Source organism: Prionailurus viverrinus, unplaced genomic scaffold, assembly GCF_022837055.1.
Source record: "Prionailurus viverrinus isolate Anna unplaced genomic scaffold, UM_Priviv_1.0 scaffold_42, whole genome shotgun sequence".
Classification (NCBI taxonomy): domain Eukaryota; kingdom Metazoa; phylum Chordata; class Mammalia; order Carnivora; family Felidae; genus Prionailurus; species Prionailurus viverrinus.
The window spans coordinates 2,209,496-2,277,278 of NW_025927609.1; the positions used below are offsets into that span (position 1 = coordinate 2,209,496).

General features: G+C 60.2%; 3 protein-coding genes, 1 long non-coding RNA gene and 1 pseudogene across 6 annotated transcripts; 3 read left to right on the forward strand and 2 right to left on the reverse strand.

The window, feature by feature from the left end:
* Positions 1-1,313: 1,313 nt before the first annotated feature.
* On the reverse strand, positions 1,314-11,660 carry AIRE (autoimmune regulator). The gene is made up of 14 exons (XM_047847105.1): positions 11,415-11,660; positions 10,699-10,873; positions 10,323-10,478; positions 9,874-9,948; positions 9,062-9,178; positions 7,990-8,132; positions 7,802-7,882; positions 6,765-6,880; positions 5,660-5,759; positions 4,952-5,134; positions 4,357-4,475; positions 4,170-4,272; positions 2,444-2,512; positions 1,314-1,394 (listed from the first exon to the last, which is right to left on the reverse strand). The coding sequence occupies exons 1-14, from the start codon at positions 11,658-11,660 to the stop codon at positions 1,314-1,316; spliced, it is 1,764 nt and encodes a 587-aa protein (XP_047703061.1).
* Positions 11,661-14,224: 2,564 nt separating this feature from the next.
* Positions 14,225-42,150, forward strand: DNMT3L (DNA methyltransferase 3 like). The gene is made up of 16 exons (XM_047847106.1): positions 14,225-14,231; positions 20,829-21,101; positions 24,201-24,255; positions 24,478-24,588; positions 28,759-28,916; positions 29,349-29,447; positions 29,625-29,669; positions 30,218-30,297; positions 30,460-30,572; positions 31,206-31,377; positions 33,401-33,488; positions 34,568-34,656; positions 37,159-37,234; positions 37,560-37,699; positions 39,943-40,034; positions 41,907-42,150. The coding sequence occupies exons 1-16, from the start codon at positions 14,225-14,227 to the stop codon at positions 42,070-42,072; spliced, it is 1,764 nt and encodes a 587-aa protein (XP_047703062.1). The 3' UTR covers positions 42,073-42,150.
* Positions 15,895-15,994, forward strand: LOC125159152 (uncharacterized; annotated as a pseudogene).
* Positions 42,151-44,427: 2,277 nt separating the features above from the next.
* LOC125159124 (uncharacterized) lies at positions 44,428-46,432 on the reverse strand. Its single transcript, XR_007149701.1, has 2 exons — positions 46,242-46,432; positions 44,428-45,375 (listed from the first exon to the last, which is right to left on the reverse strand). It is a non-coding gene; the product is annotated as an uncharacterized LOC125159124 (long non-coding RNA).
* A 571-nt stretch (positions 46,433-47,003) lies between these two features.
* Positions 47,004-57,668, forward strand: ICOSLG (inducible T cell costimulator ligand). 3 transcript variants are annotated; one of them, XM_047847047.1, is made up of 7 exons: positions 47,004-47,197; positions 49,173-49,213; positions 50,333-50,692; positions 51,342-51,638; positions 53,475-53,892; positions 54,749-54,785; positions 55,686-57,668. In XM_047847047.1, the coding sequence occupies exons 1-7, from the start codon at positions 47,184-47,186 to the stop codon at positions 55,734-55,736; spliced, it is 1,218 nt and encodes a 405-aa protein (XP_047703003.1). In that variant the 5' UTR covers positions 47,004-47,183; the 3' UTR covers positions 55,737-57,668. The 3 variants fall into 3 exon arrangements, with proteins under 3 accessions (XP_047703003.1, XP_047703005.1, XP_047703004.1); XM_047847048.1 differs by having other exon boundaries at positions 47,011-47,197; positions 53,727-53,892; XM_047847049.1 differs by lacking the exons at positions 54,749-54,785; positions 55,686-57,668 and having other exon boundaries at positions 47,005-47,197; positions 53,471-53,772.
* The last annotated feature ends 10,115 nt before the right edge of the window (positions 57,669-67,783 follow it).

The window sequence follows — 67,783 nt, forward strand, 5'->3', positions numbered from 1 at the left end:
GGAATGTGACCCACCCTCTGAGCCTGACCGGACCTTCCACACTGCTGTCCCAGGTAGGCCTGCCCCTCCCCCCCCTCAAGGGGGCCCTGGAGGTCTCGGGAGTGACAGCCAGACCCCTGAGAGGCCGTGGGCCGTGGGACCCTCCTCCTGCTATTGTCCCCACCTGAGCTTTCCTGGGCTGGGGACACGTGTCCCAGCTCTGCAGCCCACACGTGGCAAGGCCTGTGGCCACTCCCTCCCTCCCCATCCGGGCGTTCTACCACGGGGTCCCTGCAGGTGGGGGCTCTAGCAGCACTGACATCTTCTGCCAACAGCACCCCAGCAGCTGTGCCCTACACAGGGTCCTGGGTCCCGGGCCCCCAGCCATGGCCCGTCTTCTGACTGTGGCAGGTGCCGTGAGGAAAGTAAGGCACGGTGCTGTCCGCGTGGCCTGCTGCCCCCCAACCGCCTGACTTCCTGTCTGTCCCTCACACCCTGCCTGCTCCCGTCTCCGCCTCGTCCTGCTTCATGCTCCACGGTGGTCACCCCGCCTGAGGTCACCTGCTTCTGGCACGTGATCTGTCCCTCCCACTGGAATACCCACCTCAGACCCCCGTGCCAGAATGATGTGCACCGTAGAGATGACCCACAACAGAGCTTTCTCAAGTAAATGTCCGACCGGACGAGGAGGTGGCACTGAAAGGGACGTATCATGATGAGGAAACAGACGTGCCAAGGCCCTGGGGTGGGGATGAGCTGGGCCCTAGGACGGGGGAGGAGGGAGGAGCCCATGGGGGTGCAGCAGAGGTGGGCGGGCCCAGACCTCACGCTTGGACCATACTGGGGGCTCCGGGGAGCACTGGAGTGCTCCCAGCAGACACAGGAGCACGCTGTCCACTTCTGGGGGCCATTCCCACCTGCGGGCGTCTCCCTTCCAGCCAGCGTGACCGACGCTTCAGGCAGCAGAAACGCAGGGGCACGGAGCTCCCAAAGCAAACACACCCCTTGAAGAGCACATCGAAACCCCACAGAAGTGGTTTTTATTTCAGTGCGCACAGCGCTCTGCGTGTCCACGAGGACGGGCTGTGTCTGCGGGCCCAGTGTGGGCAACACCTGGACCTTTCGGTTTTTCTCGGTCCTAATGTGACCAGCTTCCGGGGATGGGAAGCGTGTCCTGTCGGTCCCTCTCAGGGCGGGTCACCGTGAGCACGAGTGGGAACTCGCTGGCATCTGTTGATTCGGAGATGGGAGGGAGGGTCCGCTCTCAGCTGAGGCCGCGTCTACGGGGGCCTCCCCTCCCCCGGTGCTGCCCCGCAGACCCACGCCGTGCTGGATCAGGAGGGGAAGGTGGGCGCCTCGGCCAGCGGGCGGGCCATGCTCTGGATGGCCCACTGCAGGATGCCGTCAAAGGAGTGCTGGAAGACAGGAGCGCAGAGGACTGGGAGACCTGCCTGAGCCCCCAGGGGACAGGTGCACACACCGTGGGTTCCAGCGTCCCCTGGAGTCACGAGCATCCCGCCCCGCCTAGTCACAGGTGGGGAAACTGAGGCCTGAAGCACCACAGGGCACGTGAGGTGAGGGAGGACTCCTCTTTTGGTGCTCTGCCATAGCATCCTGCAAACACGGGGTACGGCCGCCACGGCTCTTCTGCCTCCGTCTTCTTCCCGGCTCCGAGGCAAGACCGGTTCTTCCATCGTGTGCTCCCGCAGGACGGAGGGGGCACGGGGAGACCCAACATTCCAGCATAATGGGGCGACTGCCCCCTTTCTCCAACGGCATCAGGCGACCGCCCCGCCAGAGCCACAGGGCCAACATCCAGTGCCCGGGGTCACCCTGAAAGACTCCTGCACTGAGACCCACCCGTGCCCAGCCCACCACACCGGGCAGGGCCCCACAGCCCCAGGAGGCCACGGGCGGGCCACCTGGGTGTGGGAATGGCTGGAGGAGTCTGACCTCCTGTCAAAAGAACATGGAACCCCAAAAAGGCCCATTTCCTTCACAGCGACTATAGCTGTTCATCTTAGGGTGGAGAGGCTGGGGCTGGGAGGGGCCGTGAGAGGTCCACCGGAGGCAGAGGTTCCGGGGCGCCCACCCCCCCCACCCCCAGGGGGAGTCATGGCATCAGAGTCAGGCTTCAGCGGTGCTGGTGCTGAGGTCCTGCAGCCACTGCCTCCCCCACCCCCCAGCCCCCCCACCCCCCCCCCCACCCCCGATCTGGGAACTCTGGACCAGGCTAGAAGCAGAAAGGGCTCAGGGGCTTCTTTCGGCTCCTTTGTGCGCTAGGGGCTCCCGCATGTGCTGGGGGGCCAGAGCCGTGCCCGAAGCAGCCTGGGCCTGTGGTGCTCAGTGCACCCAGCAGGGTCTCCCAGGCCCTCCTCTGGCTCCCGTGCTGGCTGCTTGGGGCTGGGGGGGGGGGGGGGGGGAGGGGAGGAGAAGGAGGAGCCCCAGCCAGGTGACGCATTACCTCGCTTAGGAGGGATTCCAGGTCGTCCCTGTGCACACCCGGCTCGTGACCAGCAGAACCGTCCCCTGCCTGCAGCCCAGGAAAGGGAGGTCAGCCCAACTCCTGCACCCCTGCCGGGCACAGCTGGAACAAAGCAGGATGCCCTGCAGAGGCAACAAGCATCTAGGGGACAGTGACTAATGCCAGGACAGAGGGCATGCTGCCCCCAGCAGGGCCCTGGGAGCTGAATTCTAACACCCAGCTCCTGCCAGGGTCGTGGGCACGAGCGAGCTTGGGGCTCTGGAAGCTGTCTGCCCAAGGCCCCCAGGCCTGCCTGCCTCCACGTGCTGCATGCAACCTTCTGGGGAAAGCCAGGTGACTCAGAACCAGCTAGAAGGGACCGTTGGGGATGGAGAAACTGAGGCCCAAAGAGGAAAGCGTCTGGTGTGGTGGCAGCCATTCATCCATCCGACTAGCATTGCCAGGGCCAACCGTTCCCCCTCCCACCCAACCCCTCCCTTAAGGGGCCAGAGTCCGGCAGCAGGCTGTCCATGAACAGCCTAGGAGGGAGAGAGGACCATGCTAAGTGGACCCACATGAGACTGCCAGGTTCTGGCTCAAAATAGCCAAATCTGAGCTCCTAAACACAGGCCCTTGGAGGCAACATCAGCCCCTGGGGCGTGAAAAGGGACCCAGCTCCAAGGTGGGGGCGGGGGGGGGGGGGGAGGGGGCTGCTGGGGAAAGCACTGGGGCCACACCCACATTTTCAGGACAGCCCCTGGGAAGGGAGCCAAGGGGCTGGGACTTCTTAGTCTCCAAAGTCGTTACATTTTACATCACAAAGACAAGGGGGTCTTTGCTAAATTGAGAAAAGAAGCCAAGAGTCAATGAAGAAGCATCTTCTGGAGGGAGGGACCCTCTCTGGGGCGGGGTGGCACCCGGCAGGGCTCGCACAGGTGTGGGCTGAGCTGTGGGAGAGCACGTAAGCCCCCTCGTGAGCAGAACAGGGGCCCCCGTGCCTGGGCTGGCATCGCACAGGCACAGTGTGTTCGCGGGAGGATGCGGCGCGGCTGGGGAGCACGACGGGGCACCGGTGGGGTAGGACTTGCCACCACCCAGGGCCCTGAGAGGTTCTTGGGGGTGGGGCGGCAGGGACACGGTCAGGCAGGGTGAGGTGCGCCACCTCGAGGCTCCTGGGAACACACGGGTTCTGAGGGAGCCCGGGGTGACTGCTGGGTAGGAGGGCAGAGGGAGGCCACTTCTCCCCGACGGCGACGGCTCCCGGCCGCAGGATGGGGCTGGACAGGGCCCCGGCGCAGGGCCACGGGGGGACTGGGGTCACACTGGGGAGTCAAGTGGGCTTGCTCATCCCCGGTGGAGCCTTCTTGCTGCGGCCGCTTCACCCCCCACCCCACTGTGGGGATCGTGCGCCCCAGGCGCTGGGAGAAGGAGGCCTCGGGGGAGCCCTGCGCTGGGAGACCAGGGGCCTAGGGGGGGCCTTGCGCTGGGAGAAGAGGGCCTAGGGGGGTCCCTGGCTCAGTCATCACCAAAGAACAGCCATCCCACAGCCGCTGGTTTCCAACACACGTGATCCGAAGGGAAGCTATTTAAACAACTAAATTGTATGAAACAGTGAACGCAGGGCCACGGGGCGTGGCGCATCCGCCAAGCTGGCACTCGAGGGTCCCTGGAGGTGTGCTCGCCACCTCGACCCCGCGGGGTCCCCGCCTCCCTGGGCAGCACTGACCTTGGCGGGCCCCGGCGCGGCTCGGGCGGGGGTCGGGGCGGGCGCGCCCTCCTCGGGGGCCGCGGCAGTGTCTCCGGAGCAGGATCGGCAGCGCGGGACGGCCCTGCGCACAGCGGAGGATGGTGTCGTGGGCTGCCGGTCCCCCGCGGTGTCCCTCCCGGTCCTGCGCCCAAGCCGCCGCACTCACCCGGGCCGCGCTGCGCCCGCGGGGAAGTGGCAGCGCCAGTGGAAGGCGGCGGCGCAGTGCGCGCACCGCAGCGCGTCCGCGCCGTCCCCGCACACGCCGCACCGCGCACCTGCCGGGCCCTGTGGGGGGACAGAGTGGTCACGGTGGGGGGGAGGGGCGCCCAGCGCCCACGCCCTCTGCCCCGCCCCCGGGAGCCCAGCGACACCCAGCACCTTTGCTCTGCAGTCCCGAGACACCTTGCTCCGCCTTAGTGGACCCGGACCCCCTTTAGGGCTGGTCAAGGGGACCCCAGAACCGCCTCCCTTATTGTCCTGCCCCTGTGAGGGTGGGCTGGGGTAGGGATTCCAGGAACCGGGGCGGAATGTATCACCCCTGCTGGAATCCCTCCGGGAGCCTCCCCTCCCTGGTTCTGCGTGCACAGCCCCTGCCCCCCCACCCCTGTCTGGCTCCTCCTCCCTCAGCCCTGACCCCAGCCCCCCACCTGACTACTGCCCCCCTTCCCCGCATGTCACTCCTCCTATTTAGGCTCCGTCTGGTTGTCCTGCGGGCCCTGAGCTCCCAGAAAACAGCCACCCCCACCTCAGCACCCCCTCACCTGCTGCCCCTCGGGGCCCACACACAGTAGGGGGCGCAGGGCTGAGGGGTTCAGCACTGGCAAGGGGGCTGCAGAAGGCGGGGCCAGCAGGTGCTTGTAGGGGCCGGCAGCGTCCATCCCGGCTGAGGGCTCCCTGGACAGCCCCTTGGCCTCTTCCCCCGTCAGCTTCAGCCCCAGGAGGACCTGGAAGCAGAGGGCCGGTGCTTGGAGAGGCCACGGTAGCCTGTGCCTCACCACCCAGGGAGTCAGCGATCACTGGGACCCGGGAAAGCCCCGGGGGCTGGCGTGGGAACCCCACATGGGGTTGGAAAGGTTTGGGTGAAGCTCCTGGCTCTGTGTCCTCAGCAAGCTACTTGACCCTTTTGCCATCTACAGACGGGGTGCCCGTGGCCCTCACGGGCTGTCAGGGAGGACTCCGGATCTACCTGGACGTGTGTTGCATCATTCCTGTCTCTGCTGCAACAAAACGCTTAAAACATTTTTAGAGAATGTTATTAGTAGCCAAAGTGCATCCCCTGAGCCGGGCGACAGAGCCAAGGCCCCACATGGAGCCATTTCCCAGTGTTAGAAGCCAAGCTGATGAGGCCAGGCCGGGGGTGGGGAGTCCCGGTTCCAAGCCTGGGGCCCCACCCATAGGAGTGGCCGGGAAGCCGGGGGGGGGGGGGGGGGGGGGGGCTGCGGGGGGCCTGGGCCTGGGCCCGGGCGTACCTGGGTCTCCGCGGGCGGCTCCTGGGGCTGGGGCTCCTTAGCCTGGGGAGGGTCCCGCTGGCCTCCTCCCCGGAGACAACTGTAGCACCTCCAGGTCCCACTGCTCACGTGGCCCACGTGGTCACCAGCCAAAGACATGCAAGGGGGACAGAGGGGACCACAGACTCCCAGATACACAGGGAGGGGAGGCCTGAGGTCTCCTCCATGTTGCCACTTTCCTTTCGCAGATGGGGAAACTGAGGCCCAGGCTGGACAGTGGGCAGAGCCAGGATGGGAGGACTGCCCCGGCCAGTGAGCAGGAGGGCCCGGGAGGCTGGGAGGCTGAGCCCCAGGGGTGGGAGGGGGGGTGGCCCTCGCCAGTATGGTCAATGTTCCCTCTGCTGAGCCCCAAGAATCCGGACATCTGTTGACCTGCAGAGCCCCGTGCGTGGCTCTCGCTGGCCTTGCCCTCCCGACGGGGCCTCTCTGAACTGGGGACCCACCCCCATTTCCGCAAGGGGGACAGTGCCCAGCAGAAGGGGACATGGTCAAAAGCAGGAAAAAAGAGAAGATGACCGCCCCACCCCTGGAGGCGAATGATGACCTCGGCTGAACGCCCTCATTTAGTGACAAGCATCAGAGACAAGTGGCCTGGTGAAGGCCACTCAGGGAGCAGGGGCAGGGCCAGGGCTCAAAGGTGGGTCACTTCTCCCACGCAGGCTCTTCCCCGCCAGCTGTGGTCACCCGTGGGAGCTGGCAGTAGAGGGCAGGACACGGTGGGCGGGGGGAAGGGAGCGCCAGGAGGTAGACGCGGGAGGACTCTGGCCCTGCCCAGGACGGGCACCCACTCTGCCCGACTTCAAGTAGGACCTTGTTTGGAGGAGGGGGGCCGGCTGCTTGTGGGACTTTGGGCTGGGGGTGTGTGGAGAGATGGGACAAGGTGGCCGCTCTTCACTGGGGGGCCTCATTCTGCTTCTCTGCCCTCTGGGGCCCTGCCGGCCAGGCTGGGAGGACCCAGCCTGGGTGACCCGAACAGAGACACTTCCGGGCAGCCCCACACCCAGGTCAGTCGGGCAGAAGTGGCCGTGAAGCCAGCTGGGGGCGGAGAGTGGCCTGCCGGGCTCACCTGGGAATCTCCCGGAGCGGCGGGGACAGGCAGGCCAGGTGGAAGGCCCGGGGGCAGCCGTCACAGCAGATGAGCTCCCCGCCGTCCCGGCACACGGCACACTCATCCTCGTTCTTCTGACACGGGCAAGACACGCGTATCCTCTGGGAGACCCGGGGCGGCGCGGCGCCCTCCCCGAGAGCCTCCCGCAACAGCTCTGCTGCGGCATCCCCAGGGGCCCCCTGCCTGCCCCCAGCCCTCCCCCACGACACTCTCCCTCTCGGAGACCCTAGTCCCCTGCGCGCACCCCCGGGCCAGGCCATCCCTCTTGGGAGGACGGAGCCTCCAGAAAGCCCCGTTTCCCGTGGGTGCCTGTGTCCCCAGCAGCGTCCACACTGCCCGCCCCGCACGCCCTTCTTCACAGCACGGCGGAGCGATGGCCGGCGGCGTTGCCATCAGCCCCAAGCACCCGCCGTCCCCACGCCTGGAGCCTGGACGCTGCCTGTGCCCCTGCCCGAATGGCACCACAGGGCCCTCCGGGATGCCTCCTCCAGGCCAGGCCGCCCTGCACAGCGATGAGCTCGCTCACTGTAATCACCCCCTGATCCTGCCAGCCGGGAGCTTGGAGGGGGGCAGGGGCACACGGGTCCTGCTCCCTCCTGGGCGCCCGGGGCCCAACAGCGCCTGGCGGGGGGCCGGAGGAGGTCAGATCTGTGGTGGCTTCTGTGCTGTGCTGGATGCTCAGGTCCCTGGCTCCCAGGAGGGGCCACCTCCCCACCCGCTGGCCTGCTGGGAGACTGTGAGACCGGGGACAAGGGCACCCAGCTCAGACCCGTGGTTTTAAACACCTGGTAGAACTCACTTTCTCTGAGTTATTTGAACACAAGTTGTGTGTTATCAGGAAAACTGTTACTAAACAAGGAAGCTCGACCCTGTGAACAGAAGCTTAAGGCTCCGTCCTCATCACCCAAGGGAGAGCCCTGGACAGGGGCAAAGGGGCAGAGGGACCCCCTGTGGACGGTGGAGACGAGGGAGTTCCACTGTGGCCTGGGCATTACCTGGTGGGGCTGGGGCTCGCTGGGGAGGGCGGGAGGGGCCTGCACCCTGCCCTGTGCGCCTGCTCTCGGGTCGCCTCCACCCTGCTAGGGAGAAGGGGGCGGGTCACCGGAGTGCGGAGCGCCCTCTGGGCAGGCCCAGCCCCAGCTGAGCTCTGTGTTGGGGGGTGGCTATCAAGGGCAGGGCTTACAGGGGCGGAAGCCTGGGTCCCCTTGGCTCGGACCAGGGTCTTTGGGCCACCGCTACGGGCCTTGTTCTTCCCCGCACCGGGGTCTTCGAACTTGCTGGGAGTATAAAACTCCCCCCCAACCTGGATGCACTTCTTGGAGCCACCTGGGAGGAGAGGGTGGCTGACCTGGGAGGCCCAGGAGGGTGGGGGGCAGAGTGGGGGGACAGAGAGGTGGGGAGGGTAGAGTGGGGGGGCACTCTGAAGCTGGCTGCTCCCCGCCCCCCACCGCCCCAGCCCCAGGCAGCTCTGGGACCAGGGTCCTGGGCACAGCAGGGGTCCTCTGCAGGGGACGAAGGGGGTGCTGCACCCGGCCAAGCGTGTCCACCTGGAATCTCAGAGTGTGGCCTTATTTGGAAGCAGGGTCTTTGGTGATGGGATTAGTTAAGATGGGCTCCCGAGGGACACTGAGTCCAGTGACGGGTGCCCTCAGGAAGAGTGGAGAGGACGCAGACAGATACAGGGAGGACACCCTGAGACTTGGGGGCAGCGGCCGCGGCGGTGGGGCCCATAGCTTGCGGGGAGAGGCAGGAAGGACTCTGCCCCGGGGCCTCCGGAGGGAGCATGGCTGCCCACGTCTCCACTTTGGAACCTCCTGTTGTTTTAAGGGCCCGGTGCGTGGCCACTGGTTATAACTGCCATGCTGAACTACTTCGGGGTCCCCGGGACCCTCCCTGGGGGGTGAGACCAGGGCCCGCATTGGCTCCCGGGGGCCAGCTGGCCCTGGCCATCCGCAGCATCCCCGGCCAGCGTCCAGCAGGAGGGAGGGGAAGGGGGTGGTATGGGGGTGGGGCAGGTGCTGGAGAACTTCCCGGAAGGGGATGAGCCCAAGACCCTGAGGGGCCCCTCCGGGTGGGCAGAGTGACCCGGGAGGTGGCCCTGGACCGCCGACCTCCCAGAAGCCCAGGAGTCCCCACCCTGAGGGACGCCCTCGGTGCCCGTCCCCCCTGCAAAGGTGGCCACCTGCGCGCCAGCTGCACGTGCACCCGGGGCCTGCGTCCCCCTGGCAGCACCCTGGCCTGGCAGTGCCGTCTACCTGACTCAAACACCTGCTGGATGAGGATGCCCTCCACTGCCCCATGGGCTCCGGGGACGTCCCCAGACGACACGGTCACGGCTCTCTGGACCGAAGTGGACGACATGGTCTGAATTCCTGGGGAAGGGAGCACAGGGCGGGGGGCGGGGGGGGTGTCATCGATTGGAAAGATGGCCCCTGAGCACCCCCTCCCTGCAGGCCATGGGGAGTGAGAGGCGCCTGGGCTGCGGAAGCCTTTCCTTCCGTCCAGGGCAGGCCTTGGAGGGGGCCCAGCCCCTCCACGGACAGACAGCCAGCCAGCCCATGTGTAAGTGCAGAAACAGGCCATGGGTGTGTGGGGGGGTGAGGCTGTGTGGTGTGTGTGTGCGTGTGGAGTGTGGCATCCGAGCTGACCTAACACAGCAGGAAGGGCCGGACAGGGACCCCCAGGACATGGCCCCGGGCGGTGCTGGGAGGGAGGTCGGGTTCCCAGGGTCTGTCTTCAGGTCAGGTGACTCAGGTCTCCGGGACCCCCCACCCTGGGGCAAGGAGGGGACAGAAAGGGGCCAGGCTTCATCCGGCTGAGGGACCAAGAAGAATTCTGCGGAGGAAGCACGGTCTGGGCCGGCCCTGAGGACGGGGACACCGAGACGGGCACACGTGGGGTAACCCGAGGTGCCCCTCTTTCCCCAGTGAAGCTGTGCAGCCAAGGCTGTGGGGTGACATGCCAAGCCTGCAGGGTCCCGGCTCCCAGGACAGGCCGGCAGAGGGCAGCACCCCACGGGGCCCTTGACTCGGTGACCCCAGCCCAGGAGGTCGGGAACCTGGCTCACCGTTCCCCAGCAGGGGGCGCTGCGGCTCTGCGTTGCTGTCCGGCTTCCTGGGGTGCTTGGCCTTTGCCAGGGAGCCTGCAGGGGGAGTGTGCAGGGGGAGCCACACCAGCCTGGCCCTCCGCTCCCCACGGAGGTGGGGGGCGGGGGGGGGTGAATGCTGGCAGCCAAGGGCGCATGCATGCGGGCGGGGCCTCCCAACTCCCGTGGTCCCCTTGCTTTACCGGCTCTGGTGTCCCCGTCAGTAAAAGGAAGTGACCCCCACCTGCCTACTTCTCGGGGTCCTGGGACGAGGGCCGGCTGGGCTCACCCACGAAGCACCCACAGGGATTCTCCGCAGCCCCGGCGGCTGGCCGGGGCGGTGGGGAGAGGGGGGCTCCACCGCAAGGCAGGAGGGGGACGGCCAGTGGTGTCGGGCCGTCTGTGACCGACCAGTACCTCCAACCAGATACCTGGGTTGGAGGTGCCCCTAGGAGACAGTGCCCCGGGTGGGGCGGCCCTGGGCTCCTCCAGGGCCTTCCTCTTGGAGGGGGGTCTGGGCAGCAGCACTGGGGCCTTGGGGCCCGTCGGGGGCTTTCTCCCCTTCCTCGGCTGGCTGAGGTCCACGTCTGCGGGGCGAGCAGGGACCGGGCCTCAAGACCAGAGCCGACGCCCTGGCAAGGTGCGCGAGAGCTCGGCCTTTTGACGCTCAGGAGCCAGGACGGTCCTCGGTGGTGTCGGGGGGCTCCCTGGCCACCCCCCTCCCTTTTACAGTCCGGCTGGGATGACTCCAGCCGCCCCCGGCTCCCGCAGAACCCCAGTTCCTCCCACAGCACCCCCCCACCCGACCTTTGGGGAAACAGTCTAGGATGGGCTGCAGCCGGGCGTATCTCTCCAGATTGTAGTCCTTAAAGAGAACCCTCCAGAAGTCCAGGATGGCAGCTGCGTCTTGGGTCAGGAGCCACGAAAGGAGCGCGTGGAAGGCCTGCGGGCAGCCTTCCTTCTCCTTCAGGCGCAGGGTCTCCTGAAGCGAGAGTGGGGGCTGGGAGGCCCCACCTCCTGCCCCCCTCCACAGCGCCCGCCTCCTGACCCCCACCACTCCACACTCCCCCCTCCTCCTGACTCCCTCCTCTTCCCGCCCCCCCTCCTCCACGGCACCCCCACCTCCCGACACCCTTTCTGTCTTTCTGGAGGGCAGAACACCATCCCGGAGGGTGCTGCAGGTGACCTGGGCACCGTGTCCATGCCCTCAGCTGGCAGCGGGCATGAGGCTGCCTGGGGGTGCTGGGGGTGAAGAAGGCCCGCCTGGAACTCATCCTAGGGGAGCCCCTAGCTTAGAGGGCAGCTTGAGGAGGGCTGGGCAGGGGCGCTGAGGAGGCACAGGAATTCGCCCTGGAGACCCTGTGCCTTCTCCTCTTCACCAAAACAGCCTGCCCACACCCCCCTTCCTTCCCCCCCACGGGCGGGGTGGGGTCCGTCTGGAGCTCATCTTGCCAGACACTGGCTGGATGGAGGGCAAGGCTTGGGGAAGGCGAGGGGGACATTGGGGGTCTGTCTGGGCCCACCTGGAACTTGTCCTCGGGGACCACGTCGTGGTCAGCCAGCGCGTGCAGCAGCGGGAAGGCGCTGTCCACAGCCATGGCGATCTCAGTGCGGTACAGCCTCAGGAGGTGACGAAGCACCGTGTCCCCACCTGCCTGGGCCTCACCCGCCGTCGCGGGGTCTGGGGGCGCGGGGCTGGGGGCCCCCTCTCCCCGCCTGGGCTCCCGCGGCCTTGGGGTACCACTGGACTTGTGGGGTGTCTGGGCCATATCTGCCTTCTGGCCCCCACGCTGCCCCTGACCTGCTGGGCTCCCGGGCGGGCACGCCTGGTCAGGCGCACCTGGGGGGGCACCTCTGTGAGCCAGAGCCCCGTCTCTATTATACTAGGCTCCCCAAGGACAGAGCAAAGGCCGTGTTTCCCTTGAGCCAATCAGGGTGGGAGGGAGGGGCAGGGATGGAAACTTCCCTGTGACCCAGTAAAGAGAAGGTCCCATCCGTTCCATTCACACCTGCCAGCAGGCTGCTGGCCTCTCTTTCTTCTGTAAAGGAAGCTTCCGGACCAGGGCCCGACCCCTCCGTGAGAGGGCTGGGAGGGCTGTCAACTCCCCAGCTGTGGTTCTGTTCGAATGGGAGACAGCCAGGACAGACAGGTGCCCTTGGCCTCACCTGGGGCCCCGTGTCTTGGGCACCAGCAGGCACTGTCCAGGTGCTCCGGGGACCGTGGGGCGGATGGGGGCAGCGTCCCAGGTGGGGAGGGGGCATTACCATCCCCACTGCGCCAGCTCAGAGCCCTGGGGCCGGGCTATAGGGGGGTCAGACGGAAGAGTCCCTGTCTGATGGAGGACCGGGCATATGACGAGTGTCAGTGGGCACAGCAGTGGGCGTCGCCTGGAGGCTGTGTGATGCTGGGCGAGTCATTTTCCTTCTCTGAGCCTCAGCCCCTCATCTCTAACTTGAGCACATCCCCCATTGGGGGACCCAGCTGCCCCCTACCCTCCCCTTCCTCCAGGTGTGTTAGAAAAAAGGCAGCTGACCCCGTGGACTGAGGCCAGTGAGTGCCTTGTCCCGCTCACAGCCCCGGGGGAAGGGAGGGACGCCCCAGGAGCCTGCTAGGGCTGGCGACAGAGGCTGGGGGGTGGTGTCCCAGAGGGGGTTGCAGCAGAGGGGGGCCGCATCCCAGGCTATGGCGGGCAAGGGCCGGGGACTGGGGTCTGCAAGATGGTCACCCATGGCGGCCCAGTGTGGCGGGGGGCGGAGGGGCCAGGCCATCCCTGGGTCCAGCCACAGAACCACAAGAGGACTTCCGGAAGAAGGATCTGGTCAGGCTGGGGCGGGGCTGGAGGTGAGCGCAGGTGCTGGGAAGCCTGGGGTCAGCACAGCGTCGCGTGCAGAGGAGCCAGGATTTCTATACTGACGTGGGAGCTCGGGCTGGGGAGCTGACACGGGAGTCCTGTCTCGGTGTGTCCCCCTCTCCAGGCCGGGGTCCCTGGGAGTTCAGTCCTAGACAAGCTGAAGCTGTCCCAGGGCGGTGTCCTGGGGCGTGTGGGAGCAAGATTGGGCTCGGTGGGGCGGGAGTGGTGGGGCTGTGGGGCTGGTCACCTCAGAAAGCTGGGCCCTGTGAGGGCAGTGAGGCTCAGAACAGGCCGGGGCTGCCATGGAATGTTCTGGGGCTCTCGCCGGGGAGCAGGGCCCTTGGGCTGCCCTCCTCTGGGGCTCCGAGCCCCCGGGCTGCGGTGCTGTGGGTGGTGGCAGTGGAGGTGTGGGACTTGGGGCGGGCCCGCCTGTCCCGCACTGTGCGACCCGCAGACACCCAGAGGGGACGCCCCCTCGGGCCCACACCGGGGCTGCCCTCTCGGAGGGCACGGGCTCGCCTCAGCCCGGGCCTGGCAGCTGCCTCCTGGCCTTTTCCTGTGCCCTCTGGCATGCGTACATCCACGGAAGCACCTGAAGGAAAGCAGAAGTTGAAGTCGCTCCTGAACGCCCCATCCTCTGGGGCAGCCCTAGTGTCCTCACTCGTGGGGGTCGGGTCTCAGGGAGCAAAGCTCCTTCGTGGCACCTGCTGGGCCCGCCAGCTGCAGAGTTCCCACATAAAGGCCCCGGGGCTCTGGGGCCCGGGGGCTCAGCGTCCACCTCCTTTGGGCCAGGCTGCCCCCCAGTGCCACTCCACGCACGGCAGAGTTTTCCCCGGTGGCCGACTGACCAAGGGACACTTTAGCCACCAGACAACGGTCCCCGGGGGATTAGAAACGGCCAACAATATCAAGGTCTTCACCTCGCTTTTCTGGAGCCACGAAAGCCTTGTGGGTGCACCTGTGTCAGCAGCCAGGCCTGGCTCTGCAAAGAGGCTCCTTGGAGAATTTTGGACTTTCCGCCAGGCGGGGGGTTTCCCTGGCGACCCCTCGCTGCAGGCGACCTGGAGCCACCGGGGCTGGTGGGGGCGGCCTGTGAGACCCACAGAGGGGCCGGGCAGGGGGCCCCGCCCTGCCTTCGGCTGGTCACTCCTCTCGTGGGGCTGAGCCTCACTCCGTGCCTCGGCGAGCCACCGGGCACGGCGACATGCCTGCCCCTTGACGGGCCATCTAAGCCTCTGTCCTCGCCTCTGAGGCGTCTCTTCCTCCGGCACGGTCGTTTTATGTTTCAGACACGGCTAGCCCACCCTGCACCACGCCCTGTTGTGGGCACATTGCAATCACACTGTTCTACACATGAGGGGGGTGAGGATCGGAGAGGCTAAGGAACTTGACCAAAGTCACACAGCAAGTCAATAGCCATGGATGGATAGTGTCTGGGCCCATGCTCTCAGCACACAGGACACTCCTCACGTGCCCAGGCCATGTTGGGTATGTCAGCCGCAGAGAGGGGGGGACGCTTCCCGCGTGAAGTGCCCACAGATTGGGGATGAGCGAGGTCCCTACGGCAGGGTAGGGTGGGGCCTAGAGGGACCTGCTCCTTGGCCGCTGGGCCTCGGCTCCCTCAAAGAAGCCCGGACACAGTGATCTTCTCTCCTGCCGCAGAGGGACGCTTCAGTCCAAGGGGTTCCCCGGAAAGGGCTAGGCTCCCAGCGGTAAGGAGGCACGAGGTCCCTCAGGAGCCTTAGAACACCAGCCCAGGCCTCGGCTGGGGGACCAGGGCAGGAGGGGCCCTGGGACCTGTCCCCTGGGGACTTCCCAGCTGGTGGGGTATCAGGGCAGGTTCAGTCTCCTGGTGACACTCTGTCTCTCGGCCACCAGCTAGCTGTGGGACCCTTTCTGGGTCTCAGTTTGCCCATGAAAGATGCTCCACATCATTACTCATTAGGGGGTGCAAATTAAAGCCAAATGAGGTACCACCGCACCCCCAGTAAGAGAGCCATTATCAAAAGACAGAAAAGAAAGTGTTGGCAAAACCCTGGAGAAATCGGAGTGCTCCTGTACTGATGGCAGAATGCAAAATGGTGCCTCCACTGAGAAGAGGGTTGGGTGATTCAAGAAGTTTCTTAATAAGTTAATTTTTTTTTAAGATTTGATTTTATATTATTTTTAATTAATTAATTTGTTTTATTTTTAGAGAAAGAGAGAGAGAGAGAGGCAGAGAGAGAGGGAGACACAGAATCTGAAGCAGGTCCAGGCTCTGAGCTGTCAGCACAGAGCCCGACGCGGGGCTCGAACCCACAAAATGAGAGATCATGACCTGAGCCAAAGTCGGATGCTTAACCAACTGAGCCACCCAGGCGCCCCTTAAGATTTTATTTTTAAGTAATCACATCCAGTGTGAGGCTGGAACCCACAACCCCGAGATCAAGAGTTGCATGCTCCATTGACTGAGCCAGCTGGGGGCCCCAAAATGCGAAGTTCTTAAATAAGAATTACCATATGACCCAACTGGTCCCCTCCCAGATATACCCCCAAGAACGGAAAGGAGTTGTTCAAACAAAAATGGGTACACAAATGCTCACAGCAGCATTACTCACCACAGCTAAAGGGTGGAAATAACCCAGATATTCGTCTACAGAAGAATGGATCAATCAAATGTGGTCTGTCCACAACAGAATTATTCAGCCATGAAAAAAGATGAAGTGTTGACATGCATTACAATGTGGATACACCTCAAAAACATTATGCTAAGTGAAATAAGCCAGACATAAAAGGCCACTTATTGTATGATTTCATTTATATGAAATACCCAGAGGAGGCAAATCCACAGAGGGGATTGGGGCTGGGGGGAAGGGGTAAGGAGATTGCTGATGGGGATGGAGTTACCATTTGGAGTGACGGAAAGTTCTGCAAATAGACAGTGACGGTTACACAACATTACAAGATACTAATCGCCGTTGCATTATCAACTTCCATAAAAATTATAAATTTTATGCGTATCTTACTACAAATAAAAATGCTAAAAATCAATCGGACATATTTGTGTGGGTCTATTTCTGGGTTCTCTACTCTGTTGCATTGATCTGTGTGTCTATCCCTCCACCAGTACCACACAGTCTTGACTAATGTAACTATATAATAAACCCAGTAGATCACTTCTCAGCCTTTTGGCTAAGATCAAGTGTAGTATAATAAATCCAGTAGACCATCTCCTCCCATTTTATCCTTTGTTTTCAAAATTGTTTCCTTTTCTCTAGTTCGTTTGATTTACCATATACATTTTAGAATAATTCTATTTATAAAAGATCTTTCCAGGATTTTGATAGGAATTGCATTAAATCTATATATCAATTTGAAAAAACAGGAAAAAAGGGGGGTGCCGGGGTGGCTCAGTAGGTTAAGTGTCTGACTTCAGCTCAGTTCATGATCTCACAGTTTGTGGGTTCGAGCCCCGTGTCAGGCTCTGTGCTGACAGCTCGGAGCCTGGAGCCTCCCTCCCATTCTGTCTCCCTCTCTGCAGCCCTCCACACTCTGTCTCTCTCTCAAAAATAAATAAACATTAAGAAATTAAAAAAAAACTCTATATATCAATTTGAGGGCAATTGACATCTGGGTATTGCAATCCATGAACATGGTATGTCTCTCCATTTATACAGAGCTTCATTGATTTCTTTCATCAGTGTTTTGTAGTTTTCAGCAAACAAGTCTTAAACATGTTTTGTTAGACTTACACCTAAGCACTTACTTTTGAGCAAGTATAAATAGTTTTGTGATTCTACTTCTGGTGTCCACCTGTTTGCTTATTATTAGCATACAAATGCTTTTTTGCATATTCATCTTGTATCCTACAACCTTGCCGAACTCCCTCTATTGTTCTAGAAGTTTTAGGGTTTTGTTTTGTTTTGTTATAGAATCTTTGGGATTTTCTACAAACAAAATCCTGTCATCTGGAAATAGAACACTTTGACCTCTTCCTTCCCAATCTATATGCCTGTTAAATTCCTTGCTTTGCCTTACTACACTGCCTAGAACTTCCAGCACTATGCTGAATAAAAAATGGTGAGAGGGGCGCCTGGGTTGCTCAGTCAGTTAGGCATCTGACTCTTGATTTCAGCTCGGCTCATCGTTCATGAGTTCGACCCCGGCACTGGGTTCTCTGCAGTCAGCACAGAACCCACTTTGGATCCTCTGTCCCCTTCTCTCTCTGCCCTTCCCTCCCTTGCTCATGCTTTTTCTCTCTAAAATAAGTAAACATTAAAACAAAACAAACTAAAAAGTGGTGAGAATGGACATCCTTGCCTTGTTCCTGATCTCAGGGAGAACATCTCCAGTCTAGCACATTAAGTATAATGTTAGCTGCAGGTTTTTTGGTAAGTTTTCTTTATCAATTTTAGAAAGCCCCTTTCTATTCCTATATTTATGAGAGTTTTTATCATGAATGTGTGTCGAAATTGTCAGATGCTTTTTCTGCATTGTGATCAATATGATCATGTGATTTTTTCTTCTTTTTTTTAGCACTTTTAAAAAATATTAATTTATTTTAGAGAGAGAGAAAGAAACAGAGCATAAGCAGAGGAGGGCAGAGAGAGAGAGAAAGAAAGAGAGAGAGAGAGAGAGAGAGAGAGAGAGAGAATCCAAAGCAGGCTCCAGACTCTGAGCTGTCAGCACAGAGCCCAACGAGAGGCTCAAACTCACAAGTTGTGAGTTCATGACCTGAGCCAAAGTTGGATGTTCAACTGACTGAGCCACCCAGGCACCCCTTCTCCCTTTTTTTCTTTGTCAGTCTTGCTAGATGTGTATTGATTTTTCAAAAAAATTTCTCAGAGAATCAGCTCTATTTCATGGATTTTCTCTATTATTTTCTGTTTTCACTTTTATTGATTTTTGCTCTTATTTTGACTATTTCTTTTTTTCTGCTTGCTTTGGTTTTATTTTTCTCTTTTTCTTATTATTTTTAGAGAGAGAGAGAGAGAGAACACAAGTGTGGGAGAGGGACAGAGGGAGAGAGAGAATCTTAAGCAGGCTCCACACTCAGCACAGAGCCCAATGTGGGGCTCGATCCCACAACCCTGGGATTGCGACTTGAATTGAAATCAAGAGTCAGGCATTCAACCAACTGAGCCACCCAGGCACCCTGCTCTTTTTCTTCTAAGTCCTTGATGTGGGTGCATAGACTTTTGGTTTGAGAGGTTTCCTCTTTCCAAGGTCTGCATGAGTGCCACAACATTCTCTTAGCTCTGTTTACCTGCATCTCACAATACTGGGTATGTTGCTGTGTTCGTTTTCATTCAGTTCAATGTGTTTCTCTTTAGCTCAGGGATTATTTAGAAGCATGGTGTTTAGTTTTCACGTGATTGGAGACTTTTCTGTCAGCCCTCTGCTATTAATTTCTAGTTTGACTCCAGTGTGATCAGAAAACACATTTTATACGATTTCACTTAAGTTTGTTGGGGTTTGCTTTATGACCCAGGATACAGTCTGTCTTGGTACACAACTGTGGACACTTGAAAAGAAAGTGTGTGTGCTGCTGTTGGGTGGAGTGTTCTGTAAATGTTGATTAGATGTTGGCTATTAGCTGATGGTGACGTAGGGTTTCTCTATGCCTTTGCTGAGAGAGGGATGCTGATGTCTCCAGTTACCTTGTGGATTTCTCTCTTCCTTTCAGTTCTATTCGGGTTGCCATATATGTTTTTCAGCTCCATTGTTTGTTGCATACATGTCTAGGCTTTCATGAATTCCTGCTGGATTAACTGTTTCATCACTATAAATGGTGAAAGGGTCCATTTTCATTGTTCTGGTCATTTTCTTTGCTTTGAAATGTACTTTAATATAAGGTAGCCATGCTGTTTTCTTCTGATCAATGTTTGCATGATACATCTTTTCCCATCCATCTGTGACTTCCCATCTACCTACATTGTTATAGTTGAGGTGAAGTTCTTGCACACAGCATATAGTTGGTCATTTAAAAAACTCTACTCTGCCAAACCAGGCTTTTCACTGGTATACTTAGAAAATCGACATTTCATGTAATTATTGATGCGTTGGGACTTAAATCCTCCACTTTACGTTTGTTTTCTGTGCCTTCTCTCTGCTTTTTATTTCACTGTTTTCTTTTTCCTGCCTTCCTGTAGGTTATCTGAACTCTTTTTGGAGTCCCATTGTGATTTGTCTATTGTATCTTCTTGTATAGATTGTTTGTGGTTGCTTCAGGTATGATATTCTCTATACATAAATTATCACAGTCTACCAGTGTCGACATTTTACCAGTTTGAGTAAAGTGTAGAAACCTCACCTCACTCTGTCCTTTTAGCATCCCCATTTATAATGTAATTGTCTTAAATATTTCTTCTGAGTACATTTAGAACCAGTGTGATAATCTTTGCTTCCACTGTCAGACATAAATCTGTAAAACTCAAAAGAAGAAGGAAAATGCATTTACCCACATTTTTACTCTCTTCATTGTTCCTCTTTCCTTATTGATGTTCCAGAATTCCTTCTTTAATCATTTCCTTACTGGTTGGGTGGGTTTTGGTTTTTTTGGTTTTGTTTTCTTTTTTCCTGTTTGGGTATTCTTTTAGGGTCAGTCTGCTGGTGACAAATCCTTTTCGTTTTCCTTTATCGGAGAACGTCTTGGCTCCTCCTTCATTTCTGAAGGAACTTGTCGCCGGATACAGAACTCTGGGTTAGCAGTTCTCCTTTCTCAATGCCTGAAAAATGGTTCTGAAATTTGGTGTCATTTGAACTGTTTTTCCTATTATAGGTATGACGTCAGATCTCACTGCTTTCAAGACTTCCTCATCTTCAGTTTTCACAAGTTTTACTGTGATGTGTCTCGGTGTGGATTTCTTTGGGTTTGTCCTATTTGGGATTTGTTCAGCTTCCTGAATCTCTAGGGCTTTTTGACTTTTGCCAAAATTTGAGACCTTTCCAGACATCGTTTCTTCAAGCCCTTTTCAGGCCCGTGCTCTTTCTCTCCTCCTTCTGGGGTGGCGATGATGAATCCTGTGTTGGAATCACCCAAGTCCCTTGGGCTCCACTGACTCTCCTCAGTATATTGTGTCTGTGTTGTTCAGACTGGGTACCTCTGTTCTGTCTTCCAGTTCACCGATTCTTTCCTCCAATCCCTCCATGGAGTTATACATTTTTAAAAAATTGTTAGTTATTTAGTTGTTATATATGTAGCTATTATATTTTCATTTCATTTTCACTGGTCTCTTCTTTGTATCTTCTGTTTCTTGTCGAGACTTTTTCTCGACTGAAACTTGCTATTTTTCCATTTGTTTCTCGCGTGTTTGTAATTGTTCACTGAAGCATTAAAATTTTTTTAATGTTTATTTATTTTTGAGAGAGACAGAATGCAAGTGGGAGGGGCAGTGAGAGAAGGAAACACAGAATCCGGAGCAGGATCCAGGGTCCGAGCTGTCAGCACAGAGCCTGACGTGGGGCTCGAACTCACGAACCTCGAGATCATGACCTGAGCCGAAGTCAGACACTTAACCGGCCGAGCCACCCAGGTGCCCCAACGTTGCTATTTTAAAAGCATGTATTAAATACACACTCGTCCATCCTGTGCGTGGCTGCCCAGGTGGTGTTTGCTTTGACAGAAGGTTCTAAGCTTTCTTCGCTTCCATTTTCGAGCAAGAGGCATCGGTGGGGGGACACCAGCGTGCTCCCTGCTACAGACCCCAGGTGAGCCAGGTGTGCGTGCAGCGTGAAGTGAAGAAGCATTTCTTTAGCACCTGCTCTGTGCCAGGCAGTGTTCCAGGAGAGCAAAACTGACCAAACTCCCTGCCCAGGAAGCTCCTACTCTGGCAGGAGACTATAAACAAGTGACCCACACTGCATCCGGGGGTGGTGGCTGCAGAGGAGGAAAACAGAGCAGGACAGAAGAGACAAAGGGGTCCGGGGCAGGCAGGGCCAGTGTCTACAGAAGTGAAGCAGCCTGAGCAGACAACTCTGAACAAAGATCCTGAGTAGGGTTGCCTGGGTGGGTGGGTGGGGGGGGTCCGAGTGGGGAGTTCTCTCTGTGGCTCCCCACTCACAGCCCCCCACCACCTCCACCCCTCCCTGGCATTCCACTCCCAGGACCAAGGTCAAGCTTGGGCGTCCAGCGAACACGCCGGGAGCAGGAGCCCACCGCTTTGAGGCCCGCCGTCTTCGTGGGCGTTGCCTCCCCTCAGCCCCTGGAGGAACCCAGCGTGGGTGTGGGTTTCCAAGGGTTTGACGAGCAGAGCCCCCCTGTCCCCTCGGCACCTTCCCTGTGCCCGGCCAGTGGCGGCGCAGGACCTTCCCGTGTGGCCCCGGCCCTCGGCGGCCTCTCCTCTGCCAGGCCTTCTACCCAGAGCCGAGGGGTGGGCGGTGGGGCATCAGAAGGACCCCGGCTCTGAGCCTCGCCCCGGACGTGGACCCGGCCAGCCGCCGGTGTGTACCCGGAGCCCTCACTCCTGGGGGGTGGAAAGCACACCACAAACGGCTGGCACCACAGAAAAGCCCAGAAGGAGACACGCCGGGCGCTGAACAAAGGGGGAAGCACGTTGGGGCAGCTGGGGTCTCGGCAGGGGCTTCCCACGGACAGCCCCACGCGGCGGGGCCGTGACAGACGATGGGACGGCAGGACCGCTGATGTGGACTCAGATGGGAAGTGATGCCTGAGCCCTGACGGCAGATGGGGCCAGTGGAGCCAGCACAGGGGCCCCGGAGAAACGTGTCGTCCTGACCCAGTGGGGGTCATGGTCTCTCATGTGAAGATTCCCCTTTGCCAAGACGCGCCTTCCCTGCTGGCCGCCCCGGGCAGCCCTCATGGCCCTTCCTCTGAGCCCTGGCTCAGCCTAACCTCCCCTCGCCCCCCACCCCCGTCCTCGGGCCCCTGCCCGCCTGGCCACTGGCTCCCGCCCTCCCGGCCTCTGCCAGGGCCCGTCCCGGAGCAGGGCCACGCCGTGCTCACCAAGAGGACAAGGGGATGAGCTTCCCACCCAGCCAGGTATGGGGGATGGGGAGCCAGCCCAGGAAGTGCTCGTGGACCAGTGCTGGGGAGAGTGGAACCCTTCTGGAAGGAGGGGGGCAGGGTGCTCCACAGCATGAACGGGAAAACACAGTCAGCGTTTCGGGTCAAAGGGCCTCCAGAAGGCGCCCCCGAACCAGCGTCCCAGCCTCCCCCTACCCCCGCCCCCCAGGGCAGACCCTGGCCACTCACTGGCCCTGCCGGGTGTCTGGTGGCAGGGACCCTGAGCCACGGCGGTTGTGGACACACTGAGACCAGTGTCCCCTGGGGACATCACTCCCAAAGCACATGGCGGGAGCTGGCCCGTCCCTACCTGCCTCTGTCCTGCCGAGTCTGCGGAGAACAAAGGACAGATGTGACCCGCTTCACGGTTGCTGGGGAGGCCCCTGCTGATTATGAGGAGGAAGGGCTGGAAACCACCAAAGTGTCCCTCGACAGAAGCAGGTTAGCGGCCAGACAGAGCTCTCCACAGACGCTGGACAAGCCGGCAGGGGAGACAGGGCGTGAGCACCTGCCCGTGAGCATTAACTGACTGCTGTGCGTGGTGACCCAGCGTGTGCAGGGCGACTGATGATTGTGGAGAACACAGAAGAAGGAAGGATGCTTCTGCATCTGGAAGGATCCCTAGCCCATGTGAGCCCTGGGTCACTGGTGGGGTGGGGTTCACTGTGCAATCAGTATACTTCAGTATGGCTGGAGCTTTGTAATATGCATCTATATTCATTTTTCTGTAAAAAATAGAGGATAAAAGGTAATGGAAAATATTCACAAGACCAATCAAAACATCAAATAATTAGATATAAAGATAAGAAACGTGCAGCACCCACTTTATTTAAAAAGCAGCAAGAGGGGCCCCTGGGTGGCTCAGCTGGTTGAGCGTCTGACCCTTGATTTCAGCTCAGGTCATGGTCCCAGGGTCGTGGGATTGAGCCCCAAGCTGGGCTCCGTGCTGAGTGTGGAGCCTGCTTAAGATCCTCTGTCCCTCTGCCCCTTCCTTGTGCACGCGCGCACACACACTCTCTGTCTCTCAAATAAAAAATTAAATAAAATAAAAAGAAGAAAGAAACAGAAAGGTAGACCATTTTCCTGGATTTAATTTCTTTAAATATTTTTTTTTAACGTTTCATTTTTTTCTTGAGAGAGAGAGACAGAGCATGAGTGGGGAGGGGCAGAAAGAGAGGGAGACACAGAATCCGAAGCAGGCTCCAGGCTCCAGCTCCAGCTGAGCTGTCAGCACAGAGCCCGATGCGGGGCTCGAACTCACGGAGTGCGAGATCATGACTGGAGCCGAAGTCGGACGCTCAACCGCCTGAGCCACCCAGGCGTCCCCTTCATTTTCTTGACGGTGGATCCACAGCCCAGCGAACCCAGGACCAGCACGTGGCACCGGGGTTCCGAGGTCCCCTTCGGGATTCCTGAACACTGGACGGTGCAGATACGTCGCCTGTGCACAGGTAACAGGCGCCTCGCACTTAATGCCCGTAAATGTGCCGTAAGGACGCTGCCTCTGCATAACGCAGGTTAGCAGAGTGAGTGGATGTGTCATCGTGGCGCGTGTCCCCCCCAGTCGCCCGGCAGCCCCATTCCCAAGGCCCCCACCCCCCGCAGCAGCCCCAGATGGGGTGCTGTTGAGAAGGGGCGCAGTTCTGGGGCTGGCTGTCTTTAGGAACCTCATCCGGAGGCGGGGGCTGGGGGGCGGCCAGTGGAATCCCCACTTCAGCCAGGAGAGGGGGATGTCTGGTCACTTTTGCGGGTGGCGTGTGCTTAAGCTTACACACAGCTTGGAAGGGCATCTTGCGTCTTTCACTCCCGGTCACAGAGTGGCCTTGTCTAGGGTCGTCGGTGTGCAGCAGGAGCACACGGGGCCCGGCCAGCTCTAAGTTGTCCGGGCCGCCTTCTCTCCCCTACGCACATCCGTCACTGAAGCTCTGAACCCACAGTTGTTCGTCCCTGTGGCCGCCGTGCCCAGCCTGGGGCCAGCGGCCAGCAGCTTCTCCCTGCTTGCGGAAATACGGTCACACGGAGCCTTGGGAACAAGGTCTGGTGGCCAGATTGGCCCAGGACATGCTCGTGCCTGTCCTCTGCTTGGGGATTCGTGACTCCCTGCAATGTATAAAGTCTCTGAGAAGTCCTGCGGGAGACGTGCCAAGCCCTCCATCTGCCCAAACGTGCTTAGCAGAGGATGTTCCCCTCACAGTGCATTTAAAAGCACTACACGTGAAATTGTGTTCACGGAGCTCCGGGAAATCAGCTCCAGAGCGTCGGGTGGTGACTGGGCTCAGCCTCTCCCCCGCCCCCCAACCCTGCTTGCCATCTAGGGAGGTATGAAGTCTGCGAGCTCCCGTACCCAGGGGCCGTTTCTGTGTCGCCTCCTTCTGAACGATCTGCAGGCAGCCAGGAGTTCCCCACTGACATCTGGAGAAAAAGTTGGACACTCACACCCTGTTGCTTCCCAGAAGCTGCTTCAGGGGACTCCTGCCGCCACCCGCCCCCGGCCAACAGGCGAATCAGGTGAGTCTCATGCCAGGCCCCCCTCTCTCGGCTTCATTCGCCCGAGGTTCCCCTCCGGTTGCCTGGCGTGGGGCCCCGAGCCCCTCCTGCTACTCCCAAGGCCACCGCAGAAACACAGGACAGCGTGAAGGCTGGTGTGGGGTGGGGCGTCTCTCACCGTTGCCAGGATCCAAGTGTCAAACCTGGTCGGCCCCCTGGAACCGGGGTGGGATCCACCCCCAGACCCAGCTGGGCCGGGGGCCACCTGGAGTCTGCTGGAGGCCCCCAGGCCCCAAAGCATCTGAACCCACTGAGGATCAAGCGGCGGGTGACCCTGTCAGGCCGGAAGAGGGCGTCAGCGGCCATCTGAGAGTCACCATCCGGCCAAGCGGGGCCTAATCATATATCCCCTGTGGCTCGGAGGGTGGAGGGGCTCCCAACAAGAGTGTCAGTGGGCACCAAAGCTGTGGGTGCCCTGGCCATGGAAAGGCAGGGGTAGCAGGCAGCCTGGTCTGGGTTGGGAGGGGCTGGGGCTCACCCGGGAAGCTTCAGAACCACCCCTCATGGGGCACAGAGGATGCTGGGTGCACGGCCGGGGCTGGAGAGGTTCGGGCTCAGCGAGTAATTCCCGTGGAGCTGGAGAAGGCCTGTGTTAGGTCCTGCCCTTTGCTCCCACGTGGAACCTTCCATATGTGGGATCCTAGGCCTCCTGGGGTTTCCCTGGGTGAGAACAGGTGTCCGGAGGTCCACCCACGCCTGGCACCCGTGGCCAGCAGAGTGAGCCTGCGCACCTCAGGGTCTGATCTTGGTGGTGGCCTTAGGGACTGAGCCGGTCACCAAGAGGCCAGCACCTCTGAGGCCTGTTCCCATTCCAGCAGGGTGTCCTCTCTCTGTTCCCCGCTCCAGACAGCCACCACGGGGCACACGGGGACCCCAAAACTGACAGGAAGGCACCTGCTGTGGGGGCATCCCGGGCCACATCCTCCCACCTTGTCCTCCCACCCTGGGCAGAACCTTCCGTGAGCCTCACCGCTGCTCCTGCCCGCCAGGGTGCTCCTCCTGCTGGCTGGGCCCAACAGTGAGCACACCGTCCCTCCATGGAGCCCCCAGCCCCTTCTGGGAGCAGGAACAGTGCGGACGGGTCAGGGGTTCAGGCGCGATCCTGGGCCAGGCGGTAACTGCTCCTGGCCCTGTGATGATTTTCACTCTGGCATCTCTGTTAAAAAACGAAACTACGCTAAATAAAGGGAGGAAAAAGCAACAAAGGCAATTTCCATTTAAACAACTTAGAATTATGTAAGTTATAATGTCTGTATTGCCCAAAGCAACCTACAGGCTCAAAGTAATCTCTAGCAAAACTCCGATGGCCTCTTTCACAGAAATAGAGAAAATGATCTAAAATGTGTATGGAACCACAGAGGACCCCAAACAGCCAAAGCAATCTTGAAGGACAAAGCTGGAAGCATCACCCGTCTTGATTTTAAACTATATCACAGAGCCGCGGTCGTTAAAACAGCTTGATATCGGCCTAAAAACAAACACAGATCAGTAGACAGACACAGAAAAGAGAACGCAGAAATAAAGCCACGCACACATGGCCAATTAGCTTATGACAAAGGAGCCAAGAATCCACACTGGGGAAGGGACGGTCTTCAATCAGCAGTGCTGGGAGAACCCGGCTGCCACATGCAGAAGAATGAAACGGGCCCCCTATCTTATACCCACAAAAATCAAGTCAAAATGGATTAAAGACTTGAATGTGGGGCGCCTGGGTGGCTCAGTTGGTTAAGCATCCGGCTTGCTCAGGTCATGATCTCACGGTTCGTGGGTTCAAGCCCCGTGTCGGGCTCTGTGCTGACAGCTCGGAGCCTGGAGCCCGCTTCGGATTCTGTGTTTCCCTCTCTCTCTGCCCTCCCCTGCTCATGCTCTGTCTTGCTCTCTCAAAAATAAACATTTAAAAAAGTTAAAAAATATCTTTTTTTTTTTTCAACGTTTATTTATTTTTGGGACAGAGACAGAGCATGAACAGGGGAGGGGCAGAGAGAGAGGGAGACACAGAATCGGAAACAGGCTCCAGGCTCTGAGCCATCAGCCCAGAGCCCGACGCGGGGCTCGAACTCCCGGACCGCGAGATTGTGACCTGGCTGAAGTCGGATGCTTAACCGACTGCGCCACCCAGGCGCCCCAAAAAATATCTTTTAAAAGACTCAACTTTAAGACCTGAAACCATAAAACTCCAAATTTGTGAATTCCGTGTCGATAAGGTGATAATATTCCAAATATATAAGGAACGCATATAATTCAATAGCAATAAAACAATCTTATTTTAAAAACGGGCAGCAGATCTGAACAGTACATTTTTTTTTCACCGAAAACCTACAGATGTCCCACAGGTACATAAAAAGATGCTCAACATCACTCATCAGGGAAAAAGATGCTCAACATCACTCATCAGGGAAACGCAAACCAAAACCACAACGAGATCACCCTACATCTTCAGAATGGCTAGAATCAAAAAGACAAGAGACGTAGGTGTCGGTGAGGATGTGGAGAAAAGGGAACCCTTGTGCACTTCTGATGGGAACGCAAACTGGTGCAGCCGCTGTGGAGAACAGTGTGGAGTTCCTCAAAAAGTCAAAGATAGAACCCTACGAGCCAGCAGTCCCACTTCTGGACATGTAGCCAAAGAAAACGAAAATTCGAAAAGATATCTGCACCGTCCCCACCCCCGTGCTCACCGCAGCTTTAGTTGTAACAGCCAAGACATGGAAACACCCTAAGTGCCCAGCGATGGATGAATGGATAGAGAAAACATTGTGTAGATGCACCGTGGAATATTACTCACCGTAAAAAAGAAGGAAATCTTGCCATTTGCAATCTTGCCATGGACCTTGAGGACGTTATGCTCACTGAAATAAGACAGAGAAAGACAGATACCATACGATCTCTCTTCTCTATGTGGAATCTGAAACACACACACACACACACACACACACACACACACACACACACCCTGAGCACGTAGATACAGAGAACAGGTTAAAGGTTGTCAAAAGGCACAAACTTACAAAGTAAGCAAGTCATGGGAACGTAACATGCAGCATGACAGCTATAGTTAATGACATTATATTGTAAAAAAAAAAAAAGTAATAATTTTAGAACAGTTTTATACTTACAGAAAATTCGCAGAGCTAGTGATACACGGTTCCCATAAACCCCGGAGCTTCCGCATTATTAACTCCTTGTGTTCGTGTTCGTGCGACAGCTTGGTTACAATTAATGAGCCAATACTGATATAGTGTTAACTAAACGAATACACCACAGTTTAGTCCCATTTTCTTAGTTTTCCCCCAATTCCCTTCTCTGTCCTGAGATCCCATGTGACATTTCCCCATCAGGTCCCCTGAGGCTCCTCTCGGCCATGATGGTGTTTTGGACTTTCTTTGCTTTTGATGACTATGACAGTTTTCAGAACTTCTAGGCAGGTATTTTTTTTAATACATAATTTTCTTTTTTTTTAAGTTTATTTATTTTGAGAGACACAGAGAGAGAGAGAAAGAGAGAGAATCCCAAGCAGGCTCTACACCATCAGCAGAGCCCCATGTGGGGCTCAGACTGACAAACTGTGAGATCATGACCTGAGCTGAAATCAAGAACGGGACGCTTAACTGACAGAGCCCCCCAGGCACCCCTGTGGGCAGGTATTTTGTAGGGTGTCCCTCAACTGGAATCTTCTGGTGATTTTCTCATGGGTAGAGGTAGGGGTCATGGGCTGTTGGCAGAAAGGCCACGGAGGTCACATCGTGTCCAGGGGACATGCAGTCAAGGCAGGCCGTCACTGTTGAAGTCAACCCTGGGCACCCGGCAGAGCCCTGCAGAATTACACCCCACCCCCCGATTCTGCAACTTTTCACGGGGAAGTCGTCACCAGGCCCACACCCAAACTGGGAGAAAGGGAGTTATGCCCCCTCCCCAGGTGTTTCCCCAACTTCTGCCCAGCACCATAACCGTCCTGAGGGGCAGCCGCTGCCAGGTGGCCCCCTGCCTCTGGGCACAGCCCCTGCGCAATCCCCAGAAGGGCCCAAATGAGCCCCTCCAACCACGACCACCCATCGGGTGTCCCCGGGCCTGTCCCACCTGCAGTAAATGCCCTCTGCCTCCTTTTTCCTCACCCCTACTCTGGACACCACTCCCCCCACCGGCTACCTAGCCTCCACAGATCTTCCTCCCCCTGAGCTTTGCCTGTCCTGCCTCCTCCTGCTGGAGCCCTGCCTCCACCCCAGCCCGGGAGCACCAAGCCCTCTAAACCCCGCCCCTGAGTCCCTCCCCCCACCCTCCCTCACTGGGCCCCCAACCCCCATCCATCAGGAACAACCCCCCGCCCCCCCCCATGTGCCCGCATCCTTCACCGCCTGACAATGAGGGCTTTCTCGCCCCTCCCCCGCGCCTCTCCGCCCCCGTACGTCACGTGGCAACCTTGCTCGCCCCCGCTCCCCCCCCCCCCCCGACAGTGCTCCTCTGCAGGTCCTGTACCTGTGGCCCCCAGTCCTTCCACCCCACCTGTCTCCTGCTGCTTTCTGGGGAAACCCCTTTCCCGGCGTTCATGGCCCTCTCCCGGCAAGGGACCCTGAGCGTGGAGACCCTGGACGGCTCAGACCCTGACCCGCCAGAGGGGAGCTCCTGTAAGCCCTCTCTGCTCCTCCCAGCCTCATGCGGGGTGGCCTCCGGGGAGACCACCAGCTGTGGTCTGGGGGACACCGTGGGAGGAGAGAGCATGGGGGTGTCCAAGGGACCCACGGGGGGGCCTCCATCGCCCCACCCCTCCCAAGGCCCCCTGTCCTCCCCTTTGTGGGGAGAAGCCCACCTAGCCCACCGCTGTGGCAGGGGCCTGGGCAGGGAGGGACGCCGCGGGGAACACACTGAGCCCCCGTCCAGATCGGCGCTCACCATAGGTCCTCCTGGCTCCGTGTCCTGGGTCCCCTGGGTCCAGAGGGAAAGGTGTCACCAAAGGAGGTGGGCGGGGCCTGAGCTGGGGCCAGGGGCTCCCAGGCAGCAGCCGACAGGCCATTTTCCCCCTCTGTTTGTACGCGTCCCGTTTGCCCACGTGGCCCCAGTCCTGGAGCCAGAGGCAGAGCACCACGCGGACATCATCCTGCTGGGCTCCAGTGAGCCTTCAGAGCTGTCATCCCCCGCTTCCCCAGGGCCCAGCAGAGGTGAGGTGTCTTCCCTTAGGAGGTCAGCCCCAGGCCTGGCAGTGTCTGAGGCCCCAGGCTTCTGGAATAGTCACACCTCATTCACGAGCCCCCTCCACTCCTGTGACATCACTTCTGGGCCAGGTTTACGTTAGAAAAAGCAGGAGAGGGAAGGGTCCCCTTTTGTTCCCTTTTCAGAGCTCATTGCGTATGAAGTCAAGGTCAACGAGAGGAACATAGAAGGTGAGCCCTTGCCCAGCTGAGGGGGAGCAGCTCTGGAAAGACTCAGGTGCGGGGACCCCACCCTGGTGTCTCCCAGATATTTAGAGTTGTGCAGCCAGTTTTAGGGCCTTTTCAACACCCTTGAGAGAGACACTGTTCCCATTAACAGCCCCTCCCCACCCCTGCTGCTGCCTCCCCTTTGCAACCACTTTCTTTCCCTATGGATTTGCCTGTTGTGGATTCCTTGGGTTTCCACACGCAGTTCAGGATCAGTTCGTCAATTTTTGCCAAAAAAAAAAAAAAAAAAAACAAACCCAAAACATTGGGGATTTTGAGAGGGGTCTGGGGGCCCTCTGGGGAGGCCTGGCCTTCCAACTGCGGTGTCTTCTGACCTTTACCCAAGGTACCCAAGGTACCTGCCCACTTCTTTAGATCTTTCATTTCTGTCCACAGCGTTCTGTGGTTTTCATTGTACGGGGCCTGCTCTCCCTTTGTTACATTTATTCCTAACCCTGTTGCTCTGTTTGCTGGTGTCGTGACACGCGTTGCACTGTGGGTGCCCACCTTAGACATCTGCATCTGCTGTGGAAGTTTCCAGGTGCACACGCGGCACCCTTTGTTTGAGGGAGGGATGTGCGCTCCGTGCAAGGTAAGCGGGGTGGTGGGGTGGCTGGGAGGCAGGGAGCCTGGGGAGGTGGGGAGGCTGGGAGGCTGGGCAGCAGGGAGGTGGGGAGGGGGCAGGCCGGGAGGCTGGGAGGCGGGGAGCCCGGGGAACTGAGGAGGCACCGGCCAGGCTCTGCCCCTTGCCAAGGACAAGTTCCTGGGCCGCCTGTTCCTGTATGATGATGACGGGTACCAGTCCTACTGCTCCGTCTGCTGCTCCGGGGACACGCTGCTCATCTGTGAGAACCCCGACTGTACCCGGTGAGCCTGGGGGCAGCCCCGGGGCAGGTGCCACCACCCACCGCCCAGGCATCTCCGTCCTCGGGCTCCTCGTCCCAGAGTGTGGAGGACGTCCCCCCAAGACGAGTTCCCCCCGCGCTTCCCGTTTCCATCCCAAATATTTTGTTCGGTGTAGAGCCTTCACACGTGGGAGGCGGGGCATCGAGAGATTTGTGTTCCTGAGTTTTGTCTTTATTATCGTCACCGCCAGGATGGGCGGCACCCTCAGCGGGGACGGGGACGCGAGGGCTGGTGGTCACAGGCAGGGGCCGGGCGGGGGCAGTTCCCCGTGGAGCTCCAGCGTCCGTGGTACTTAATCTCCCTCCTCCCAAATCTGCCCCCCCCCACCCCCCCAGCTGGCGTCCTTGACCCCGACTTCCTGCAGGCTCTGGAGGTGGGGAAGACGGGCGGCCCCCCACCTCACCGACGGCAGATGGCTCCTTCCTGCCTGCCCCTCGAGGTCCCTGAGACGGGCCGGACCCCCTTTCGGGGTGACGGCTCCCCCTCGCCCCCGCCCGGTGCCCGTCCGCCTGAGGGCGGCTCCCGTCCCTCGTCCCCCTGCCTGGCGGCCAGCGGGTGTCCCTTCGGTCGCTGTGATGCTCTGTTTGGCTCCAGGTGCTACTGCTTCGAGTGCATGGACACCCTGGTGGGCCCCGGGACCTCGGGGAGAGTCCAGGCCGTGAGCAACTGGGTGTGCTTCCTGTGCCTGCCCTTTCCCCGCAGCGGCCTCCTGCGGCGTCGCAAGAAGTGGCGGGGCTGGCTGAAGGCCTTCTGCGACGGCGAGTCGGTGAGGGGCGGCGGGGGCGGGGGCGGGCGACCGTCAGTGTCCTCAGGATGCCCACCTGCGCTGACACCTGCGATGACAGAGCCCCGGCTTCCAAGTCTTCCTCTCCGGTGCCGGCTCCGCGGGGTCTAGTTTGTGGAAACGACTCTGGCCTGGCAGTTTTGCTGCTTCCGAGCGGGGGAAGGGGGACCTGGCAGGAGGCGGACCCAGCACAGATGTGCCTCCAGGTCCGGCACGTGGGGACAAACACCCAGTCGGAGGACAGGATGGGCGTGGAGTTGAGGCACAGACGTGGGGCACGGGCTCGGGGCACGGAACGGAGCACAGCCGCGGGACCTCCTGTGGGAGGCCAGGAGCCGTGAGCCAGGCGGGACCTATGGGCTCATCAGAGCAGGTTGCAGTATGTCCCCCAAGACCTAACACCCGGTACCTGTGAACGTGGCTGATGCTGGAACCAGGGCCTTTGCAGATGAGGTCTTCCTGGATGGGGTGAGGCAGGAGGACAGGTGTCAGAGGGAAAGCGGAGGGGGATGGAGACATCCCGGGGGAGGCTGGCCACACGACACTGGGAGAGGGGCTGGAGTCCAGCCCAGGACTGCGGCCAGCACAGGGGATGCTCGGGGGAGGCAGGAGGACCCTCCCTGCGAGCCCCCAGAGGGAGCCAGACCCGCCACACCTGGACCTGGGACTTCTGGTGTCCACATAGAAATGCGGTAGTGGTTTTGTGCCACGGTTTATAGTCACTATTACGGCAGCCCCGGGAAACTAAGGCTCGAGAGGGACCACCCTGGGAAAGTGGGTGCCGCGTGGGGCCCACACATAGGTCTGCAGAACTAGGGATCCCCCGGGGCCTCTCAGCCTCCTGCCCCCGCCTCTGCCTCTCCCTCCCCCTCAGCCTCACTCTCTCCCTCAGCCTCTGGCTGCTGTTTGGTGGGAGCAGGTGGGGGGAGAGGGCTGTCCGGGCCTTGGGTGTGCCCGTGCCGGCTCTCACTGGAGGGGCGGGGGGTGCTGGAAGGGGGTGTGTGCTGACCCTGGGGCACCTCCCCACCTCCATGGGCGCCCCTCTCTCCTGGAGCCAGGACTCCCCCCCACCCCCCACCCTTCCCGGGTTCTCGGCCACCAGAGTTCTGGGGACTTGCTGGCCTCCAGGCACAGGCCCTGAGGCTGGACGGCGTGGGCCCCGTGGCTGAAGTGTGTTTATGGTGCTTTTCCGAAAAGGAGACGCAGCCTGGTAGTGCTTTTTTTCTGCTCCATGGGTGGGGTGCGTCCCAGGAGGGGCCATGCTCCCCAGTTGCAGGAAGTTTCCTTTCATGTTCGCAAGTGTCCTTAATGCTCCAGTGCTGGGGGGAGAGAGGGGAGGAAGGAGCCCCCCGCCGACAGTCACAGCAGAGGGGACCAGGACGCCCCCCCAGTGTCCATCAGAGCCACACCTGTGCTGGACCAGCTGCCCTCCTCACGCCCACCTGCAAACTCACCGGCCCCCCAGCCCGTGGGCTCCAGCCGCAGGCAGGCCCTTCCCCACGTGGCTCGGGGTCTCCCACTCCGGCCCGACCAGTGCACGTTCCTGGGCGCGGGGGGTCCGGGGTGTTTGTTTTACAAGTGGGCGTCCTGGGAGGGGTGGGGGGTGGTTACCCATGGGCTCTCGGGTCCTTTGTCCTCAGCGGGCAGCCGTGAGGGCCACCAGGCACCTCGGGGCCCACACTGAGGAAGGACAGTCGGGGGATCCCCCTGCTGTCCATATGCAGGATCCCCCAAGAAATCCAGAGGAAGTGCTTCCTCTTGGGATAGAATTTTCTTCCTCTGCGATCAGGAAAAGCCCCTTGCACCTGCCTTTCCTGTGCTGGAAATGGCCCGGCGGGGGTCAGGGCCAGAGACCCCGGCCTGGGGGAGCCAGCCTGCCTTGAAGGCGCGTTCAGGGGTGTCTCCCCTGGTGGGGAACTGCCTCTGCTGGGGCAGAAAGAATTTTCCCTGGGCCTCACGGGCTCTGCAACCGGGCCACGGTGAGAACTGCGTTTTCTTTCGATAGGAGAACACGCTGGAGACCTACAAAACGGTGCCCGTGTGGAAGAGGGAGCCGGTCCGGGTGCTGTCCCTGTTTGGGGACATCAGGAACGGTGAGTGCAGTGGGGTCACGCCGGACCGCGACGGTCTGCCCCCAGGGAGGTCCGCGGGGGACCCGGTGTGTTCAGGCAGCTGGCAGGAAGGGAAGGACACGAGAGCAGCGGGAGCTCACTCCTTCAGAAGTGCCGACAGGAAGCAAGTACGGATGCGAGATGCCGCCAAGCGGAGCTGCGGGGCCCAGGCTCCGTGCAGAGGGCAGCAGTCCAGGCCAGGCCCTGCCCGTGGCCACCCCACACACCTGACCACCCGCAGGGCTCCCTGCCCCTCCCTCTACCCAAATGTCCCAGCCTGCCCAGGCCGGCCACGTGATGCGTCCCAGCCTTGTCCTGCCCACCCCCACCCCCGGGCCCTTCGCGGACCCCCACTTGCTGGTGCCTTGGAGATCCTGTGGATGCTTCTGGGCCCAGCAGACCTAAGAATCCATGAAAACACTCCTTAGTCTCTGGCCAGATAGAATCAGGACGTGCCCCACTTCCTGCACTGTGCCACCGCGAGCCTCGCGAACCGTGGTCACGGCGGCCCCGCGTGCACCTGCGCTGCCGACGGGGTGTCCGCGAGACATGGGGGGCAAAGCCTGCCGGCTGAAGGGGCGCAGGAGTCACGACCCCAGGCCACCCCGGCCTGCGTCTCCCCACCCGGACCATGCGTCCCTTACTCCCGTTCGTAAGGTCCTTTCTGAACTCGCCTTCCCGCCCCCAGGCCGAGGACTCTCCGAGGCTGTGACGGGGAGCCTGCAGGTCACGCCCGCCGGGTCACACGGCCAGGCTGGGTGACCTCAGCGTGGACACCACGGCCTGGCGGATTTCCTAACCCAGAGCACGACACAGCAGCCCACGAAGGCCTGGTTTTGCGACCAATTGCTTGACTTTCTTAAGTCCATCCAACTCAGCGGAGTTGGCTGCTTAGCGGGTAGCGAACGGAAACTTCATCCTTCCTGCCGGTGCCCTGTCCCTGAAAAGACAGAGTTTGCTCATTAAGACAGAGACGTGTTGTCTAATCAACCCTCGGCCTTCGGGTCTGTGCGGGGCCAACGTCAACGCCACCCTTCTGAGCCCTATTTCTCCCCGCGCAGAACTAACGAGTTTGGGCTTCTTGGAACCTGGTTCTGACCCAGGAAGACTGAAACACTTAGACGATGCCACCGACGTAGTGAGGAGAGACGTAAGTACCGTGGGGTGCCTCCAGATGCCAAGATGAGCGCACACGTGCAAGACCCCCGCGGGTGCCGCGGGGGTTGGGGTCCCCGAGCCAGGGGGTGCGTGGGGGGCCCGCAGGAACCGACGCCCCGCAGGCAGTGGGGGAGGCGAGAGGGCTGTTTTCGTGGCCCCCACGCCGCCCACGGCCCAGAGCGATGGGCCAGAACCCCGGTTCTTGTGGTTGTCATCCAGGGGCCCGATCCCAACACAGACGGGATGAAATGCCACCCGCCCCTTCAGATAAAATCGTGAACTGAACAGCCAGTCACTGTTTGGGGGCATTCTCCAAACACAGCCCGGAATGTTCTGGTTCCCTTGAAGGCTGTTTCCTGCTGTCCCGGACAGTGACCTTGGAGGAAGTGCCTAAAAAGTGACTCACTGGCATCCAGCTGGGCCAGGAGCCCTTGGCGACGGATGGCAACGGTCTGGGAAGCCTCCTCCTGGTGGTCCCGGGACAGGAGGACCCGGTCCTTCGGTCTCTGGGCCCAGGAGAGAGGATTAGAGCCCATCGTCCTGAGAGCCACCAACTGTGGCCAAGGGTCTGGGGCCAGGAGTGCTGGCCGTGGAAGGGGCCACAGGAGGGGGCCCGACGTGGGGGTTCTGTTCTGCCAGGGGCCGGCCAGGGCCTCACCTCTCTGCTCCCCGTGGGGCCTGGGAGCCTGTGGTCCAGGGGGCTAGCGCCCCCCTCTGGCCATGCCTGGAGAAGCCCCACAGCCTCGTCCCACTGGAGGCTCCCCTGCCCGGAGGCCCCGAGGACAGGTCTCCTCGTGGGACAGGGCACACCTGAACTTCATGACCTTAAACTTCATCACCATGGGCCTCATCCAAGATCCCACACGCTGCCCTCACCCCGACCCCTTGAGACGACCGACCATTTCCAGAATCTGTCCTGCAGGCACGCCCATCCTGCCTCCTCCCCCTCCCCCGGGACCAGAGTCCACCCTCACGGGACAAGGCAGGGTGTGGAACGTGACGGTGACACGGGCCTCCCCGGTAGCGGGGCTGCAGGGGACACCAGGGCACCGCCCTGCACGCCAGCTGTGGCTCCCAGACACCCCGTCTTCCTTAGAGAGGCCCACTGCCAACAGCAACGGGCACCCGCTGTCATCCACAGCAAAACGGGGCCCCTGTTTTCTCAGTGATAACCTGGCCTCTATTAGCAATAGGAACATGTCACACCCCCTATGACAGCAATGTGGGACCTCTATTTCTGATCGTGACACTGGAAACCTGTTTATTGTAGCCACGTGTGACACCCGTGAGTGACACCCGTTACCACAGTAATCACGACTCAGGTGCGTGCAGCATCTCTGAGCGCCCCCACCCCACGCCTCCTGACCTCACCTCTTTCCACGAGGCCTGTGACACGGGCTGTGCCCTTGCAGCCCCTCCTAGAGATGGGGGGTGGCTGGCTCCCACCTGCCTCTGGCCGTGGGTTTCTGTTCCAGCCCGGAGTGGGGGGCAGACAGCTTGGGGGGGGGGACCGCGTGTTCCCTCCAAGACTCCGGTGTCTTCTCTGTGAGCTGCTTCACGGCAGCACGTACGGGGGGCCAGTGGGTGGGGGACTGCAGGAGTGCTGGTCTGGGACCGCCCGCCTGTGCTCGCCTCCTTGCTCCCCTCCCCGACCGCCCTGCCTGGACAGCACCTTCTCGCCTTTGCTCCGGTCACTAGGCCGTGACGGAGGCCGGTGCCCAGACGCCCCCAGTAGCTCTCGGGGACACGGGAAGGTGCCGGAGGAGGCACAGGCTCGGGGGCTCACCGAGGGATGCAGGCTTTGGTTACACGGTCTGGGGGACGGCCCGGGGAAGGGGGTCTGACCTGGGGCAGGACCCATCAGAAAACCAGCGATCCAGCACCTGGGTCTCTGTTAATGTTCCTTTAGTAGAAAGACGGGGGCTACGATTGTCATTAACGGGAGTCCCTCGGGTCCTGCAGGAGAGGGGCACGTGGGTCACTGTGGTTCCGGAGCATCCTCGTTGGCTGAGGCACGGTTGGAGGGGCGGCTTCCTTCCCCCCGCCCGCAGTGACCGGCTGACTGTGGCCGGTCAGGGAAGGCTGTGGCCCCGCTGTCCGCTCCCGGCTGTCACGTCAGGCGCACGTCATATGCTTTCCGGCAAAGCGCTGGGAATGCGTGTGAATCCCGGGGTCCACGTGCCAGCCTTCCCGGGGGCGGGTCTATGAGGCCAGTGCCTGGCACGAAGGGCTCGCCTCACGTTCCAAGTGCCCTGCGAAGGCTGGCCTCCCCTCGGGTGACGGAGGCCGGGCTCCGTGCGTCCCTGAGGCCAGTGGCGGCTGTGACCTGCGGGGTGTCACTGCTCCCGCCAGGGCGCTGTGGGGGCTCGGCCTCATTGCGAGCCACTCACCTGGGCGCACAGGTGCCTGCTGCGGTGGGAGCCGCTTGGTGCCCGGGAGCCACCTGCCAGAACAGGCCGTCCCCACCTGCCTTCTGTGTGCCCGTGTCCTGCAGGTGGAAGGATGGGGCCCGTTCGACCTCGTGTACGGCTCCACGCCCCCCGTCGGCCACGCCTGTGACCATCCTCCGGGTAAGAGACCGCGGTCTGCGGGCGTTCCCTGGCCGTCTGGTCCCCAGACCCGTTTGCATGCCCCGCCCTCGGTGCTCTGCGTCCCTGTAGCAGGTGCTCCCAGTGGGGTCATTTGCGGGAGGACGCGCACGTGCGCTCCCCACGCCGTGTTCACTGCCCCGTCCCCTCATAATGGGGGGGACCCGGGCCCTTGAGGCTCAGCTGCTCTGGCGGGGACAGGCCTGCCCCGGGGAGAGGCGGGCGCCGGGTCCGGGCAGTCACCCCGCGCCCCTCTGCCGCGACCCCACGGGCGGAGCCCACACGCACCCGGACGCCCCTCCCCCAGTGTGGTACCTGCTCCAGTTCCACCGCGTCCTGCAGTACGCGAGGCCCCGGCCGGCCCGCCAGCAGCCCTTCTTCTGGATGTTCGTGGACAATCTGGTGCTGACCCAAGAGGACCGGACCGTAGCCACTCGCTTCCTGGAGGTACGTGCCGCGCTGCGGTCCGGGGGCCGGTCCGGGACAGGCCGGCTTCCTCGGAGCCCGGCCCCTGAGCCTCCTTTTCACCCGGTTCGCGGGGGTCACGGCGCCCCTGGGGCACAGACCCTTCAAGGTGGCCTTGGTCGGCGTGCCCTGCACGCTGCTCCCGCACTTCAGGACAGGCCAGCGTGGGGCCCTTCCTTTGAGCACACGCACGTCTCGCACTCCGCACACACATCACACGCACTGTCCCCCTGGGGCACCGACAGCCTTGTGTCTTCTCTCCACCGACCGGAACCCTGACCACGAGAGCAGCCGCCCGGGGCTGACTGGCTCAGGGCCCCGGCCGCAGGGCCCCCCCATGGGACAGCCCCCGGTGGGGCCTGACGCCCCCCTCTCGGGAAGTCTCCCTCATGCTGAGATGCTCACAGAGTCACGGCAGAAAGTCTCCTCGCTGCCCGCCCCGCCCTGTCCCCCTCGCCAGTCCTGTCGCCCGGGGACGGTGCTTGCCCCTGCTCGCAGGTGTGCGGATGCCCGCCCCGCCGCGGGCTTGAGTCACTTAGCGACCACCCTGGACGGGCCTGTTCTGGGCGGTTTTACTTTGGACGTAAAAAACGTATTGGATCTGTTCCTTAGTGGGAATGGGGCCGCTGTAGTCTCGAGGTCTAACAGACAAGACCGCGCTGCGGGGCGTGCATGGGGACACCCGTGGGACGGTTCCAGAAGTGACACCGCTGGGCCAAGTTGTGGCGTATTCGCTGCTGCGCCCACCTGCCCAGTCGGGCTGTCCCAGCCCCTAGACCCCTGCAGGGACGCAGGGCCCACAGGGTCAGGCTGTCCCGTGCAGTCTCGCTGTGTTTCTGCCCGTGCGTCACTGCACCTTACGTTCTCCTAGAGTACAATCTGTGAATTATAGTTGTTTTTATTTAAAAAAAAATTTTTTTTAACGTTTATTTATTTTTGAGGGGGGGGAGAGAGAGGGGGAGACAGAATCCGAAGCAGGCTCCAGGCTCCGAGCTGTCGGCGCAGAGCCCGACGTGGGGCTCGAACCCACGGACCATGAGATCGTGACCCGAGCCGAAGTCGGACGCTCAACCGACTGAGCCCCCCAAGCGCCCCCTGTGACTTACAGTTTTAAAAGTCATTTTCACAGGGCTGAGCAAAACGTTCCCATGATTCTTCTACTTTCCTCTGCGTCTGTGGTTATTCTCCTCATTAGGAAGTCTGGAATCTTTAAAATAGCAACATGCCCCCCTAGAAGCTGCCAGGACCAGGTTTGAATCCCGAGTCATTTATCAAAAAAAAACCAAAAAAAAATCTAAGAGAAGTGATAGCGGGTCCAGCCACAAGGTGCAGGTTCCAAACCCGGACACCAGTTATCCGCACGCGTAGAGCCCATCAAAAATCCTGCCTTTGGATGGCTTTGCACACACGTTTGGGAGGTCACAACTGGTCCCAAATCAGGAGGGCCAGGAAGGGAGCGTCCCACATTTCCTGTGACTGCTCCCGTCTCGCTGTGGAACATCGCTCCTGCTGAAGGCAGGGAAGATCTAGACGTTCGGTCTCCTTCGGCTCTGGCGAGTGCTGGGCCATCTGCTGTCTCTCTCCCGGCGAAGTGTCTGGGTCCAGGAGGAGGCTGGGGTGTCCACGGGCGGGGGGGGGGGCCCAGGAACGGTGCACGTGGGACTCTGTAGGCTCCCTGGGTCCATGTGAGTGGGGTCAGCCTACCGTGCGTTGGGCGTCAGGGGCCAGGCGGCTTCTTGTCTCGGTGTCTCCTCTAGCCTCTCCCCCTCCCACTGGCGGAAGGTCCGTCTCCCTCCCGCCCCCTCCCCTTCCAGGGCCCTCTAGGGTCCAGGCAGCCCGCTTGGTTCCTGAAACACCGGCACTTTATTAGAAAACCCTTCGTTGCCAGCAAAGCCTCTTATCTTCCCGAGGCAGAAAGGCTGTTGGCTCAAAGATAAAGGACCCCTTTATCCTTCAGGGAAGTTCACCTCCGAGCTGGAGCCCGGGGGGAAGCCCTGCCCACGTGACCTCTGGGACTGGAAGGTCTGCTGGTAAAGGTTTCCCAGCGATGTCTCAGCCTCTTTCCCGCAGAAGGTGATTTCTAGGAAATCAGATGCGAGACGTCAGCAACGGTGACTGACAGCCACAGTCTGTCTAGAAAGGTGGCTGAGGCCTGTGGGCACCGTGAGGGGCAGAGGTCATTGCCCGGGTCACGCCGAGCCACAGCCCAAGTCTCCCTCCCCCAGGCCGACCCCGTGACCATCCAGGACATCTGTGGCAGAACCATCCAGAACGTGAACGCGGTGCACGTGTGGAGCAACATCCCGGCCGTGAGAAGGTGCTCCCAGCGCGTCCCAGGGCCCTGGGGCGCTTGCAGTGGGGGTGGGGACGCCGGCCCGGCATCAGCGAAGTCTGGGAACATGGAGTTTTCTAGACGGAGCCATGCCCGGGCAGCCTCCGTGCCCAGGTCAGGGGCTGTGTCCGGTGTGCCTCTTTTCCACCAGACTCTGGGCTTGATTCAGGTCAGGAACGCCCGCTCCCACTTTGGGGACCTTTCCCCAGCCTCTTGCATCAAGGCTGCCTGAGGCTGTCCCCTCAGGACTTTGCAGGGCCTCCCTGGGTCCTGAGAAGAAAGTCAACTCCCGGATACCCGTCACCTGGCCCTGGAAACCACCCAGCCTTCTGGAGCTCTGCCCTGCCCTGCCCTGCACACATGCACACCCACTCCCACCCACCTGCTCATACTCATTCACACACACAGGCTCACACACACTGTCACACTCACACAGGCTCACTCACAGTACATTTCTGGCCTGTACGAACCACTCAAACACACCAGGCCTTGGGCCCTTCTCTGTTGCCAGAACATTCCTGGGACCATTCATTCTCGTGAGCATCCAGCCCCCCCCCCCCACGCCCCCTGCCCCCTCCCCTGGATAGCTTTCTGCTCCTCAGACACCTGCCCTCGCTCGTCCGTCCTCACCCACACAATGTGCCCCAGAGCCCCTGAGGACATGGCCGCCTCCCTCCCCCACAGCCCACACCATGCGGTACCTGCCCTGTGGTGAGCCAGTGTTGACGGCATCTGAGCTAAGCCACGCCTTCTGCTTCTGACAGAGCTTCTGGAAACTCCTATGCCCCCCCCACCATGTCCAGCATTCCCCAGCTTGAAGTGTGGCGTGTGCTCGTGGCAGGACGTGCCAAGGCTTGGCGTGTGCCAGGCCCACACCCAGGCCCCGTGTTCAGTGGAGCGGAGCGAAGCAGCTTTCCCCGTGTCTTCAGAAGCGTTGAGCGTCAGGCCTCCTCCTCTCCCTGCCCTCCTCCCTCTTCCCCCCCCCCCCCCCCCCCGGAGTTCTGCCGGTGCAGGCGCCTGGTTCCCAGAATAAAGCTGGAAGCAGCGTCTTCAGGTGGGCCTTTGCCTCCAGGCTCATGTCTCAGTAGCGAGGACAGAGCCTCACGCTCGCTGAAAGTGGAAGCATTGAGCTGAGACGGTTGGCAGCTGCCTGTGGATGGCCACGGCCACGGCCACGGTCATCCCTCAGACAGTAGGCCTGCCCCCGGGGAGGCATTTGGGGAGGGTGCTGGGATGGGCGCCGTGTGTTTCTGCCGCCTCACCTGTGGCCTTCATCCCCGATGTAAACCCAGTGATGTCCCCTGACCCTAGTGTGGGTGCTGGGCACCAAGTCCGTGAAGACTTGAGTCCCACGGGCGACATCAAATCGCAGGCCAGGGTGCACGTGATCTCCCCATGCACCTGCCCCACACACAGGGCCCCCAGCACTGGCGGCCACGGCACCCTCAGGGGACATGCGCGGTACCGTCCTGGGTCTCGGGAATAGGAAGTCCTTGGGAGTGATACACGGCGCGGTCTGGCCAACCTTGGCCGCGCAGTCCCGCCCCTTCTTGTGTGCGGGTTCTCCCCACGGTGGCTCTTCACACTGAAAGTGGACTGCCGAGCTGGGCCCGGGGCTCCGGCTGCTCCCCAGAGGAGCCATCTGGTCCCCTGCTGTCCAAGGACAGCTTGTCATTCTACACTGGCTGGAAAGCTTACGGAAGATGGGTGGGGGCTTCCAAGGATGTCTGTCTCCGAGGCCCCTGGATAATCCGGTGGGAGCCCGTGCGCCCACTCACGGCGCCATCACCCCCCCCCCCGCCCCGGGAGCCTGTGTGGGGCCCGGGTTGGTAATGAGCCTCCTTCTCTCCTTTGCAGCAAGCATTCCGCCCTGGTTTCCCAAGAGGCACTGTCCTCGCTGGCTCAGGACAGGCGGAGAATGAAGCCCCCCGCCCAGGGGCCAGCCAAGCTGGTGAAGAATTGTTTTCTCCCCCTGAGAGAATATTTTAAGTGTTTTTCAACAGGGCTCACTTCCTCTTTATAAGTGATTCATTTTACCATGAAAAAAAAAAAGTCTTCCTAGAAACGGGCAACTTTCCTTGCATTGTTTCTTTTTTTTCTCTCTTCAAACTATTATTTTATCTGGCTGACTTTGGATTTCCCAAGGTGGCCTCAGACAGAGGCACCTCCTGCTCGGTGCGGTGATGCAGGGCCCGGCCCGGCCCCGCCCTTTCTCACAGGGGCGACATTCTCAGCCTCTAACCTTGGACAAGACCCTGACGTTATGAAGCATATTTGTTGCTGAAAACGTTTGTGTGTGCCGGTTGAGACGTTACAAATATATTCATTGTGGTTGTTACTGGTCATATTCTGGTGTTTTTATGTGCAAGGATAGCCTTTCTTTTATCCCGTAGGACGTGGGAGTGTGTGTGAGGAAGATAGGCAGGACAGGTTGTCATGGTGGGTGTGGCCCGTGTCCCCTGTGCACATGTGGCCCCTGTGGGTTCGTGACTGCCGCCGGCTGAGAGTGAATACCGCTCCCCCCCGATGATAGCCGCACCAAACATCCCAAACCCTTGCAAAGCGTAGACTAGGACGGTTGGTAAACAAAGGGAGAAAGAGCTGAATGGACAGCACAGAGGCCAAGGTCCGATCCCCGTTCGAGGCCTGCAGCCCACGGGTGCTCCTTAAACCAGAGGCAATTGCCCGTAGGAAGTGGGATTCCCACTCGCCACGGGCCCCAGTGAGGACAGACGTGTTACAGAGCACCGACTCAAGCTGGCTTCAAGTCACGTGTAATGAATCCTAAAGGGACCTTTCCAGATTAGCCAGAAACTCCCCCAAAGTGAGGTAGACTTAATTAAACAGACCCAACTTATCCTGGGCGTCGCAACTGGGGTGAGGGGAGCCTCGGGGCCCACGCTTTGCGGGAGAAAAGTGGGGTTAAAATTGGGCCTTCTCAAGATAAAAAAAAAAAAAAATACCTTGAAGGAGAATAGAAGTTGTAATGGTTTCGACTTGGCTGGGCCACGGGGCCCGGATACTTGTTCAAACGTTATTCCGGACGCTTCTGTGAAGGTGTTTTTTGGATGAAATTGACATTTAAATTGGTGGGCTCGGAGTAAAGGAGACTGCCCTCCATAATGCGGATGGGTGCTACCGGCTGAAGGTCTGTGTCTCCCCAAGATTTACATGTTGAAATCCTAACCCCCGAGATGGTGGTGTTGGGACATGGGGCCTTCGGCAGGGGACTCCAAAATGGGACCAGCGCCCTCATCCACGAGGCCCCGGAGGGCCCCCTCGCCCCTTCTGCCACTCGACGCTGCACTGAAAGTGTGTGATGAGGAAGAGGGCTCTCACGCGACCCTGCAGGCCTCCTGCCCTCAGACTTCCCGTCTCCAGAACCGTGAGCAACACGTTCCGGCCCTTTAGAAGCCATTCGGTGTATGATAGTGTGTTATGGCAGCCCGATCAGACCGACACGCGGGCCTCTACCGGTCCACCGAAGGCCGACTAGAGCCAGCTGACCTCCTCCGAGCAGGGAGTTCTTCAGCAGGCCGCCCGCGGGCTCCACTCCTCCCCGGGTCTCTGGCCAGCCAGCACACCCCCAAATTGTGAGCTTACCAAGCCTCCATGATCCCATGAGCCCCTTCCTTGAACTAAGTTTCCCTCTGTATATATAGGCACATCCCGTGGGTTCCGTTTCTCTAGAGAGCCCTGATTAATTCAGAGGCCTTCACGGAATCCCCAGGAACCTTCTCTCTTGGGTGGACGGGAGGACAACGCTGGGCTTTGATGTCACAGGTCTTGGGTCCAGGGGCTAATTTAGCATGATCTGTAATGGAACGGAGGCCACAGGAGCCCCAGAAAAGGTGGGGAGTGGAGACCACATCATACAAGCACAGGTAAGACCTTCCCGGTAGGTCAAGTTCTGGGGCCAGTCTGACAAAAATGTGAGCTCATCACAACTGTCTGGACAGGGTGAGGTGACGGGGGTGGGGGGGATAGGAGGGTGGGGAGGGGCTGACTCCAGGCTGCTTCCACCCCAGGGAACCAGTGCTGTGGGGCCAATGTGTTAGTGTCCACTTTCTTTTTCTTTCCTTTTTAATTTTTTAATGTGTATTTATTTTTGAGAGAGAGACAGAGAGACAGAGTGCGAGTGGGGGAGTTGCAGAGAGAGAGGGAGACACAGAATCGGAAGCAGGCTCCAGGCTCCGAGCTGTCAGCACAGAGCCCGACGCGGGGCTCGAACCCCCAACCCGGAGGTCATGACCTGAGCTGAAGTGGGACGCTCAACCCAGCGAGCCCCCCAGGCGCCCCTGGTGTGTGCTTTCTATCAGACTGCTCCCAAGTAGGGGCCCAGAGCCGCTCAAACAGCAGAACACTGTCGATCCTCAAATACCTCAAAATTCACCAAGTATTTAATCCCACCCACAGATCCCAAAAGATGTCCCTGTCCTACTCCCTGCAGCCTGTGAATGTCACCTTATATGGCAAAAAAAATGTAGCTGACATTGTGAAATCGAGATGGGGAGGCTGTCGGGAATTACTGGGGGGGGGGGAGCTAAATGTGATCACAAAGGTTCTTATGGGGGGAGGCACAGGGAGACTTGACCTCATACAGAGGAGAAGGTCATGACCCTGGAGACAGAGAAGCAGCTGCAAGCCGCGGGAGCCTGGGGCCACCAAGAGCAGAAGACATGGGAAGTAGCCTCATGTCAAGTCCCCAAAGGAGCTCTGATTCCAGACCTCCAGCCTCCAGAACTTCGAGAGAATACATTTCTGTTGTTTTAAGACGCCAAGTTTCGGTGATTCGTTACGGCTCGCCCAGGAAACTGGCACACGCACCAGAAGGGTGGGCTCTCTGGGACCAGGGACGCCCACGTGTCAACAGCAAGGCGCTGTGCCAGACCCCAAGGGAGCTGCTCAGGACAGCTGACAGGAAGCCCGGGTCTCCAGCAGCAAAGTGCAGCCTGCTCCTTCCTCGTCTGTGCCAAGGACTTCCAATTCCCAGCACGAATACAACCGCTGCTTGGTGCCCAGGGAGGCCTGGATGTTCTCTCTCTCCGCTCTCTGACCGCCTGAGAAACAGGGTCACTATCAAGGGGAAGAAAGGGAAACCTTTCCTCCACTGCAGGAAGCCTTCAGAGGAATGTTCTGTTTTTTTCCACTTGTCTGAAAATCCTCGTGCCAGTATTGGTGTGAATGTTTTATGTGTATCCGCTCACAATAGCCACGTATTAAGTCAGCTGCTTTTCTGAGGAAGGTGTTGTAACTGTCTCCACTCCGCAGATGAGAAAAGGCAGGCACAGAGGAGTTAACTAACTTGTCTCAGGTCACACAGCTCCTGAATCCAACATGCACTCATCAGGCTGAGGTCCCTGAGACTGGTCTTGGGTGCGCCACTTCCCCCAGACCCGGGTCCTGCCCGGATGCCCCTTGCGACCCAGCTGCTGCTCTCCCTGCCACTCCTCTACCTGCTCAACAAACAGCGCTTCCTTGGTCCGAGTCCCCATTCTTGGCTGGCCTGGCAGCAGCACTTGACCTTCTGGGGTCTGCGGCGAGGGGTGGGGGCCCTGCTCAGGAAGCAGAACCTGGTGCCTCCCCACCAGTCACAGCACCCCTCAGCTCTGCAGATTAGCCCCTGCCAGCCCCCTCCCTCCCGCCTCCCCGCTGCCGTGGGGCAATGCCCGGGCTGCATCGAGGGCCTGCGTTTCCGGGGCCCACCCGACTGGGCACCTTCCTTCCCCTCGCCTGCGACTCCGGCGGCGATCGCACTGGGGGGGGGGGGGGGGCGGCAACCAGACCCGCGGAGTGGGCTCCCCGGGGAGCTTCCGGAGGTGGAGCGCCACCCAGGCGCTGGCCAATCAGTGCAGCGTAGCCCGTCCCCCGCCCAATCAGAGGGAACCCCGGCGCTTGTGGGCGGGGCTGGACCCGCGAGGGCCGGGAGGTGGAGTGGCTCCCACCCGGCGCTCTCGCTCCTCACCCGCGGGCTCTCCGCTGCCAGTCGCTGCCAACCCAAGGGGCAGCAAGGCCACCCGCGTCGTGTCCCCTTCCGGACCCGCTGGGTCTGAGCCGGTGCCCTTCCCCCAAGCGTGTCCGGCTGCGCGCAGAATATGGCCCTGGCGTTCTGGTTCCGGGAATAGGAAGCGTCCTGAGACCTCTCTAGGATTTGATTCACCCCCACACCCTGCTCTCCCAGCCGTATCTTACCTTTCCTGCGGGCCCCCATCTCCCGCCCCCTTCACGACGCCGCCACACGCCGAGTTCGGACGGCCCGGGCCCTCTCCGGACACGTGAATGGAGCCCTGGCCTGGCCCCCTGGCCCTGGCTCCCCGGCTAAAACGGAGGGCGGCCCCGCTTGGCCTGGGCACGCCCTCCACCCAATTTCCCAGAGGCCCGGAAGGGGTGAAGCCCCAGAGCTTCGGGACTGCCGGCCCCGCCCCTGCCTGGCCGCGGGTCTCACCTGCAGGTTCCGCCCCTCCCCGGCCGCCCTCCCCGGCGGTCTACCCCAGTCTCCCGGGCCCCGCTTCCTCCCTTGTTTCCCCGGGAATGTTCACTTTCCCGGGGCGGCCTGTCTGTTTTTAACAGTCGGTCCTTGGCGCTCACAAAGGACCTGGCCCGCGGTGGGTGTGCGCTACATCTTTGGTGAACGGAGGACGGGCTGCTGGAGGTGGCTGCGCTCAGGGGACCCCTCCTCGTTGGCCCTCACCTCCAAAGGCCGGCCTCTGCCTCCCCATCGGGGCGCGGACGTTCTGCGCGACACCGGGGGGCAGCACTTAGCCTCCCACGGCCCCGCCAGCCCCGCCAGCCTCCCGCAGAGCCCTCGGCCGCCCTCCTCCCCGGGACCACGCACCACCCTCCCAACTCGGCGCCCAGCGGCTGGGGAGGGCTTAACTTTGTGGAGCCTGTGACTGAGCTTCCGTTTTTCCGAGCCCCGCCTGCGGCCAAGGGCGTGGGAGGGACTGGGCAGGGGGTGGGAACAGGGGCGAGGCCCCGGGCGGGCGCCGGGTAAAGTCAGCTCTTGCGATTCACTTAGCGCGCAGAGCGGCGGAGGCGCGCAGTGAGACCTGGGCTCACGCGCTCCGACCGCTCCCGCGGCCCGAGGTCTTTCTCGCTCCGACGGCTCCGGCGGCCCGAGGTCCCGCCCCCACCATGCGGCTGACAAGGTGAGCGTGCGGAGGCGGGGAGGACGGGTCCTGCGGGTGCACCGGAAGAAGAGAAGCTGGAGCAGGGAGCAGGATCCCCGGGGGGCCGGGTAGGACCCCCCCGCCCACCTGGCGGCGCCGGCCGGATCCGCGGGCAGGGCCGGCCGCTGGGAGCGCCGCTGCGCCGGGAGCCCTACCTGCAGGAGGGTGGCCTCCGCCCAGCGGCGGGGCGCGCTGTGGGGGGCCGACGGCGGCGCGTGGGTGTGCCTGGGGGCGGGTGCCCGCCGCGAGAGGGCGAGAGCGAAAGCTAAAGGAGAGCAGCCGCGCGCCGCACTAAGGGGACGAGGGCACGGACTGCCCAGCGGTGGGGCGCGACCTCGCAGTGCCGTGGCCGCTCCCTCCAAGGCCAGCCGGTGCCCACTGTTGGGTGACATGTCCTCCCGTCGGCAGAACCAACCCGGAGGAGGTGCGAGGCTGGCACCCCGGCTCAGCTCACCGCTCGCGGTGCGGGCTGGAGAGCTGGGTGACTCTGCCTTGCTCTCCGCTTTTGGCCAGAGCGCCCCCTTCAGGTCAGGTCGGGGGCGTGCCAGCCTTGATAAGCTGGCTGCCACCGGGTGTCCCCGGTTATAAATGCAGGTAGTTACAACCATTTTCTCAAGCGAAGAAAATACGTCCTCATGGTCACCCACACCCCAGAGTCTGGGGTGTAGGCTGGGGACCAGGTGGGCCAGCAGGGGGCCCAGGGCGCACCCAGGGAGCAGGCCGACCCAGCTCCCTCCCCAAGGCCAGTGCTTGTGACTCAGGTTGCCCCCCGATAACCAGAGGAGGCCCAGCAGGTGTATGCTCCCTGAATCCTCAGTGCAGAAGGGGGTCGGAGCCACCAGGGTGTTCGCAGCTCTTGTGTTTTGGAAGGTTGCTCTGGCTCCAGGGAAGGGGGCTGCAGGTGGAGGTTATGGGAGCTGTCCCCGCGAGCAGCAATGGTGGCCCCAACAGAGACAGGAGAGACGACAGGCCTGTCTGCAGGCTGTGGCCTCTGGCGTGAGGGAGCCCCTGGTGGCCTGGGCCCAGCTCGGCCGGACAGCCATGCAGACCTGAGTTTACTCGGCAAGGGACATGCGTCTGTGCACATTCAGATGACGGCTGTGGCGGGCGAGGCAGGGGTTTCTCTGGGGCCAGAGCTCAGCGGACACAAGCCTGGGAGGCCTTCAGGAGGGGGTGGCTGGGCTGAGCTGCACACGGTGTGGAGTCCCTGGGGTCGAAGGTCTGGGTCGAAGAGCCTCGGAAGTCCCCAGAGGGGTTTGCTGGCCCCGGGCAGCTGAGCCACCCGCCTGCTCTGGAAGAGCCACCAGATGTAGTTTCAGAACAACCGTGTCCTTTCAGAACGCCGCCCTGCGCTCAGTCGACCCTGCCGCGGGGCGTGTTACAGCCTCTCTGTCTCCCCAAACCTAAGTGTAACTCTGACTAGAAACACCCTGAAAGCGTATTCTCCTTTTTTCTTTCTTTTTTGTTTAAGATTTATTTACTTTTGAGAGAGAGAGAGAGAGAGAGAGAGCACAAGTGTGGGGGGGGGGCAAAGAGAGAGAGGGGGGCAGAGGATCCGAAGCAGGCTCCAGGCTCTGCGCTGACAGCAGTGAGCCCGACGCGGGGCTCGAACTCACACACCGCAAGATAGTGATCTGAGCCGAAGTCGGACACTTAACTGACTGAGCCACCCAGGTGTCCCTGAGAGTGTATTTTTCTGATTTCATATAGTCTTTTGGAATCCATCCCCGGCAAAAGCCAGGCGGGCACAGGGTTGAAGGCAGTGGCTTGGGGGGTGGCTCCCTCCACCCTGTGAGCTGGCTGGTGGCTCAGGACTTGCTGTGCGTGGGGGGAGGGCGCGTCCGACGGGCTGGGCTGTGGGTGTGTTCACATTCCTCTGTGGGCATGAGCACCGCTGCCCACGAGGTTTGGGAGGAGCGGGAACTCACCTGCCTTTCCGGTCGTTTCCTTTCAGCGCTGGAATGTTCCTGCTCCTGTTCAGCGCCCTGCAAGCCAGTAAGTTCAGAGAGGCTCCTGCCGGGGCTGCGGATGCGGGTGCCACCTCACTGCGGCCCTTCTGGCCTTTGCAGGGGGCCCTACGGGAAAGCGGGGCTCGGCGCCTAGGGGAACGTGCAGATTCAAGGCCACGAAGGGGCCGCTTGTGCAGCCCCTGCAGTTCTTGTCTTAGTTCGTGTTTAGCGACAGTCGCTTCCATCCCTCCGCGTTCCAGATGAGCTGGGGCTTCCCATTTCTCTTGACCCCTTTGCCCCAGTCAGCCCCGGGGAGCCTCCAGAGCCACCACCTTCCAGAAGAGCAAGGAACAGGGATCTGGCACCACAGCCGAGGCTGAGACCTTGCGGAGCCTTCCAGCCCCGAGGGTGGCAGGACAGGGGACACGGGCATTGCCATGGCCGCACCGGTGGTGCGGCGGCTCTAGACTCGGCACGTGGGCCTTTCTGATGCCCTGCGAGCAGCGTTTTAATACAATGCTGTTGCTGAGAAACTGTTTTCTTGTAAATGTCCTAATTAAAAAAAAAAAAAAAAGCTTTTTACGTTGAGTTAATTATAAACACCCAAGAGGGGGCCCAAACCGTGCAGAGCTGTCCTGGGTGCCCGCCCCTCCCCCGACTCCTCCCGATGCCGGCCTCTCCCACCAGGGCGGAAATCCACGCTGGAGAATATAGTGCTTTCCCAAACTGTTTGAATTTTAAACATGCTAGCACATTCCTACGTCTATTTGATTAATGCATTAACATTTCTTTTTTTTTTTTTTTTAAATTTTTTTTCAACATTTATTTATTTTTGGGACAGAGAGAGACAGAGCACGAACGGGGGAGGGGCAGAGAGAGAGGGAGACACAGAATCGGAAACAGGCTCCAGGCTCTGAGCCATCAGCCCAGAGCCTGACGCGGGGCTCGAACCCACAGACCGCGAGATCGTGACCTGGCTGAAGTCGGACGCTTAACGGACTGCGCCACCCAGGCGCCCCTGCATTAACATTTCTACTGAAATGAGTCAGAATAGGTGTCCGATTGACCCTTGCTACCAAAAAGCCTCCCTCCCCCTAGTTAGAGAACTTCGCGGGCTGGGACTCAACCATAGCAAGTAAATGTCGTGCTTTCTGAACCACAACAGATGTTCAAGAGAAAGAAGTCAGGGCGCTGGTGGGCAGCGACGTGGAGCTCAGCTGCATTTTCCCCGAAAGACACAGTTTTGATTTAAATGACCTTTATGTGTACTGGCAAACCAGTGTCGTCGGCACACCGAAGACCGTGGTCACCTACTACCTCTCCGGGAACAGCTCCGCGGGCCACGAGGACAACCGCTACAGGGACAGGGCCCGGCTGTCGCTGGAGAGCATGAAGCGGGGTGATTTCTCTCTCCATCTGCACAACATCACCCCCCAGGATGAACAGAGGTTCAACTGCCTGGTGTTTAGGAAATCCCTGGAGTTAGAGAAGATTCTGGATGTCGTGGTGACGTTACACGTGGCAGGTAAGACCGTGGAAGCTGACGGGACAGACCCCACCCCAGCCTTGCGTCCCAGAGGAAGTATTAACGAGGCCCATTCTCGGGCTCATTCACCTGTTTCTTCCGTAAAGAACGTCCTAGTCTCTGCCGGCGGGTTTCTGTCCAACCGAGCGGGAAGCTGAACTGGTTGAAAACTCATTCAGCTCCTGGGAAGTTTTCCGTAGCCTGAGGTCACCTGGTGTCACAGAAGAACTCCTAACCTTGCTGTCTGGGCCTTAAATTCTGCATCTCAAGTCCAACTAGGTGTTCTTAATGAAATTAGGAGAGAATGCTGCAAAGCACCAAGGGAGATCCGAGTTTAGGAAGAAAATTAAAGTCAACCAAGGACCCCGGACCCTGTCCCCTCCGGAAGGCCTGCGAGCCTCCCGTGTCACCGGAGATCCACACGCGCCCCGCCTGCTCACATGGGGGAGGGGGTGCGGGCCCAGCAGCCCTGCTGGGGGGCGGCGGTGTGTGCGGGCTGCCCGGCCCGCAGCCCCGGTCCTGCCTCTCCCCCGCGGTGAGGGCACGCTGGGCCACCTCCCCTCTACCCTGGCCCTGGGCACCAACCACGTGCCCCTCTGTTTCTGACCTTCAGAACCTGCCTCCCTCACCACCCATCTCCCCCCTGCAGCCAACTACAGCATGCCCGTGGTCAGGGCCCCAAGCGGCCCCTCCGAGAATGAGGAGCTGACGTTCACGTGCACGTCCATGAACGGCTACCCGAGGCCTAACGTGTACTGGATCAACAGGACGGACAACAGCCTGCTGAACGAGACCTTGCAGAACAACACGGTCTCCTTGAATGCACAGGGCTTGTACGACGTGGTCAGTGTCCTGACGATCCGGCGGACCCCCAGCGTGAACGTCGGCTGCTGCATAGAGAATGTGCTCTTGCACCAAAACCTGACGACGATCAGCACTCAGGCAGGTAAGGTCCCCCGGGGTCTGTCCCCTGACACCGACCCAAGACTGTGGGCCTGCGGTGACTCAGGAGGTCCTCTGAGCCAGAAGACCGAGCCCCGGCAAGGTGCCTGGGCAGTGGCTTCCGGAAGCTGGAAGGAAGGGGGAGGAGGTGACAGGCAGCACTCGACGACGAAATTCACCACGGCTGCCGAGGGCAGGAATGGGGCCGGGCGCTCAGTGCTTAAGTGGTTTCACTTAATCTTCGCTCTCAAGCTCAGGTTTGGTGACTCACTTCACAGACGAGGGGCTGAGGCCTGGAAGGTTGTGTAGGACCGGGCAGCGGCGGCATCAGGGTTGAAGGCATGGCTGAGCCTCTGCCGCTTAGAGGGCCAGAGCGCCCCTGCTGGGGTTCCAGCCGCCGGCAGCTGGCCTGGCTGCGGGCTCGGGGCTTCCCCATGGGAGGGGTGCAGGCAGGCGACTCCACAGAGGCCACGGGCTCTCTCATTCTGCATCCCTGTCACTAGTGTTGAGATGACAGGTCCCCCTGGGTGGAGGCGGGAGAGCTCCACGATGGACTCTGTGGGCCTGCCCGTGCCCTATGGGGCCCCGCACAGGTTGGAGAGAAAGCATAGCTCCTGGTTCGGGCCTTATGAGAGTCCCAGGGGGCAGCGGCAGCAGTCACGCCGAGCACAAGCCCCTGAGTGTGGGCCCGTGAGCCCGCGTGGGTCGCATGCTGTGAGACTGGCCCTGACCCCCAGGAATCCTTGCGGGCCCGACATCTTCCTCCCTGAAGTCAAGGCACGGCCTCGTGACCCAGTGGTCCTGGCCTCTCTGCCCAAATGGACCAAGACAAGGGCTGTACCAAAAAGCCTGCCTCTGATGGCCGCCTCCCAGCAGTGGTCTCCCCGGCAAGGCGGCCCCGGCAGCAGGTGAAAGGGGAACCAGAAGGTTCTCTTAGGGCTGCGGTCTCGGCTCCTGTGCTGTGGGATGGCTGGGAAGCCCGTAAAAGTCCCCAAGCCCCGACCCATTGGATTTGCTCCCCTGGGCTAGCCGGGCACCAGGACATGTTTAAAGGCTTCCAGATGATTCCAAGGTGCATTCAAGACCTAGCCACTGAGTGGTTTCTCCCATTTTGGAGACGTACGGGGCGTTTATCACAAGCTTCCCTTCCTCGTGTGCCCGGGAGAGCCACTTTCCAAGGGGCTAAGCAGTCACGTTAAGAGAGGACGGATGAACCCTTCATGCAATGTGGGGGGGTGGGGGGGGGTAGGGACGCAAAATGGTGCAGCCACTTTGGAAAACAGCCTGGCGGTGACTCTGAAGGTCGTCGTGGCGTTTCCATGTGACCCAGCAATTCCGCTCCTGGGTTGTACACCCGGCAGAATTGCAGATGGACTCACATGTGCGTGAATGTTCAGAGCAGCATTACTCACAATGAGCAGCGAACGGATGAACACTTCCGTCCAGGCACTGATACTCACTGCCGCGCGGCTGGAGCTGGGGAACGCCGTGGTCAGTGAGGAGCCAGAAAGCACACACGCCGTGTGACCGCGTTGATATGAAATGTCCAGAATAGGTCAATCCTTAGAGATGGAAAGTCCATGAGTGGGGGCGGGGGCAGGGGAAGGGCATTGGCTGCCGATGGAGACGGCGTCTCCGGGAGCGACGCAGAAGCTCTGCACCCAGACGGTGGCGATGGCCGTGCCCCACTGGAAACGTACAAAATGCTGCTGCTGTGTTCACTGCGTTATGTGACTTTTGCCTTTCTTTTTTTAAATCTGTCTATAAAACTAAATAATAAAAATAAAAATAAAAATAAAATGATACATTAAATCACAGTAAACATTTTTTTGAAAGCCAGGAGGACTCTGTGCTTCTCACCCTGCCCTGCCCAGGTGGCGGCGGCTGGAAAGGGCTGGGGTTCCAGGTCGCGAAAAGGTGGAGTTCCGCCCCTCCCCCCCGGAAGAGCCGCAGATTTTAAACGTCACAAAGCAAAGCCAGGGAAGTTCTGAGGCCTCGGTGCCTCCCTCGGTTTTCTCCTGCTCAGGATGGAAGGGGTCCCTCCCCTTTCCTCCCCACCCTTTCAGTCTTGTGTTATTTTCCTCTCCCGTAGAAACGGTCACCGGAACGGAATATGGCATCACCGAGAGCCAAGCCGATGCCCCGAAGAAACAAGGGGCGGTCCTCAGCGCCCTCATCGTGCTGGGCGTGGTCGTGGCCGTGGCCGTGGCTACAGGCTGGGTGTGCCGAAGCAGGTGCCCCCCGCGGGATCCACGCAGGTACCCGTTAAAAGTTCTGCAAGACGTCGCTTTCCTGCGAAGTGCGGCTTTAATAGCGTTCACGCTCACGAGTTCTAGCGGCTCCCCCACCTCTGGGACGTGGGTCCTGGGCGTGGCCCCTGATGTCGTGGGCTCCATATTTCTGACACAGCCGAGCCGAGGGCGCCGTGTGAGGCTTTCTCCCAGTGTGGGGTGGGAGTGCCAGCTTCTGAATTTAGACGTCAGGATGGAGCCCATTTCTATGGAGGCCAAGCCGCCTTTGGTCCTGACGAGGCTGTTGAACTCTGGCCAAACTCAAAGGGGTTTAGAAAGATTGAGAAAGGCTGGGTGTTGACCCTACAAAACAAAGCAGCAGAACTCACAGAAGAGGCAGGAAAGCCCAGAACATGAACACGGTCACAACCATGTCAACCAGGGTCAGTAGGGAAGGCCCTGAGCGGGGGGCACAGGGAAGAGACATCTCCCCAGCTCGGCCTGGTGGGCATCCCCCAAGATACTGACAGAGTTGGGGATCTTCCGGGTCTTCCGGGAGGGTCGGGGCACGGGGAGCACTGGTTCCCTGATGTAAGTCTGCATGTGCTGCTGGAGTTTCTGGTTTGTTGCCAATGCCTTCATCCCAGAAACACTTCCCACGGCCCATGGCCCACTGCCGATCTGGCCAGGCCCTGGAGAGGCGCCTTGAGTCCGGAGCACAGACCTCTTACAAAGCATCTTCCCGGAAAACCAGGTGGCCCGAGGGACCCTCCCCTGTGAGTCTGTTCCTGCTGTGCGTGGCACCAGGGGCCACTGGGGACTCTAGAGCAACGCCTCTCTACCCCTGCTACCTGCCCTGAGTGTTTCCGGTTTGTTCCAACAGGAGCTGGGCTGCAAGGCCAGAGCAGACGTTCTCTTCGGTGAGTTTGCCAAGAGGGAAGGGGGCCCGTGGACAACAGGTGCAGGTTCATGTGAGCGGATGGCTGGGCGGTGGCTTTGTCAGTGTTGGCCTCTGGCACGAGCTATCCTCGATGACGGGGAGCTGGATGTGGACATTTTCAGAAACACGATGAGCCCCTAGAGAAGGCAGGTCACGCTTTCCCCTTTGGCATGCAGTCCTATCCTTGTATACACTTGCTGACTGCCATTGGGTCACAGAATTCTCCAGACATCCACGAAAGCAGTGAGCCTCTGATGATGACCCCCAGGCACGTCTGCCAAACTTCATCCCTTCTCCCTGGGCCCCCTCCTCCCTACCCTTCCCACCCCACCCCCACGGGGGTCTCAAGGGAGTCCGGACGCTAAGCCCTTTGTCACAGAACAGTTACTCCGGGTCTCCTGGTAGAAGCAGGCAGCCGCTGTCCCAGGAGCAAAGGTCGAGTGATTCCCACCCAGTTTGGGAAAAGCGTCCACACACAGAGCCTCCAGTTTCCCAAGTGGCAGGTGCCTCAGGCTGCAAAGGGCAGTGGGGCTCGTAGGCGGGCTGGCCCGCACTGGACACTTTTGGCAGACGGCCACCCCTCTCTGAGCCCCGTCTGCACCCCTGTGAGCCACACTTGTCCTGGGGAGGCTGGGCCGGGCTGAGCCTGGTCACACCGGTGCTCCTGAGGCCACGCAAGCCAGTTTCAGACAACTGCAGAACACAACTTGCCAAAACACCAGGGCCCGCCTGTCAGGCAAAGGACACTGTTTGTGGGTTTTCCGAGTTTCCGGTCCTTCGTTTCCACCATCCTATGTCCTGAGAAAGCAGCCGCCCGCCCCCGAGAGGAGGGAAGCAGTCACAGTGCTCCGTGACGCTCTCCCTTCTGTTTCTTTCCAAGACCGTGTCTGATGAGAACTCACCACCCGGAGCGTGGACAGGGTTTCTGTGAGATCCCACCAGGAGGGATGGCGGATGGCAGCTTGGGAATTGACTCTGGCGGACCTGGTGGCCAAGAGGGGACCATCTGCCCCCATCGGTGCCATTAACAAGGGGGCTTCACGGACACGGAGGCTCTCTGGCCTGGAAGGGACACGTAGGACCGTGCCTGATCCCAGGGAGAATGTTCCAGGTGCCGCCCGGATCCTGGAACGAGGACCTCTCACAAGGGCCAACAGCTCCAAACGCACATGCCCCCAAGTGAGCGGGCTCCCCGCCTTTGCTGCCAAATGCAGGAGGAAGGTGCCTCGTGATGGCTCCTCCCCCCGCCCCGGCCCCCCGGAGCCCACGGAACCCTTCTCAATCCCAAAAACGCGTGGGGGTTTTGGGGGATGGGGGCTTTCTGAGACCAGAGGAAGGGCGGCTCCTTTAGGAAGGAGTGAGGCGAGCTGGGTCTCCTCCAGGACCTCCCCTGCCGGCTGGAGGTCACTCAGGGCTGTTGTGAGAGGCGCACGCGCGGGGCCCCCTCCCCTCCTGCACCCTGAGCTGCGTGTGCGTGTGTGTGTGAGTACGTGTGTCTGTGCGTGTGTAAGTGTGTCCAGAATGCAGGAACCGGTCAACACCGGAAGGTCCCTGGGAGCTACTTTTCCTCTGGGATCTTCACCGGGGAGAAAACCTGACCTCGCTTGTCTTAGTCGAAAGCTGGATGTCCCTCCTAAAAAGGCACAGTGGAGTTTTTTCGAGAAGACAACGTGCTGCTGGGACCATCGTGACAGAAGCAGGGAAAAGAGCAGAACGCAGAAACTTGCTCAGGCAGGACTGGGGACCCGTGTTTCCAGTGGACACGGGCTTCACTGCGTGGCCATCGAGGTCCTTCAACTTGGTGCCGTGACGCGCACGGAGGGGGCGCTCTCCCCGCAGAGTGGCAGCCGTTCCAAATGTGGCACTAATTCCATGCCACCCTCCGCACCCGTCACCTTCCCCCGGGACCTGCACGGCTGCCGTGGAGCCCACGAGGCCCAGCGGGGGACGGGAGAGGCGCGGTGGCCCAAGTCCACCCAGGGGTGTGCGGCCCATGGCCTCGACCCTCGCCGCGTGGTTTCCATGTTGTTGCCCCCCCTGAATCTAGCAGCTGACGTTTCTGGAAGGTTCTGCACAGCCGGCTGCCCACTAACCCTGGTGTGCACGCCCCTGGGAAAGGCGGTGTCCCGCCTGCGGTCATTCAGCACTGGTGGCGGCCGTGATGGCAAAAACAAGGACCAGGCTCAGTGGGAATGCTGAGCCCAATCCATTGCAAGAAGCGTTCACTGTGTTTGTACCCAAAACTCCTTGCCTGGCTGTCACAGCGTGCTGTGGACTGCACCCAGACTTTACCCGAAAGCATCAGGAGAGGCGTGTTCCCAAAGGGGGACGAGAAGGTCGCCGACTGGCATCCGGAGCAAACAGCAGAAGGACCATTTGGGTGCAGGCAGGGGCTGTGGAGCCCGCCTATGGCCTCGGGCAGGGGTGCCGGCATAGCCGCCCTCCCCAGGGGCCCCCCGAGTCCAGGCTGAGGGTCCCGCACCTCCTGCAGCCCGCCCGTCCGCAGCAGACCCTGGTCACTGGGCGCCCACCCAGACGGGACGGAACGGGGTCTGTTTCCAGCGCTCCCCTGTCCAAGCGGGCTTCTCCCTGGGGGTGGGGGGAAGGGGGGCCAGCTGCCCAGACCCCCAGCCGCTCTCCCACCACCGCCTGTTTGTGGGTCTGCCTGGACCCGGGGCTCCCAAGGGATGCCAGCAGGGTCCCCCCACTCCCTCGGGCCTGGGAGGGTGCACAGTGACCCCTTGCCCTTTGGCCTGGACGTCTCTGTCCACTCCTTACACTGCACTGTGGACAGGCCGAAGGCCAGTGTTTTTACATCTGTTTCTGGAAACCTGATTTATAAGAATAACAAGACAGAAAGTGGTGTCTGTGTCCAGTGGCTTGGGTCAGCGTGACAGTCACCTGCACGCGCAGCTCGGCTCTTCCTTACTGTCGGTGTCAGGGGTGCCTGCAGGGCTCAGCCGGGTAGGCATCTGACTTCGCCTCGGGCCATGATCTCGCGGTCCGTGGGTTCGAGCCCCGCGCCCGGTGTCGGGCTCTGTGCAGACAGCTCTGTGCAGACAGGCCTGGAGCCTGCTTCGGATTCTGTGTCTCCCTCTCTCTCTCTGCCCCTCTCCCATTTGCAATCTCTCTCTCTCAAAAATAAACATTAAAACAAAAAAACCTTACTGCCAGCCTAGGGACCCTGCCCCTGTCCCATTGGTTTTCACCCAGGAAAGGTCTGTCCCCCAGGGGACGCTGGACACGGTCTGGTGGCAGTTTTGGTTGTCACACCTGGGGTTGCCACTGGCCTTTAATGTGTAGGGGCACATGGGATGGCCCAGCACAGAGAAGTAGCCACGTTAGAGGTCAGTGGCCCGAGAGTCAGAACCTGTGCCCTCCGTCGTCGCCTTCCTGTGGGAGGCGGGGGGGGGGGGGGCGCTTCCTGTCCCCATCCGCGCTGGGGCCCCTGCCCACGGCTGGCTGTGGCATAGGTGAGCACGGGTTCCCGGTTAACAGGTCCAGTCTGGGGAACGCCCTCGCTCAGGGTTGGGGGCCTCCTTCCCACTCAGCTCAGCCCGCTGCCTGTCTGACCCTCCGTGCGGGGCCCAGAAGCTGCCCGTCCCGTTGCTCTCGGAGCCTGGCCGGTGGGCGCCTGGCGGTGCTGTGGGCAGAGGCCCCGCCGGACACGCGAGCCTTCGGGAATCCCCGCGACGCTGCCCGCCTGCGCATAGCAGGTGCGGCGAAACCCATGGGGAGGCGGAGCCAAGGCCAGCAAACAGCGTGGCCCATCACTAGGGCAGGGGACAGAGCAGGGTCAGCTGCCTGTGTGACCTGAGCACGTCACTTCTCCCTGCACCTCGGTTTCCCCTCCTGTGAGGCGAGGAGGCTGGAACTAGGCTCCGCGAACGGGCCCCTGCCGCTCAGATGCTTCCTACGACCGACTGTGGCCACTGCGGCCATTCTGTTCGACCCGGGGGAGGGCAGCCGTGGCTTTGGGATGGCCGTTCAGGCCCGGACTCCTCGAGAGAAGGCCCCAGGAGCTGGTCAGGGGCAGAAGCCAGCAGGCTGACCCCGGGCAGTGCTGAGGAACCCCCAGCCGCACATCTGGTTTTCACCCCCCTCCACGCCCAGCTTTCCCAAACAGAAGGCGGCTCTCCTGATTTAATCTAATTCTGTCCTTAGAGAAGGAGTCCACCCTGACGGCCCCTGGCCCGTCAGGACCCACACCCCAGCCCGAGGGCCGCCGCTGCATTCCTGAGCGTTCTCTGGCCCTGGCACAGCCCCCCCCCCCCCCAGCCCCCTCCTTCCCCAGCATCGGGTCTGCTCACTCCCACTCTCCCAGTGAGGGTCCCCCCTCTCGGTGAATCCAGGGGGTCCTGCCGGAACCGGGGCGAGGCAGGCAGCTGGGGGCAACTGTGAGGGGGGCAGGGGCAGCCCAGCTCCCGACACGGGGGGCTGGATTCCGAGCCCCAGGGCCCGGGGGTGCTGTAGGCTGACAATCCAGGGGCCTCCCGTGCTGTCAGCCTGCCTTCCGTGTCCAGAAGCTGAGCTGGGGGGGGCTTCTCCTGCCACGGTCCCTGCTGGGAGGTGCTGGGGAGGACCCTGGGCCCCCAAAACATGCACGAACAGAAGCTCTGACGTGTGGGTGTCCTGTCACATCCTGCCAGCCGGCTCCCTGTATGACCGGGCCGGGCTGGACACTGCAGCAAAGGCCCTGCACCCTGATCTGGGCCCTGGGGTGTGCAAGCCGAGACCGGTCCAGGGCCCTCCTTCCCTCCTGTGTGCTCCCTCCCCGTCCTCCTTCCTACTGTGTTCCTGCCCCCTGCCCTCCCTTCCCCACTACCTTCCATCCCCCCTCCTCCCCCCCACTGTGCTCCCTCCCCCACTGTCCTCCCCCCATTGAACTCCCCCCATTGTTCTCCCCTACTGTCCTCCCCCACTGTGCTCCCTCCCCCCTCGTCCTCCCTCTGACTTCCCCCCCTCATCCTCCCTCCCATTGTCCTCCCCCCCATCCCCTCTCAGGGTCTTGGCCTGAGCTCAGGGCTGCACCCCTCCCCTGGGAGAGTGTGATTCATCTCCCTGCCCGCCCCCCACGACCCCAGGTCTGTCGGGGCACGTGCCACCAGGAAGGCAGAGGACACCTGTCCCATCAGAGTGGCGGCTCCTAGGCTGTGAGGGGGGGGTCGCCCAAAGGGCCCCGTGGATCTGCACTCGAGGTGCCCGCACAGCGTAGCTTCTCAGAGAGTGTAGACGCCACAGGTGTGGTCCAAAGTGTGGCCAAGAACGGACCCGTGGTGGGGACAAGGGGACGGCGAAGACTCGGGCCCTCGGATCCGGGCTGAGTCCCTCTCTCACTCTGTCCTTGAGCCCAGAGAGTGACCAGAAGGTAACAAGAGCAAACGCCAGGATTCGGCAAAATACAAACCCAGGAGCTTCGGGGCCCGGATGGCGAGGGCCAGGCAGAGGCTGTGAGGCCGCAGCCCAAGAGGAAGGTGCTGGCGGGCCGGTCCTGTGGGTGCTCAGAGGGAGGACCCTCAATGCCCCCTCCAGCTGCCGGTGGCTCACAGCCATTCCTGGGTGAGCTGTGCCCCGTCTCTGCTGCTCCCCGCGTCTGTCTCCCCCAGAGCACCACACCCCGACCCAGGCTGACCTCCACTCGACTAAAACTGGGGCGGGGGGGGGACACCATTCAGCCCAATCCAGCGGCCAAGAGGAGGAGCGGAAGAGGGAGACAGCAGACAGGGGCCAGGGAGCAGGTGAGGAGAGGGGAGAGGGGCCCGGATGGGGGTCCTCAGTCCGGCTGAGGCCCAGACGCACTTGCGGGGTGTGGGGGCAGCACGGCGCTCACCGGCCTGGGTCCCGGCTCCATGTGGCGTGGACACCCGTGTTCACTCCTCTCCAGGGAGCACCTACCACGGGGAGACCCAGCGGTGAGTCCCCGCCCTGACCCTGCACCGGCCAGGGTCCCGCCCTGCCGGCTCACCCGCTACACAGGCACTGGCCCTGGCACCGTGTCACCCTTCCGTGGCCCCACTCTTAGCCAGTCTCTAACGGTGGGGACTGGGGTCGGGCCGTAGTCCACAATGCAGCTGGCAAGGGAGGCTGACTGGGGAGCGGGGCATCCCAGCGCCCCCCAGGCCCCTGCCTTCCTTAGAGCCCATCCCCCTCCCTGCAGGGCCTCCCCACCCAAGGACGTGCACTCTGGACACGGCTCTGCTGCAAGGGGTGCTGGGAAACAGGGCTGGGTGCGGCCTGGGCTGAGGCCGGAGGAAGCTATGGGGGTCTGGCGGCAGGGGTGGGGCAAGGCTGGTGGGGAGTCCTTAGAAACAGAAGTGGCCCAGAGGTGTGATAGGGAAGATACAACACGTGGCAAAGGCCACCAGGGAGGGGTTTCAGGATCAGGAATCCCCAGGCTCTGGAGGACTGAGAGCCAGCAGAGCCCATTTAACCGCAAACATCAGGCTCTGGCCTCGGTGGCCCCACCCCCTGCCCTGCGAGGCCCCCACTGGCAAAGAGCGACGAGATCCACGGAGGCCAGCCTCTACCTGGCCAAAAGGAGGCCGGTGGCCCGACTCTGGCCGGGGTGTAGACGCCCCTGATTAGATTTCACTCCAGACTCCAAGAGCAAGAGGCTAGAGCCACACTGTAGTCTTTAGGGGGCGGAAAAGTTACTTTTTAAAAAAGTCACTTCCTAGAAAAGCAAGGGTGGGGAATGAATCGCAAACCTGGGATGTAACGGCTTTTCTCACTTAGCTGTAGGTGAGGCGCAGCGATCACGGCAGAGCCACAGCCCCGTCAGATGTCTCAGGGCCGTGCTGACCACGCAGGGCGCAGTTAGGGTTAGTGCAGTCTGTGTAGGGGCCCCCGGACTCTGCCACACAGTGTCAGGGGCGTGTCGGGCAGGAGGGCCGTGGAGCCCGCCACCCGGGGAAGGTGTGGGCTCTCCCACGTGGCCCGGCTGCTGCCTGGCAGCCCGGCACCCGGGCTCGCCACGGACTCTGCACGCTGCCCTCAACCCCGGGCAGGCCACGGCTGGGGCTGTTTGCACAAAGGGGTTCAGCATCTCAGGCTTCCGGGCAAGTTTCCACTCGCTCCTGTGCCTGTAATCGAGATGCCAGAGCCCTCCACGTGTGTTTTAACAACTGACTGGGTTTCTGTTCGTCCTCCAACAAAACCTCCAAATTTGAAAAAGAAAATCGGTTCCTGTGAGTCTCAGCAGACCTGGCGGGGAAGGAAGAGAACTCCGGTCACCATCTAAAAGTGACCTGTCCCCTCCGGGGCCAGGTGGAAACGAGACAGAGGGTGAGGCTGGCGGGAACCTGCGCGGAGGAGCCGGCACTGTGTCCTTCCGAGGACAGGAAAGCCCACCGGGGCGGGTTGTTTATAAAACAGACTTAATGACGAACACGCTCGGGATTCCTTTTCCCACTGGAATAGAATAAGCATCAAGCAAAGGCTGGGAGTGACATATGCCGATAAAGGGCACGATGAAAGATCGCTCATTACGAGGGCCCGAGCCTGGGAAAGGCTACTGGCTGCAGACGGGGGACCCCCAGTAGAGGGGAGACCCAGAGTCAGAAGGGGACCCACAGTCGGGGGGGACCCACGGTCAGAGGGGGAGACCCATTGTGGGGGGAGACCCAAGGTCAGAAGGAGACCCGTGGCCGGGGGGAACCCACAGTTGGGGGGGGACCAAGGTCAGAGAGGGACCCACCATGCCCTGAGGAAGGGATTGTGCTGGGTTGTTATGAACAACTGTGACACAAGATCAGAATTTGAGCTGCTCGTGAACAAGGCGTTCCAGCTGAGGACCTCCTGGCGACGGCTGCCAGCTGGCGTCCTGGCCTGTAAGCCCTTCTCGGGGGGCAGCGGGGCCTGGGCACCGGAGAGCGAGCGCGGGGAGCATTCTCTTCTGGGCTCGAGTTCTGGGCTTTGGGAGAGTGGCTCCGAGCTGCCCAGGACACATGCTTTAACCAGCGAGCACGTTCCGTGTGGGCCAGAAGCGCCCTTGACAAACGTTGGCAACGGCCACAGGGAAAACTGCATAAAACCCAACCTGGTTAGAGGAAAAGGCAACAGACTTTTAGTTAAAATTACCTCCCTGAGCTTCCTGTCTGCTCTTTGGGCCAGAAAGAGGAAGTGACACTTTCATAGCCCAAGATGCCAATTCGGAAAGGACCCTCTCGAACTTGTAGGATTTCCCAGAGCCGGCCCTGCTGCTCCTTCCAGAACAGGGAGAATTGCGGTGCGGGGGGGGGGGGTGGGGGGTGGGGGGTGGGGGCTCCCCAGTTCCCATGGAGGCACGGGGCCAGTTGGGCAGCCGCAGCTGGGAGCCAGGGCCCAAACCAGCCAGTCCTGACCGCTATGCTGTGCACTCAGCCAAGTGACTCAGCCCCTCTGTGGGGACAAAGGAGAGGGCACGCTCTTCCAGCAGCCTCTTGACTGAACTCCTGGGGCTCCCCAGAGAGGCTGATGGTGTCCCATATGGAGGTGAGACTAGTAAGGTCAGGGGAGGGGGTCCCACATCCCTCCTGGACCTCTGCTGTGGGCCTTCAGAAGTGTGCGTGGGGCCACCCATGGTGCCCCACCCAAGGGAGGGCCTGTCCGGGGCCACAGCCGGTGGACGTGCAGCCACGCTCCAGGGTTGGTCCCTGCCAGACCACAGGGTGTCCCTGAGCCCTGAGACGTCAGCGGGTGCAGTTCACAGCATCATGTGCAGACGCGAGCCCGGCAGCAGGCAGCCCAGGGAGGCAGAGGTGAGGCAGCCGTGTAGGAGGGGAAGGTTCAGACAGGAAACCACGGGCAACCGATGGACACGATTACATAAATATACAAACCAGTTTTCAAAGTTTCTGCATCAAATTCCACAACGCTTGCAATTTTTTTCCGGAAAAAAAAAAATCCAGAACAGCTGGATTCCCCCCTCTAGACCCTCAGGCCAACCTCCTGATCTCACTCCGCAAACGAGAGGCTGGGCTCCTTCATTCAGACACGAACATCTAAGAGATGGACCCCAATCCCTGGGGACCTCGGGTTCTGCTGGTGGAGGGGCGGGGGAGGGGGAGAGGACTGGCAGCTCCCGGCAGCTCCCTCCGCAGGGGATCCATCCAGCTGCGCTGGGCTCAGGGCCCTGACGCAGGTGTGGCCACTGCAGGTGCCCACACACAGCCGGAGCAGTCACGCTCTGTGGCTTGCGTGTGTGTGTGTCGCCTGTGGGCGCTAACACCCCCAGACGTGGAAACAAGCCTCTTGGCCCTATTGTGCCTTCCTCTGAAGCCACACCACCAGTGGGGAGCATTTGCATGGCAGGTTGTTAGAAGTCACGGCTCATTGATCTTCATAACACTGTTGAGCAGGCAGAGCAAGCAAGGTCGCTCCTTCCCAGTGGCAACAAAAGAAAAAAGAATCCCATCACAGAGCTAATGGCAGAATCTTCCAGTTCCACATTATGGAACTGCCGCACCAGCTGAGCTCCTCGGTGTCCTCCTGGCGGGTCCAAATGTTGGTACACATGCCGGGATCATGTTAGGACTTCTTGGGCCCTGCTAGCAAAATCTAGCAAAATTCCACCCCAGGCCAATGACATCACAAGGTCTGGAGCAGGCCCCAGGCACCGGGTGTTTAAAGCTCCCTGGATGAAGAACCACTGTGAACGTTCCGGGAGCCAACCCAGCCTGGCTCTGGGGACCGGGGAGCTTGTGACAGCTACGACTGAAGGAAGTCCCAACCCCCAATTTTTCTGAAAGGTCAGGCCCCAGGGTCTGTGACCCAAGGCAGGAACTGAGTGGGGCCCAAGTCCAGGACGGCACCCAGGGGGAAAGTCGGAGGCAGTGTTCACCCACAGGGGCTCAAACCCACCAGCATGCCTCCCTATAGCTTGGTGCTCCGGGCACGGTGCCTCAGTGCCTCGTTCTGGCCCTGCTGACCCCAGGCAGTGGGAAACAGTGGTTGGGTGTTCAGAAATTCTGCAGCCGGTTGAAAGGGGCTGGTAGCGTGCAGATGGCTGCAGCAGGTAAGTCGCGCTCTGGCTGCAGAGATTGGCACGCGCCGCAGGGCGGCTGTGGGGCTCCACCCGGTCTTGGAAGGACACTTAGCCAGCACACACTGTTGCCGGGTCTCTGAGCCTCTGAGCCTAGGACCCTCCCCAAGTTATTCATCTGGACCTTTGCATTTCCCGTCCAAATGTCCTACTTTGTGGAGTGCTGCTTGTCGACACAAGTCAGCCAAGGACATTTTGTCTCAATGACTACCCTCTAGATGAGCCTCATAGTTTATGTGCAAAGCCCAGTGTCTTTTTAAAATGTTGAACGGCTGCTTTCCGCAGGACCACCCGCCACCCCAAAGGACTGCCAGCACATGCACAGCTCTCCCCGGCAGCAGAGGTCACTTAGGCTCCCCCAGGGAAACCCCCAGAGATTACACTGTGGGCTCAAGAAACAGTCCTCAGCTCCTGGACACACCACGTTTGTGGCTTGGTCTACAGTAGTTCCTTTGATAGGGGGAATTTCCATCAGTTCGTTACAAAACGTTTTTAACAGCCTCTATTTTTAACACTTTCAGCTAGGCCCCCTTTGTCTTTGTGAGTCCAGGATCCAAGTGTTTTCTCTTCTCAGAAACTGTCTTGTTATAGCAGTCTTGACGCAGCACATGTGGTGGCTTTCGGTCATGCTTGTATTCATCCACCCATCCATCCATCCATCCATCCAACCATCCATCCACCCACCCACCCACCTATACATCCACTCACCTACCCACCCATCTATCCATCCACCCACCCATCCATTCATCCATCCATCCATCCATCCATCCATCCATCCACCTACCCATCTATACATCCACTCACCTACCCACCCACCTACCTATCCATCCATCCATCCATCCATCCACACCCACACAGCATCCATCCACCATCCACCCATCTACCTACCTATCCATCCATTCACCCATCCACCTATCCATCCATCCATCTACCCACCCATCTATACATCCACCCACCCACCCACCCATCTATCCACCCATCTACCTACCTATCCATCCACCCACCCACCCATCTATCCATCCATCCATCCACCTATCCATCCATCCCACCCACACAGCTTCTATCCACTATCTAGCCATCTACCTACCTATCCATCCATCATCTACCCATCCACCTATCCATCCACCCACTCATCCATCCATCCATCCACCCACTCATCCATCCATCCATCCATCCATCCATCCATCCATCTACCTACCCATCTACCTACCATTCATCCATCCATCCACCCACCCACCAATCTATACATCCACTCACCTACCCATCCATCCATCCATCCATCCATCCATCCATCCATCCACCCATCTATACATCCGCTCACCTACCCACCCACCCACCCACCCATCTATCCATCCACCCACCCATCCATCCATCCATTCATCCATCCATCCACCCACCCATCCATCCATCCATTCACCCATCCATCCACCCACCCATCTATACATCCACTCACCTACCCACCCACCCATCTATTCATCCACTCACCTACCCACCCACCCATCTATTCATCCATCCATCCATCCATCCATCCATCCACACCCACACAGCATCCATCCACCATCCACCCATCTACCTACCTATCCATCCATTCACCCATCCACCTATCCATCCATCCATCTACCCACCCATCTATACATCCACCCACCCACCCACCCACCCATCTATCCACCCATCCACCTACCTATCCATCCACCCACCCACCCACCCACCCACCCACCCATCTATCCATCCATCCATCCATCCATCCATCCATCCATCCACCTATCCATCCATTCCACCCACACAGCATCTATCCACCATCTAGCCATCTACCTACCTATCCATCCGTCATCTACCCACTCACCTATTCATCCATCTATCCACCCACCCACCCACCCATCTATCCATCCATCCATCCATCCATCCATCCACCCATCCATCTATCCATCCATCCATCCACCCATCTATATATCCACCCACCCACCTACCCACCCATCTATCCCCCCATCCATCCACCCACCCATCTACCTACCTATCCATCCATCCACCCACCCACCCATCTATCCATCCATCCATCCACCTATCCATCCATCCCACCCACACAGCTTCTATCCACTATCTAACCATCTACCTACCTATCCATCCATCATGTACCCATCCACCTATTCATCCATCTATCCATCCACCCACTCATCCATCCATCCATCCATCCATCCATCCATCCATCCACCTACCCATCTACCTACCATTCATCCATCCATCCACTCGTCTATCCACTCATCTATCCATCCATCCATCCACCCACTCACCTACATATCCATCCATCCACCCACCATTCATCCACCCACCCACCCACCCACCCAGCATCCACCCACTCAGCATCCCTCCATCCACCGACCCACCCACAAAGCATCCACCCATCCATCCATCCATCTACCCACCATTCATTCACTTGATATTCACTCTGCCCCCCCCCCCCAGGAGGGTTCAAATGTTCACTGAGTTGGGGCAGGAACTATTCTAGACATTGGGGATGTGGGTGTGCTACAAGGAAATCAGGTGAGCGCCTGCCCTCTCCTGACATCACCACCTCCAGCTGCACGGACATCAGGTGAACAAGAGACTATCAGAGTGGTCGGGACTCTGGAAGAGAATAAAGATGGCAGCAGGGTTGAAGGACACCTTCCTGTGTTCTTCAGAGGGTTCTGAGGAGGTGATGTGTGTGCAGATGCAATCCCTGTATCCACCATGCATTCATTCCAGGCAGTGAGGAGCAGTGACCTGCTGGAGAGAGGACACATGCTCAGCTACCAACCCTTGCCCAGGGGTGAGCCTGAGCCAACACTCACTGATGGAGAAACCAGGAATGTTCTCCCACAGTGGTTGGGGAGGCCAGTGGAGGAGGGGAGCTTCACCTACAGGGGCAGGGCTCGCTCAGTGGTGAGTCAGGACTCGGGGCCCCGCAGACCCACTTCTTA

Coding starts and splice junctions, on each gene's coding strand:
- AIRE (XM_047847105.1), bottom strand. CDS start 11,660: ATGGCCCAGACACCCCACAAGTCCAGTGGTACCCCAAGGCCGCGGGAG. Junction 8,133..9,061: donor CCAGCAGGTGTTTGAGTCAG/GTAGACGGCACT, acceptor CTCTCCTCCCAG/GTGGCTCCAAGAAGTGCATC. Junction 6,881..7,801: donor GCGAGCCCCAGCCCCACCAG/GTAATGCCCAGG, acceptor TGCCCGTGTCAG/AAGAACGAGGATGAGTGTGC.
- DNMT3L (XM_047847106.1), top strand. Junction 28,917..29,348: donor CCCGCCAGAGGGGAGCTCCT/GTAAGCCCTCTC, acceptor ACGTGGCCCCAG/TCCTGGAGCCAGAGGCAGAG. Junction 30,573..31,205: donor GAGAACCCCGACTGTACCCG/GTGAGCCTGGGG, acceptor GTTTGGCTCCAG/GTGCTACTGCTTCGAGTGCA.
- ICOSLG (XM_047847047.1), top strand. Junction 49,214..50,332: donor GTTCAGCGCCCTGCAAGCCA/GTAAGTTCAGAG, acceptor GAACCACAACAG/ATGTTCAAGAGAAAGAAGTC. Junction 50,693..51,341: donor GGTGACGTTACACGTGGCAG/GTAAGACCGTGG, acceptor TCCCCCCTGCAG/CCAACTACAGCATGCCCGTG.